The 68,790-nt window shown below is 53.7% G+C and overlaps 3 protein-coding genes across 3 annotated transcripts; all 3 read right to left on the reverse strand.

The window, feature by feature from the left end:
- Positions 1-870: 870 nt before the first annotated feature.
- Positions 871-28,165, reverse strand: ZNF185 (zinc finger protein 185 with LIM domain; the record flags this gene model as incomplete). Its single annotated transcript, XM_084213083.1, has 30 exons — positions 28,119-28,165; positions 21,275-21,348; positions 20,836-20,971; positions 20,182-20,241; positions 19,257-19,295; positions 18,997-19,071; positions 18,750-18,818; positions 18,176-18,256; positions 16,749-16,832; positions 15,889-15,927; positions 14,711-14,794; positions 14,258-14,332; positions 13,482-13,562; positions 12,183-12,251; positions 11,605-11,688; positions 11,360-11,404; positions 10,933-11,016; positions 9,765-9,848; positions 9,261-9,344; positions 8,972-9,079; positions 8,120-8,221; positions 7,652-7,726; positions 6,682-6,831; positions 6,063-6,173; positions 5,734-5,829; positions 4,648-4,725; positions 3,539-3,607; positions 2,397-2,477; positions 1,503-1,605; positions 871-969 (listed from the first exon to the last, which is right to left on the reverse strand). Exons 2-30 carry the CDS (start codon positions 21,297-21,299, stop codon positions 871-873), a joined length of 2,370 nt encoding a protein of 789 aa, XP_084069209.1. The 5' UTR covers positions 21,300-21,348; positions 28,119-28,165.
- Positions 28,166-35,730: 7,565 nt separating this feature from the next.
- Positions 35,731-44,521, reverse strand: NSDHL (NAD(P) dependent 3-beta-hydroxysteroid dehydrogenase NSDHL). The gene is made up of 8 exons (XM_084212853.1): positions 44,496-44,521; positions 43,867-43,917; positions 41,429-41,590; positions 40,600-40,746; positions 39,478-39,606; positions 37,378-37,520; positions 36,791-36,893; positions 35,731-36,173 (listed from the first exon to the last, which is right to left on the reverse strand). The coding sequence occupies exons 2-8, from the start codon at positions 43,885-43,887 to the stop codon at positions 35,838-35,840; spliced, it is 1,041 nt and encodes a 346-aa protein (XP_084068979.1). The 5' UTR covers positions 43,888-43,917; positions 44,496-44,521; the 3' UTR covers positions 35,731-35,837.
- A 5,231-nt stretch (positions 44,522-49,752) lies between these two features.
- LOC311157891 (glutamine amidotransferase-like class 1 domain-containing protein 3, mitochondrial) lies at positions 49,753-53,647 on the reverse strand. Its single transcript, XM_084212929.1, has 4 exons — positions 53,518-53,647; positions 51,856-52,027; positions 51,423-51,624; positions 49,753-50,370 (listed from the first exon to the last, which is right to left on the reverse strand). Exons 1-4 carry the CDS (start codon positions 53,623-53,625, stop codon positions 50,178-50,180), a joined length of 675 nt encoding a protein of 224 aa, XP_084069055.1. The 5' UTR covers positions 53,626-53,647; the 3' UTR covers positions 49,753-50,177.
- Positions 53,648-68,790: the final 15,143 nt, after the last annotated feature.

The raw sequence follows: 68,790 nt of genomic DNA on the forward strand, positions 1-68,790 counted from the left end.
CCAGGCAGGAGCTGCGGTGTTCCCAGGCGTGCCGCCGGGCACGGGCTGCATTCCCAGCTCCGCAGGGCCCTGCAAGCACACAAAGAGCGCCTGAGCACGGGCTGATCCCGCCGGGAATGCGGCCTTGGAGCTCGCTGGAGCCGGGAGCGTGAGGGGGTGGGCACCTCCCCAGTCACATCCCATTACCAGGTACCGGGAGCAGCGAGGCAGGAGCCCCGTTCCCCGCCCCTCCTCCTCCTTTTCCTGCTCTGTGCCGGGAGGCATCGGGAGCACACGAGGTCTCCCAGCCCCAGCACAGCAGCTCTGGTCGCTGCCATGGCACCTCCTGCTCCTTCCAGTTAATCAACAAAATCATACCGTGTCCAACCCGCTCCTGTCGATCTGTTGGAATGTACAACTCTACCCGAAGGTCTTCACCTCAAAGGATCTTTACTAAAGGAGTAGCTGCACCTGCCGCCGAGGAGCTGTGTCCCTGTCAGGGGAGTGTCACGGCTCCGAGCCGCCCGCAGCCCCTGTGCTGGGTCAGCCCAGGACACAGCGAGGAACCTTTAACTGCCTTCCGTGGGGACTCTCCACCTCTGAGGGGCATTTCTGTCACCACTCGAGCCAGCCTCTGCCTGTCACCCCCGGGAAGCCACCGCAGCCTGTTTGTCACCGAGATTCTGGCTCCAACCAACACCCCCGGGACAGCGCGAGTGAGTTCCCAGCTAATGGTGCAGCAAGGTCACTGCTTCCCGTTGAACAGCCCAGGAAGGTCCCTGCCTGGCCACCCTGGAAACGTGAGGGTAAATGCCCTTCAGCAGTGAACCCTGAGCTCTCACCCAGCCATCCCCCCGGGAATGGTTTCAGAAAGGGGCCCTGGAAACGCACCTAGAAGAGCTTCTCATAGCACTTGTCACAGTGGACAATGTCCCGGTGGATGAATATTTTATCCAGGAGATCTCCCATTGCTTTGTGGCAAATTCCACACTGCCAAAGGGAAAAAAAAGACGTTGGACAATGAGCAAAACCCCACACAGGAACAGCAGAAGGGAGGGGGCAGAGGTCTCTGCATCATTTTATTAAAAGGTGAAGATGCAACCTTTGAGGCTGCACTTTCCTACAACGGCCAAATGTCCCTGCAGGCCTCTTCCTCCCACACTCCCCATCCCTCCCACCCTCCCCACATCCCCACACACTTTCCTTGGAAACCCTGCAGGGTTTGAGGATTCAGCCACCTCCACCAGAGCACAAAGAGCACAAAGCAGCAAGTCTGCCCCAAGGACAGTGGGGCAAGAACATGAGGGTGTCCTGAGGATGCTGCCAATAATAAAGAATTCTCCTTGTTCTAACATTTATTCAAGGACCTGAAAACCTTCCAGGAACACCTCTGTGCCCTGACTGTTTTTGTCCCACTGTGAGGTAAGGATTTGGCACACCCTCTAAAAGCCTGGGGATGGAATTTGCAGGAAGATCCCTGCTCCCAGCCCTGCCATTCCCAGCAGACAGGCACTGGGGCTTACCCTGAAGCAGTACTCGTGGCAGTGGATGTTCAGGTGCTCTATGATGATCTTGGGGCAGTCTCGGATCTCCCGGCTGCAGTAGCTGCACAGGGGCTCGCTGGACCTGGGAAGAACAGGACAGTGGATGCCTCTGTGATGCTCTGCTTCCAGTCCCAGCCCTGGTGCCAGGGTTTATCCCAGCCATCAGCACTGCTGTCCATGAGCAGCCTGCTCCTGCAGGTGTGACTGTGTGACTGACAGAACAGGGGACTGTGCTGTCCCAGGGTGCCCCACAGCAGTGGGGCAGGACAGATCTCAGAATCCTACAGCTGTGGAATCATGGAATGGTTTGGGTTGGAAGGGCCCTTAAAGCTCATCCAGTTCCACCCCCTGCCATGGGCAGGGACACCTTCCACTATCCCAGGCTGCTCCAAGCCCTGTCCAGCCTGGCCTTGGACACTTCCAGGGATCCAGGGGCAGCCACAGCTCCTCTGGACACCCTGTGCCGGGGCCTCCCCACGTTCCCAAAGGAGAATTTCTTCCCAATATCCCATCTAACCCTTCCTCAGTCAGTCAGAAGGCATTCCCTTTTGTCCTGTCGCTCCAGACCCTTGGAAATATTCCCTCTCTATTTTTCTTGCAGGCTCCCTTCAGGCACTGGAAGGCCACAATTAGGTTACCACAAAGCCTCCCAGCTCCAGGCTGCACAACCCCAGTTCTCTCAGCCTTTCCTCACAGGAGAGGTGCTCCATCCCTCTGGTCACCTTGGTGGCCTTGGAGTCCATGTCACTGTATTTCCACTTACTGTGCTGCTGTTCCACAAGCACACCCCAGTGTCCTCAAAAAGCAAACCTTACAATCATTTCTGATTGAGAATTTGATGAACCTGCCCAAGGCAGCCCCACCCTGTCCTACCTGTGCAGGGGAGCACTGGACAGGTAACTGTGGTGGCTGTAGCTGCTTCTCTCCAGGTCACTCAAATCCACAAAGCTGCCACTGTGGAAGGAAGGAGACAAATATCAGCACTTGGCAGTGATATGTGGGAAGAGATTTTTGGATGGAATCATAATCCAATGATTTGGAATATCCTGGCTACCTGTTTCTTGGGGAGAAGGTCCTCCAAGTGCCTTCCCAGGACGCAAAGAGGAACCTTTAAGTACCCAAGAGAGGAGTCTCCAGGCAAAACTCCCCTGGCCTCACAAGGGCCCTCATGTTTGTACCTGGCCCCTACAAATAGCAGCTTTTCCTTGCTAAAACTCCAAATCCTGCACTACAAGGCAGGAAAAGGCATGGAGCACATCCCTGGTTTCACCCCTCATCCAGCTGAGTGTTCCCTCTCTGCCTGAGTTTCTTGGATCTTTGGCTTATCTGTGGCTGCTGCCAGCAGCTTTGCTGAGCTCTGGGACAGGCTGCAGGTGTGGGGAGTGTAGTCAGCTCCCCCAGGGAAGCCAGCAGAGCGCTGAGGGAGGATAATGCCTGCAGGGAGCCTCAAACTGGTGTGAACTGGTGCCACATGACTCTGAGGTGATGTGCATGGGGCCAAATCCTGCTCTTGTCATGCTGGGACCAATGTGGAGCAGCTTCACTTGAGCAGAACTCAAAGAACTGAAGACTGAACCTTGAAAATGGTACAATTTAACTTTTTAAACTCATATAATGGAAGTTTTACCCGTGAGAGCCCTCACCCTCCACATTCTCCTCACGCATTCCAGTCATTGTTTACAGGTGCATGGTGAAGTGCCAAGCCTGCAGTGTGGTGTTTTCACCCACCTCAGAGACCACTCCAGGAGGAGCTGGCCTGTCCCCTGGGAGTAGTGGGACATGCTGCTGTCACCAGCACAGTGGGAGGAGAGGGCAGGACCCCACAGAGCAGAACCTCCCCTCCCAGTAACCCCCCCGGGCTGATCAGCTCCAGCTGCTCCCTCCTGATGGGATGTGTGAGGCGGCAAAGCTCTGCACGCCGCTGTGACACGGGTGTGACACACGGGTGTGACACCTGGCAATGACACCGGGTGTGACACCTGGCAGTGACACCGGGTGTCCCCAGCGCTCCCTACCTGCCGTGGCGCGGCGAGGCTGCAAAGCCGCCGGTGTTCACGTACTCCTTGACAAAGAGGATCCCTCTCCTGGGAAAACGGGAAGCATTTGCATGAGAAAAGAGCGGCTGGGGCTCGGGCAGGGACCGCGTGTGCCCCGGACACGGAACGCGTGCGGGAGGGGCTCAGAGCAAGCGGATGCTGTTGTTCTGGGATAAATCCTGCACATCGAGCATTGTTGCTAAACACCAACTCCTCTAATTACCCCACCAAAACAAATCGAGTTAATTGGAAAGAATGGGACGGATAATGTCGCCCTTTCATCCAGTTATGGGTTTGAGGGATAAGTCTTTCGCAGCTCCCGTCAGGATTAGGCACACAATGGGCACGGGGAGAGCTCCCAGCCCATTACCACCGAGCCCTGTGGCACAGCGGCGCTTCCAGGGGCTGCTCTGCCGCTGGAATATCTCCAGTGTTTTCAGCCAGTGTGTAAACTGCTGCTGCTTGGTTGGGGATATTTTTACCTCCCTTGCATATTCCTGCCTTTTTCCAATCCCAGCTCCAGAATTCCATGCTCCCCCCTGGTGCAGCTCTGTGCAGGTCGAGGGGAGCCCTGTGCCCCCCCACTCTCAGCCTGCAGCCCTGACAGGAATTAATAAGCCTTTCTCCATGGTGCATTTCTACTGCTGCCTAAAAGCTGGGATTAATCCTCCCTTCTTACACTAAGACCTGTCATGGCTAAGGAAAGAAATCTCTTTTTTTCCCTTAAACTGAGCATAGGCTCTTTCTACATCATGGAATCATTAATGTAGAAAAAGACCTTCAAGATCATCAAATCCAATCATCAATTATTGCCACCACTTTGGTCACCACCCAACCCTGGGGCTCCAATCCCCTTCCCCAGCTCCTGGATATGCTCCAGCCCTCCGGGTCTGCCTTTTGCTGAGGAGCTCAGAACTGACCCCTGGATTCCATGTGGGACCTCAGCAGTGCCCAGCAGGGGGACAGTCACTGCCCTGACCCTGCTGGCCGCAGTGGGTGACACCAGCCAGGTGCCAAAGCTGGAAGTCCTCACAAGCAGGACGGGCCCACCCTGCAGCAAGGGCATTGTGCTCCCCTCGGTTGTTTACCCGGCAGTGCTGGAGTCAGGCTGGTACCCAGAGCCGTGGTGGGAGCTGCAGAGCCTCTCACTGGAACTGGAGAGGAGCCTGTGGAGAGAGGGAAAAGTCTGTGAGCCATGGCAGGATCCAAACTGGCAGCCAGGAGAGCGGCTGCCGCTGCTGGGAGGGCAGATGGACAGCACAGCCCTTTGCCAGGCCCTGCCATGGACCAAACCAATCCCTTTCTCCTTCTACATCTGCCACGGGACAGAGATCCTGTCCTGGAGAAGGGATTTGGGGGTGTCTCACTTGTAGGGCCATGAGCCAGGAGATCCAATGAGATCTTCCAATGAGGATGGGCTGAGTGAGTGGGAGCCTGACTGGGAGCAGCCAGGGGGAGAAAGGGCACAGGAGGAATTGCAGGAGATGGGAACATTCCCAAGGCCAATGGAACTGTCCCCAGCTCAGTAAGCTGAAGGATGAATGCAACAAAACTATGGAAAACAGCTCTGTCCATCTGCTCAGCAATGAGACCTGGAATGAGGCTGACCTTTCCTGGAGCCAGTCCAAGGATCTTGCGCCTCCCTTTCACCCCCAAAATGACTCCTTGTTACAGACCCCTCAGCCTTGCACTGGTGGCTGCAAAGAGCACCTGACAGCACATGGGTGGGCTGCACTGCCAGGAGGGACTGCAGGGGCCCAGGACAATGGTATTCCATACTGGATGCCTCCTGCCCCTTCCAACAGCCTTGTTTGGGAGCAGTTCTGTCACTTAACCATTGACATTCTGGGGACAGTGGCCCTCTCTCTTTGCTGTGATCCCTGTTTTCCTGTAGCAAAGTGCAGTTCCTGGCCAGGAACCAGCTCCCCATTCTGCTGTCCCTCTCTTCTGGCCTCCCACACAGTGAAAAATCTCCAAGGATTTTTCTGGATGCATCCCAGACACTCTGCTAGGCAGCTTTAGCTAGGAATGGCTTAAGAGCTGGTCTGTGCCTCTGGATCATACATCCACTCCCTGGAAACCAATCCTCCCTCTCAGCTCTTGGCTTTGCCTGCTGGCTCCTGTCATAAATTTCTGGGGAATTTCCCTCGGAGCCCTCGTGACTCCCCGTTTACCTGGAGCTGTTAGAGTTTAAGCTGTCCATGTAGAACGGCACCCTGTGGCTTCTCTGGGACATGGACATGGTGGGATCTCTGGGAAGGGAGTCGTGGCTGGGGAGAGGAAGTGGAACAGTCTCAAGCTCTGAGTTTGGGCACCTGGGGGATCCTTACACAGAGTGGGAATCTGGGCTGGAATCTCCCTGCTGGGCACTGACCCCTCCCATGGCACACCCCACCTTGCTGACAGCCAGGGAATCAGCAAATGGATCAGGACACAGGGCCACTGAGCGAGTGTGGCAGTGGGGAGTTCCCTGGTTGGGAAGGGATCCCAGCCCTGGACTCACCGTCCTGCAGGGGGGCTGAAGTCCCCGTGCCCCCTGGCACTGTCATACCAGCTGCTCCTGGGGCTGCTGCTCCCAGAATAAATGCTCCCTTTGGGATCTGGGCTGGGCCTGCTGGAGACACAAAGCCCTGAGCACACGGCACTGGGAATCCCTGGAGTCCCCACACTGGGCTCACAGTCACTGCCAGGTTCTGGCACTGCCAAGCCCTGGCACGGCGTGCAATCCCCGTCCCTGAAAGCATCCAGAAATGGTGTGGATGTGGCACTTGAGGCTGTGGCTTGTTGGTGACCATGTGACACAACTGATGGTCACAGAGGCCTTTCCCAGCCATGAGAACTACACGGTTCCATGATGCACTCCCCCATGCTCTGCCCCTGTGCTCCACAGGGACAGCAGGCTCCAAACCCAACACCTGAGCAAAGCCAAAGCATTCCCAAATGGATTGCCTGGAGAAACTGTGGCTGCCTCATCCCTGGAAGTGTCCAAGGCCAGGCTGGATAGGGCTTGGAGCAGCCTGGGACAGTGGAAAGTGTCCCATGCCAGCAGCTTTCCCTGTCTCTGCATCCTAAACCCTTCACCTCCAAACCCTGATGCCCAAACCCCCTCCCCAAATCCTCACCTCCTGGTGCTGAACACCTGGCTGTCCACGTAGCCTGGAATCCTGTGGCTGGGCACGGAGCCCCCGAAGGATTGGCGTTCCTGGAACAGTGGCACGGGGGGCTGGGGCTCGTGGGCACTGCCAACACTCTCCTGGGAGATGAAGTCTGACCTGCTGAAGAATTAAAGCCAGTTTGACCATAAAGCCAAGGGGTGTCTTTGCCCTGAGCAGCTCCCACGAGTGTTGAGGGTCTGCTGAGGGTGGATCCTGCCACTTCCTACAGGGAACAGGGAGAAATGGGGCAACATGGTGTCAGTAGAATCACAGGATCAGGGAATTCCAGAATCCCAGAATGATTTGGCTCAAAATCCCACCCAGTGCCACCCCTGCCATGGCAGGGACACCTCCCACTGCCCCAGGCTGCTCCAGCCCCAGTGTCCAGCCTGGCCTTAGGCACTGCCAGGGATCCAGGGGCAGCCCCAGCTGCTCTGGGCACCCTGTGCCAGGGCCTGCCCACCCTCACAGGGAACAATTCCTCATTCCCAATCTCCCATCCAGCCCTGCCCTCTGGCAGTGGGAGCCATTCCCTGTGTCCTGTCCCTCCATCCTTGTCCCCAGTCCCTCTGCAGCTCTCCTGGAGCCCCTTCAGGCCCTGGCAGGGCTCTGAGCTCTCCCTGGAGCTTCTCCTCTCCAGGTGAGCACCCCCAGCTCTCCCAGCCTGGCTCCAGAGGGGCTCCAGCCCTGGAGCAGCTCCGTGGCCTCCTCTGGACTCTCTCCAGCAGCTCCAGGTCCTTCTGATGCTGAACTGCAATAATTCCTGTGGGAGGGCACTGCAGGGCTGTGCTCCTCCCAGAGGGAAAGGTGGCACTGGCAGAGCCTGCATTGCTTCCTGAATTCCCTAGGCCAGGAAATGAGCATTTGGATGCCTTGGGCAGGGCAGGAAGGAGAGCTGGAGGTGTGTGAGGGATGTGCTGGTGCCCCAGCTCCGTACCTGTCCCGGCAGGGCTCAGACTCATTTTCATGTGGAATCTCTGGAGCTGGGATGCTGCTTCCTCCAGGAACAGAGCTGGACCTGCCAAGACATGAGACCTTTATGGTCTGTGGAAGCACCCCGAGCACAGAATTCCTGTGGGATGGAGATGCAGCCTCTGGAGAATCTCCTGCCTCAAGGAAAAAAATAAACCTGCAATATCCCTGCATGGAAATGTGCCAGATAGAATCAGGAATCACAGAATTGTTTAGGTTGGAAAAGCCCTCTGAGATCATCAACCACCCAGCACTAACTCAAGTCCTCAAATAACCCAAAGTGATGTGAAAAAAAACCCAGATGGAAAATCCAGACCTCTTAAGAAGCAGGGCTGAAAGGAAGGACCCCAACCACAGCACCTTTAGTGCCTCCTCCAGAGCCCCCTGCAGCAAATTCCCCACATCCTCCCACCAGGAAAAGCAGTCCCATTACCATTCTTGCCTTCTTGCAGTGCTTTCCTCACTCTGCACACAGGATGACATTCCCATGTCCCTGTCCCTGCTCCCAGCAGTGTCCTGGAAGTGCAGCTCAGACCTGGGGAAAAGAACACTCTGCTCACCCTCTGACTCCAAGGTGTTCTCACTGACACACCTGGGAGGGAGCCCAGTTTAACCAAGAGCCTCAATTCTTTCAGTTTAGGTGGAAAATATGGACAAAAGAAAGGAAATCAGTCCATAAAGCCCTCCCATGTGGACATCCAGCCCTGACTGGGGAAGTTCAAAACCAGACCCAGAATTAGTATGGAGCCCAATGCCAAATTTTATTGCTTATTGTCTCTCCCTAGACACCCTCTGCTCCCAAATTTAAAGTCTAGGAAGCAACTCCTGGCAGTCCAGCTGGACAGGGTTAGATGGCTCCAGCTAAGGAGGATCTTTTCTCCCAAGTTTTGCTATAAAACCATGGTAAAAGGTTCATCCAGTAGAAGCAGCACTAGAATCAGGTACCAGAAGGCCCCAAGTTGCACTAGAGGAGGTTTAGGTTGGATATTGGGAAAAATTTCTTTATGGAAAGTGTTGTCCTTTCCATTTCTTCATGGAAAGTGTTGTCAGTTCCTGGAAATGTTCAGGAAATGTATGGGTGGGGCATTTGAGGCTGTGGGTCAGTGCTGAACGTGGTGATGGTGCTGGCTGATGCTTGGATGTGATCTGAGAGGTCTTTTTCAAGCTTAACAATTCCATGACTCTCTGAAAAGGAGAACCTGGGAGGAAATTTATCAGCAGGGGGGAAGATGCCCAAGGAATCCCCTCATCCCACAGAAGGCAGGGGGAATATCCCATTCCTTACCCAGCCCTGCTGGGCTCAGTGGGATCCTTCAGCCTGGGGGGCTCTGGGGGGCTGTCACGGCCAGGAGCTCCTTGTCCCCTCTCAGTGAGGCTGACTGAGTCCAGAAACCTAAACCAGAGGTCCAGGATTGGGAAAACCCATGCTGGGATGGGCAGAAACCCATTCCCTGGAGAGGAGCAGGCCAGGAGTAGGAGCCAGTTTGGCCAGAGCCATTCCAAACATCCCAAATCACCAATCCCAGACATCCCAAATCACCAGCCCCAGACACCCCAGTCCCCCCAGTCCTCACCTTGTCTCATCCCAGTAGGGCTGGTGGTGGGATGGGCCCTCAGGATTCGTGGAGCTGCTCCTCTCCTCATAGCCCAGGACAGAGCTGGAAACCAGAGGAACACCCATCACATCCCTAAAAACTGGCACCTGGATCCTGGCACTGCTCTGCTCACCAGGCCAGCCTTGTGCCAGCCCTGGGGTTTCTCTGGGACAGCCCAAATCCCTGTGTTCCAGCTGCTCCCAGCTCCCTGCTGCTGCTGCAGCATCCCTGGATTATCAGGGAATTGAAAGGGAGTGACTGACCCCACTGAGAGCACAGGAGGAGGAAAAATCTGGAGTGCTTGGCTGCTCTCAAAGGAGATGGAGGGGGATACAACACAAAGCTCTTGGTTTATTTAAATCTCAGTTGTTTCCATCCTTGGGAAAAAAGCAGGAGAAGGAGCCTCTTTCTGTGCCTGCCCATTCAGGGTTCCCTTTATGCTCAGGATTGTTCCCACACCCACTAAACTCACCCTGCTCTTACCTTTTAAAGGAATATTCTGTGTCCTCAATGTGCACAGGGGTTCTCTCAGTGGAATGAAAAGGGACATCAGACTGCAAGTGTGACCTGGCAAAAAAACAGGGAATTTAGAGCTTCCAAAATTTCCATGGGATTTGTATGGAACAGAAACACTGCACTTTGTATCAGCCCAGGAAAGAGGAAAGAACTGTCTCAGAGAACTGATTTTCCCTCAGAAAAACCCATTTTCAATCCTACCCAAGAGGAGGAGAGGCTGGTGGTGGAACTGAGGTGGTTACTGGGATTAAATTCCCACACATCTCTGTACAGGAATTTCCTGTCCTGTCCCAGGATGGAGCAGAGCACAATAGGAGTAACTTTGGGGAACACATTCCTACATCACCAGCAGCAGCTCCAGGCCGTGGGATCCTCCTCTCCTCAGCTCAGGGGCATGAATTCATTTCACAGAATCCAGGAATCATGGAAAAGTTTGGGTTGGAAGGACCTTAAAGCTCATCCAGCCCCACCCCCTGCCATGGGCAGGGACACCTTCCACTATCCCAGGGTGCTCCAAGCCCCATCCAACCTGGCACTGAAACCTGCTCAGCTCAATGCTCTTGTTGGGCCAGTACAGGGAAATGAACCCCAAAATAATGGACAAGGGAGGGAAGGAGCTCCCACAGCAGCAACTCCTCCCTGACCATGCACCCCTGGCAATGTCAGGGTAGCAAAGGCTCAAAAATCCTGGGGGATGGAGGCACTAAAGGCAGTGCTAAGGCTGCTGGATCTGCTCCCAGAATCCCAGGGGCTGAAAAACCCCTCTGGGTTCAAACTGTGCCAAATTGTCACCTTGTCCCCAGCCCAGAGCACTGAGTGACACCTCCAGTCCTTCCTTGGACACCTCCAAGGATGGGGATCCCAGATCTCCCTGGGCAGCCCCTGCCAATGCCTGACCACCCTTTCCATGCAGAAATTTCCCCCTGAATTCCCAGGCTGCTTCCTTGGGAAGAAGTTGTGTAACAGTGAACAGGAAGATGCTGCTCCCACTGTTTACCCACACAGGATTTTCCTTTTCCAGTTGCTTTGTTGCCCAGTTTGGATTCTAATCCCAGCTCTACTCATGACAAGTTGCTCATTCCCAGCCCAGCTCCCTCTGGAAGCAGAGGGTGCCAGCCCCAGCCCTGTGTCACACCTGGTGTCCCCCTGGGAGGACTCGGAGGGACGGAGCAGCTTCTCCGGAGCATCCCCAGGAGTGTGCCAGGAACCAGAGCTGGACCTGAGAGAGAAGGGGGTTGGTTGGTCCCAGCAGGAAGCTCAGCAAGAGGAGAACACCAAGAAGTAAGAACATCCACCACCAGGTTTTCCTGGCTCCAGTGGAACATCTTTTCCTCCCTCCTGCTTAGCCCTGGGAATTTCCTGAAGGGCTGAGCCCCAGATCCAATGCACTCATTCTCGTGTGAGGAAAGCAGCTGGAAGAGCCCAGGCCTTTTGAGCTGCTGGGTCAGGCCCACCCTCCTCTGCAAGGGCTGCTCCCAGAGCTCATCCAAAGGCAGTCCCAGGTCAGGAGAACCCCCCCTCCACCTCTAAAACAAAGGAGAAAAACAGAATTTTCCACTTACTCAGGTGGGTAAAACCCATTCTTGGCTTCTGTGTGCTCAGCAAAACTGGAAAAGAGAGACACAGCCTGAGGAATGTTCTACAGTGGCTTTCCCCTGCATTTCCTAGAGGAGAGAGCAGTTCTACAAAGCCCATATGGAATCTGTTTTTCCACCAGTAAATATCCATTCCAAGATTCCAGCCAGCTCCAGAAAAACACCTTATGGATTGTGCAGTGCCCAGGTCAGGGATCCCACAGTGACTCTACCTTCCATTTGTGGAAGCCCTGCTGGCTCTGGGGGCCCCTTCATCCCATGAGAACCTCTCAGGCTTTTCCTTCAGAGTTTTGTCACTAGAAAAAAAGGAAAATCCCAGTGAAAATGGGACTTGTCAGCATTTGTGATGTATCATCTAGAGAAATCTGCTGATATTTGGTTGGGGAACAAAATGGGGTTAAATCTCTCCATCAGGATGGGCAGGGCTGCATTCCTAAGCCCAAAGGGTCTGACTGCAGATCACAGATCATGGAACCATGGCCCAAGACCAGCAGGAGCCACCAGGCAGCAAGGACCAGCACAGCCCTTGAGGAGGGACAGCTCCAGGGAATGGCAGCGGGAGGCAAAGGAAGCAGCAAAATAAAGGGAAATGCAGGGAGTGGAGTGCTCAGGGGGGAGAATCCCAGAGCAGTGAGGGGAGGGAGGAGATCTCTGCCAGGCTGCAGCTTTGCCAGCAGATGCTGCTCTTGGAGTGCAGCCCAGCCTCCAAGGGCTGGGGGACACCAGGAGCAGGGAGCTGCTGCTCCCCAGCAAATCCAGGGTCAGCAGCACAGAGCAGCCCATTCCTTACCCATCTCCACCCTGGGAAACTGTTTCCAAGGAGAATTTCCCACTCAAATCCTGTCTGTCCTCACCATTCCTGCAAGGAAAAGAGCAGGAGTGTGAGGGAGGGGAAGGAGGAGCCACAGGAGCTGCACAGAAAGGGCTGCAGGTCTGGATTCCAGTTCCCAGCATTCAAACTGTGGCAGGCCCTGGCTTCCATCTGGGATTGTTTCCTCCCAGATGTTTCTGCCCCTTCCCTGGAATTCCCTGTGTGGTGTTTGCTGTTCTGTGCTGCTCCATGAACATATGGACACGGATGGATGGACAGCTGGACAGGTGGGATGGGCACATGGACATGGATGGATGGATGGACAGGTGGGACGGAGATGGATGGACATGGAGGATGGACAGGTGGACATGGTGGACATGGATGGATGGACAGGTGGACATGGAGGATGGACAAGTGGACATGGATGGATGGACAGGTGGTACAGAGATGGATGGATATGGATGGATGGACAGGTGGACATGGTGGACATGGATGGATGGACAGGTGTGTTAGATATGGATGGACATGGATGGATATGGATGGACATGGATGGATGGACAGGTGGACAAGGATGGATGGACATGGATGGATGGACATGGATGGATGGATTGGCATGGATGGATGGACAGGCGTGTTGGATATGGATGGACATGGATGGACATGGATGGACATGGATGGATGGACAGGTGGACAGGGATGGATAGACATGGATGGATGGACAGGTGGACAAGGATGGATGGACATGGATGGATGGACAGGTGGACATGGATGGGCATGGATGGATGGACATGGATGGATGGATGGACAGGCGTGTTGGATATGGATGGACATGGATGGACATGAATGGATGGACAGGTGGACAGGGATGGATGGACATGGAGGATGGACGGGTGGGCATGATGGACATGGATGGATGGACATGTGGACAGGTGGGGTGGATGCACAGGTGGAACTCATGGTAACGGGGCTGGAGGTGATCACCTGCAGCTCCACCTGTACCTTGCAGCTCTGGAACGCGCTGCCCACCTGGACAGGGGAGGTGGAGATGGACAGGTGGACATGGATGGAAGGACAGATGGACACATGGGATAGATGAACAGGTAGACATGGTGGACATGGATGAATGGACAGGTGGACATGGATGAATGGACATGTGGGATGGATGGACAGGTGGACATGTCCTGGAGGATTTTGTGTCTCCAGGGAACCCCCAGGCAGAGCCGAATTCCCCATCCTGCCCTCGGGATCCTGAGGCTGCTGCAGGCCCTCCAGACCCACCTGATTTCAGCAGAAGTGGAGATTGTTCCCAAAGTGTCACTCAGGGATGAGGATGTTTGGCTCCTGCTGCCTGGTTTGGGGCTGCAGGAGAGGACAAAGGACAAAATTGTCATTCCTGATCAAACCAGCTCCAGCTGCAGCAAATCCACCCTGCACTGGAGTGTTCCTTATGGGAATGAAGAAAATGGGAATGAATCACGACTCTTCTCAATCCATTCACTGGCAAAGTCATCTTCTCAGAGCAATTTTAAATTAAAAGCACAGATTTTGCCAGGAATTTCCACTTTCTACCAGTAAAAGCACCAGGACAAGGGCAGCAGCCAAAGTGCTGTTTGCAGTGAGAACTATTCCACCTTTTTTATACACCAGGCATGGATTCAGTCAAAAACCTTGGAAAACAACTAAAAATTATTCCCTTACACCTGTTTGGTAAGAAAGAGTTCAGCTGGATGGGGCTTGGAGCAACCTGGCACAGGGGAAGGTGTCCCTGCCCACAGGGGTGGGACTGAATGGGCTTTAAAGTCCTTCCAACCCAAACCAGCCCAGGATTCTACATTTGGGTTTTTTCCTTTTGTGTTTTGAGCCCTTCTATCAGGATATTGTCACATCCTGCCATGGGTTTCAGCCATAAAACCTTTATTAAGGGCTGTCTGCATCCAGGAAAGGATTCCCATGGAAAGATGGATTTGGTTCCTCCCCTTTCCCAGAGTGGTGCCCACAGAGGTCTCTGACCTTCAGCCCAAACTGTCCCAGCCTGGCTGTGCTGGAGCTCCTACCTGGAGGGAGAGGCTGCTGCTGCCTTTGGCTCATCCCAGGAAGACCCAGGGCTGGTTTTTCTTAGCCCATTAGCACTGGCAAAAAAAAAAAAAAAAAAGAGAGAACAAAATAACAAATCAGCAAAACATTAACCCAGGTGATTTTTAGGAGCTTCTCCCATGGGAGCACAAATGCTGCTTTGTGCCCACAGCTCCTGTGCTGCTTCCTGAGCAGTGTCCCTGTGCTCTGTGGCACTGCTGTCACTCACATCTGCCTCTCTGCTGCAATACCTGGGTTTAGAAACTGATTTTCCCCATTTATCCCAGCTGGAGCTGCTTCTTTCCCCACTGTTTCCTGGGAGGTCTCCTTTGCAAACCCTCCCTGTCTGGTTGTGTTTGGACAGCTGATAAAAGCAGTTACTCCCAGAGCTGGCAAAGCCTGGAATCAGACATGCCACCCTGAGGAATGAGTACCTGCTGCTCTCCGGAGCAACCCTGGATGAACCCGGCACAGCTGGACTCCTCCTCTGCTGTCCTTCCTCCTCTTCTATCTCAATTCTTTCCACAGGGAGAAAGAGACAAATGGCACATCATTTCATCTTTTCTGTAGCTTTCCAGGCAGTTTATCCCTGTTTTTCCCCAGCCAGGATTTCCCTGGTTCCTGAGCAGGTTATTGCTGCTGCTCCTGCTCCCTGTGCTCCTGCTGAGCATCCCAAGGGGCAGAATGCAGCCAGGTCAGGGGGGTTTTCCACACAGCATCAGCTGAGTTCTTGGATTCCAGAGTGTGGGAATTGGAAAAACAGAAACTTCCAGAGACACTGAAGGGTTTGATCTGCAGCCTTGGGAGAAGCTTGGATTGATGTAAAAATACAACACACAGACATTAAACAGAAAAACCATAAACTTATGCTTCTATAGTTGTAAATAAGAATATGCCCTAAGTAAGAAACTGTATTGGGTAAGATGGTGAAGGGTTTATAGTGTAGGGGTGTAATTGTGTAGAGTAAACCAAGAGTTTAGATGTTATAATAGAAGCATATGTGGGCATGTGAGACAGAAGCCCATTAGGCAAAACTATCTGCAGTGCAGCAAGATTAAATAAAAATGACAAGTTAGAAAAGCAAACTAACCCTTGTAACATCTGTTCATTAGATTAGGAAGTTCTATATTGTCTTGTAGCAAAGAACTTGTGACTACTCTTGAGCCATGACTGACTACTTACTCTTTTAAGATCTCACAGCCTCTGAGACTGTGTTTAAGTTGTTCTTAGCTCAACAATAGTCCCATCCCTTCATTACTAACAGTGACAGTGATACCAGAGGGAGCCCTGGGCACGTTTCCCTGTCCCACAGACAGCTCTAGGAGGGAGATGCCTGAGGAGCATTCTCCTGGCTGCCTGGAGCAGCTTCCCAGGAAGCAGGGAGGCTGTGGCTGAGTCTCTTCAGTTTCAGGCTGTCCATCACCCAAAGCACCATCAGGATTGCATTCCCAGTTTTTCCAACACTGTTTCTCCCAAAAAATCAGTGAGATCCAACCCCCAGGATCCTTTTTCAAGGAATTGTTCTTCCTCTGCTGTGAAACTCCCAGGATCTGCTATCCCAGCCTGGTACATGCACCCAGCCCCAGCAGTGCCCCCTGAGTCCAGCACCTACCTCTTGGCAAACAGGGGTGGGAATTCCTGTGTTGGGCTGCTGTGGAGGAAGGGTTACGGAGCAGTTAAAGGATTGGAGGGAAAGACACTCCCTGGGGAGGGGTAGAGCCCACCCCAGACTCTGCCCCAGGAGTGCAAGGTCCTGTCACCCCTCTGGGCAGAGCTGGCCCCAGCCAGGGGTGTCACACCAATGAAATAAAGCAACAAAACTGCAGAGAGCAGCTGAAGGACTGAGGCTGAAAATGGGACTCTTGATTGCCTCAGGGAATTCGGGACCCCCATAGATTTTCTTTTCTGGAAGTTTCATCCCTCTCAATAAGGAATAATTGGAGGATTTCCCAGTTCTGCAGAAACCTGCAGATACCATGGAATCATGGAAAGGTTTGGGTTGGATGGACCTTCAAGATTTTCCAGCCCCACCCCTTCCCACTGTCCCAGGCTGCTCCCAGCCCCAGTGTCCAGCCTGGCCTGGGGCACTACCAGGGATCCAGGGGCAGCCCCAGCTGCTCTGGGAATTCCATCCCAGCCTCTCCCCACCCTGCCAGGAACAATTCCCAATTCCCAATCTCCCATCCATCCCTGCCCTCTGGCAGAGGGAGCCATTCCCTGTGTCCTGTCCCTCCATCCTTGTCCCCAGTCCTTCTCCAGCTCTCCTGGAGCCCCTTCAGGCCCTGGCAGGGCTCTGAGCTCTCCCTGGAGCTTCTCCTCTCCAGGTGAGCACCCCCAGCTCTTCCCTTGTAGGGAAGGAGCTCCAGCCCTTGGAGCCCTTGTGCCCTGTCCATGGCTGCTGTGTTGGAAGGCTCCCTTCAGCTGCAGCTCTCCTCCCCTGGCTCCTGTCCCTGCCAGCCCCTGGACACTCACCCGTTGCTCTTCTTGGCGGCGGACAGCACGTAGGCGCGCTCGCGGCCGGCCGAGCGCCGCAGCACGCTGTTGGCAGCCTCGGTCCTGGAGGGGAGGACAGAGCAGGGAGGGGCTCACAGCCTGCTCACCCCGCTGCTCCCGGCTGCCTGGAGCCTTGGATGGGCAGGGAGCAACCACTGCAGGCTGGGCTAACCCTGAACGAGCTGCTGCGCTCTGGGGAGCGGATTTCATGGAATGGTGGAAGGGTTAAGGTTGGGAAAGGCCTTTCAAATCACCCAGTCCAACCGTCAGCCAGCACCACCACCATGGTCACCATGGCCACGTCCTCAAGTGCCACAGCCGCAGGCTTTTTGAACACTTCCAGGGATGGGGACTCCACCACTGCCCTGGGCAGCTGTGCCAGGGCTGGACCATCCATTGCAGACCTGGACTGTTGCAGTATTGGATTCCATGGACAGAAAAATGGGACATGGGTTCTGTGGCTGACACTGCATGGAGTCTCTGCACTGACCTGGGTACTACCACGTGTCCCAAGTGAGAAAGGATCACTGCCAGGGATCCAGGGGCAGCCCCAGCTGCTCTGGGCACCCTGTGCCAGGGCCTGCCCACCCTGCAGGGAACAATTCCTGCCCAATATCCCATCTATCCCTGCCCCTTGGCAGTGGGAAATCAGAAATTCCCTCCGTCCTGTCCTGTCATCCCTTATCCAAAGTTCCTCTCCAGCTCTTTAGTGTTTGGACCCCAGGGGACAATGACAAATTTTCCTTTGTACAAGTCTTGTGGCTGAGGAAAAGGGACCTCAGAAACTCCATCAAAAGCAACGACGCTGAAGCCAGAGAGACCAGACCTGTTCCTGTTCCTGTCCTGTGCCCCATCCCTGGCAGTGCCCAAGGCCAGGTTGGGCACTGGGGCTTGGAACAGCCTGGGATAGTGGAAGGTGTCTCTGCCCATGGCAGGGGTGGCACTGGATGGGGTTTGAGGTCTCTTCCACCCAAACCATGCTGGGATGATTCTCTGATTCTATTCCTGGTGGAAGGACAGCCCAGCCCGGAGCTGCCCTCGGGTGCCAGTCCTGGAGTGATCCTGGCTCCGGCGCACCGCAGTGGGGGGAGCTGGGCTCCTCCCTCCCGCCTGTTTGTGCATCTCCATCTTCCCCACGGACACCAGGCAGCCCAGGGATCCCACAGCCCTTCCCAGCTGCCTGGGTAACTGGGCCGTGCTGTCAGGCTGCATCACGTCAGCATTTTAATTGCATTTTGTTGGGAGCGCGGTGGCCCGTGGGCAGAGCGGGGCTCGGAGCAGGGAGAGCTGGGATTATCCTTGGATTGCACCCAGCCCTGAGCCCTGCCTGGGTCCACCAACCCTCCAGCATGCTACAGAACTTGTCACTGTCCCTGCAGGAACATGGGGGCACCTCCAGGTCTCACCTCTTCTTATGCTCATCCGGAGAAAAAGGCACATCCTCCTCCTCCCCATCCACGGACTTCTGCCGGACGTTGTACGGAGCTCTGGGGAGGGAGGGAAGGGAGAGCCAGGGTCAGGGAATTGCTGCTGTGCCTGGGGCAGAGGCAGCAAGAGCCAAACAGAAGTGAATCCAAGGAATTGGGTCAGACCCTGGAAGACACCTGTATTTTCCATAGGGGTGCACAGGTCCCTGAAGGACTTTTGTCCTTAGTCCAGAGGTCCCAAGCCCATTTTGGATCAGAGCCACGCTCTGGGACACAAAAAGCTGGGCAGGAAATGCCCACAGTGCTGCCCTGCCTTTCTCCAGGCTTCAGGAAAGCTCCAAACACCATTCCCAGGCTGCACCCTCCATTCCTGCCTGGGGATGAAATCCCCCCCATACAAAGGCTGGTGTCAGTTCAAGGAGCACCTCCTGGCCCACAAAGAGGCGGCTCTGGAACCACTGGAGTTTCCAGTGGAAGCTCTGGAAGCTCCAGGGGCGTTCCCAGCGCTCACACTGAGCAGGGACAGGAGGAGGTGCTCCCTTTGCCCACTCACAGTTTCTTGTAGTCCTCTGTGGTCATCCTGTATCCGGAGGGGGAGCGGCTCTGTCCCTTCAGGGCAGTGCTGGGGGGACACAAACCACGCCTGGGAATGTGACCTTCCCATCCCTCCCCACCTCCATCCCCAGGGAGTGGGACCACAGTGTAGCCCCAAATTTCCCCACTCTGGCTGCAGGGAATGCTGCTCAGTTGGAGAGCAGCATTTGCTCCTTCTCAGGAGGGCACAGGGGACACCCTCGTACTTTTTCTGTGCTGGGCTGGAAGGTGAAGGATCCGGCGTGGACGAGCTCTTATCGATGGTCCTGGTGAACACCCCCCTGGGGAGGGAAGGGACATCTTACATAAAATGGAAAATGTTGGAGCCAAGTTCAAACAACAGGGCTGGCTCTTGACCCTGAGCACTGGGATGTTCCCAGCTGATGGAACCCAGGAGGGAACATTTTCTGCTCCTGGTCCAGTTCTCCTCCCCCTGGAGCCCAGATCTCTCCCATTCCATACCCACCTGATGAGATATCCAGACTGGGGCTTGGGGGCAGAGGACCTGTGCAGAGAACAGACATCAGGGAGTAAAAACCATGGGGAAAAAACCAGCAGCAGCACCAGGATTGAAGGGGAAAGTTCCATGTGGATGTCAAACCAAAAACCCAGCTAAGCAGGCCTGGAGGCATCCCACAGCTGGATTGACTCTGGAGGGATGTTTTCAAATGAATAATCATCAGAACAAGCTCTATAGAAGATTTTTAACAGGGAAAGTGAATTTTAGAGTGAGCCAATTAATATTAGCCATGCTGGCAGTGTTCTCTGGCCCAGGTTGGTGGCACAGGAGGGGGAAATCAGCTGTGATGGAGATCTTGATTATTTTATCGCTGGAGAGCAACACCTGCACTCCCCAACTCCTCTGAGGTGCATTCCCAGGAGGCAGCACAGCATGGCTCCTCTGGAGAGCACCAGGAGTGGGGGGAGCAGCCCCAGGGAAAGGGAAGCAGGGAAGTGCTCAGGGGAGAGGGCAGAGTCTCACACAGGGCCAGGCCCTTCCCGTGAGTTTCAGGATATTCCTCCAAGCTCCTGGAGACCCCTCATGCTCTGAACCAAACTCAGCCCCACCCAGGACCCCCCCTGCCCTGAGGAGCCCCTGCTTGGAGCACTGAGGGGCTGCACCAGCAGAGCAGCTGATGTCCCAGCCCAGCCTTGTGCCATCAGCGGCTCAAAGGCTCCATTCCTCTGAATGAAAGTCATCCCTGCACCCTGCTGCACCTCTCAGGAGCCAGTCCCTGCTCTCTCCGAGGTGAGACAGCCCTGGGAGCAGGGCTGTGCCCAGAGCTGTGCTGGCAGCAGGAGCTGAGGGGGGCACACAGCGAGGTGAGGGCTTGCACCGAGCCCAGCAGACAGGAGAGCAGGGAAGGGGTGGGAAGGGCCCCTGGAATTACCTGTCCTGCTGGGGAGCAGCGGGTTTGGGGGCTGTGGGTGCCCCACGAGCCTGGCCAGACCTGAGGGAGCAGCAAACACAAGGATGTGGTTAACTGATTGCTGAGCATGGGTTTGGAGAGAGGGGAAGAGAAGAGGGATTTGGAACTGGGTCTGTTCCCAAGTAAAGAGGAGCTGGAGGAGACTGGTGTGACATCCTGGCACAGGGCATGGTGTGACATCCAGGGAACTGCTTGATCTCTGCCTCTCCCATCCTAAACTCCCTCCAGGCCTCCCCTAAGCTTGTCACTCCAAAGCACAATCTGGCTTCACAAAACTTTGGAGCTCTCCTGAGCCTCCCAGTCTGTCTGTGCTGCTGAATTCCAGCTCCAGCAGAAGACACTTGTCCGAGCTTCTGCCCACCTTGCATTTATCAGAAATAAACAGGAGCAGCACCTCCTTTGGCAGTGCCAGTGCCTGGCACCGGGGGCACCCCAAAACCTGTCCCAGCACATCTTATGCAGCTGCAGACGGCGGTGCCTGGAGAGCCCAGAGCCCCGTGAGCGTTTGGACAATGCCCCCGGGCACAGGGCGGGATCTCAGGGCAGGGGGTTGGATCAGTGATCCAGCTCGGGGAATTCTGATGGGGAAAGGGAGGGAGAAGGAAATGCTCTTACGAGGGACTGCTCTTCTCCTCGTCCGAGTCGGAGTTGTGGTGCTGGATCCAGCTCTTGTCCCCCCGCAGGGTGGTGCGGACCTTCATCTGCCGGATGATCCTGCGGCGATCCTCGTCCGTGGGCGGGATCAGCCCTCCTGGGGAACAGCGAGACAGGGAAGCACTCACAGGACCCCGGGCCAGGTGGGATCCAGCCCAGCACGGAGCCCTCTCCTCTCTGCCAGAGCTTCCAGCGCTGGGTCAGACTGTCCCAGCTCTGGTGGAAGATGGAGACGTGTCCATCCAGACCTGGGGATCAGCATCCCGCCGGATCACGGAGGTTCACTCAGAGTTTCACACCTCACTGCAACACCTCCCTGGTGGCCTGTCCCAGCAGGGACATTCCAGCAGCTCCAGCTGGGCAGGGGAAACAGAGGAGAACCAGGAGAGGAAGGAATTACCTTTAGTGACGCCCAGGGACATCATGGTCTCAGCAGCACCTTCCCTTCTGCCACTGCTCACAGCCAACAAGGCCCTGGAAGAAATGGAAAAGGGGATAAGCAAAATATCAGCTGTGGTATAAAAACCTGGCAGGCAAGGGAGAGGAGAGCCCAGCAGTGGCACAGCAGTGGTGACACAGCAGTGGTGGCACAGCCAGAGGATGGGGAGGCTCTGGCCTTGCACCAGAGCTGGGATTCCTCCCCATCCATGTACCTGCTGCATGAAAAAAAATCAAATCCAGCCATGCCAGAGGTGTTTTTCCAGATCTGGGAGGAAAGTGGTGGATGAGACCTTGCAAAAGTGCCCAGAGGCACTCAGATGGGCCAGACCTTCTGGAGCCCACAGAACTCCAAGGATCCTGGAGTACCCTTGGGATTTGTGTCAGGTGGGATGAGAAGCACCCAGATTAATTCAGCACCTGCCTGGGTTTGTCAGACATGGTTCTGTTCTGTTTGCACTCCATGGAAGATTTTCCATAGAAGCTACAGGACTAGCTTTGGTTTTTGGAGGAGAAAATCCCACATTGAATCCCAGAATGGTTTGGGTTGGATGGGACCTTAAATCTCCTCCAGTTCCAAACTGGCAGGGACACCTTCCAGCTTTTACCACCCCCAGTCTTCCCTTGCCAAAACTCTCTCCTGGATTCTGGAATGACTCTGCCAGTCAGAAATAAGAAGGCCCAACCCTCTTTGGGAGAATCTGAAAGGAGGTTGTTGTTCCCTGCTGGTGGGCCTGTCCCTGCAGTATTCCTGGGAAGCCACATGCCCAGAAGGAATGCTGGGTGCTGATCTCATGGCACTGGGCTTGGCAAAGCCTCCTCCCCTGGCTTGTCTCAGCCAGGGATCTGCTCACTGCTCATCCCCTGCTCTTCCCATCGGGACCATGAACAATTCCCCAAGGCTCCTCTCCCTCTGCAAACACTCCCAAGCATTACATCCGCCCCTGTGCCATCCAAATATGCCACAGGCAGCTGATATCCCAGTGTTCCTTCTGGTATTTGGAAGAACCTGTGATTTATGGTCTAGCTCATGGCCCTGGTACATTACATCCCTTATCTTTATCCGTGCTGGATAAATGCAACTGGTGGTCAGCTTTAGATACCAGCCTCTGGGATGGGGCACTGGGATGTCCCAGGCAGCAGGAGATCCATAAAAATGGTTCATTTCCACTGGCAAAGCATCCAACATGAGCCACCCAGCACAAGAGATAAATGTCCTCTCTGCAGAGGAGCAAAATCCCAGCAAACTGTGTCCTCAGACTGCACACTGCAAAGGGAGCTGCTGCTTAAACCCGTGCTAAGTAACCCAGAATCCCATTTCCAAAGGCATGGAACACCACCAAGACAACACTAACAGGTCCTTCCCACCTCTGGGAAGCCCTGGGGCTCATGGGCAGCTTTGTTGAGAGCCAGGTTTGAGATCATCTCGATCCCCTGGTTTGGGATCAAGCCTGGCTGCAGTGTCCCACTGAGGACATTCTGCAGTGCCTCACCCTGTGAGGAAAGCCATTCCAAGCTATTTAATGAGGAAAGCAACTCCAGGCTACTTAATAAGGAAAAGGGAGCTGGAACCTTGTTTGGATGTCAATGTTCAGGGGCTCAGGGGCAGAACCCAGCCCAGCCCAGCTCTGGGGCACCGTCCAGCCCAGCTCACGGACAGAGCCCAGCCCAGCTCAGGGGCAGAGCCCAGCCCAGCCCAGCTCAGGGCAGAGCCCAGCCCAGCCCAGCTGTAGGGCACAGCCCAGCCCAGCTCTCCCCTCTGCACACTCCCTGGGGTCCCTGCTCTGCCTCAGCTCTTTCAGTGCCCTGGAGTTTTGGAGCAGCTCCAGCACCCCAAACTGCTCTCTCATCCCCGGCAGGGAGTGTTCCCTATGGATCACAGCCCGTGGATGAACCAGGGAGCACCTCCAGGCCCTGGTGGGGGGTGACCTGTCCCTGCCCAGCCATCCTGTCCCATCCTGTCCCTCTCGAGTGCAGGGACAGCCACACCAACTCTTCCCTAATAAATTCTACAAGTGCCTGAAATCAGCAGGGCAGTCCTTAATTGGAAAGGATCTGCTTTCCACGGAAAGCGCTTGAACAGCTCTAATTACCCTGCAGGAGATGAAACACTTGCTGTTCTTTCAAAGCTGATGGCAGCTCCTCTCCCCTGCTAGCCACCCTCCTTTGGGATGGCTCAGCTGGGACTTTGAAATGTTGAAAACAAAGTTCAGCCTGCAGTTTGTAGGGCACCTGGGGTAATGGCCCCTTTGTGCCTGACAGCACCCTGTGTGCTTTGGGGTTGAGCTGGATCTCAGCTGGACCCAGCTCTGAGGACTGAAGGAATGCCCTGGGAAGAGTGAATGGAGCTGCTTAGATCCCAGAAATCCAGCTCTCCTGGAGCCCCTGGGTGCCCTGAGACCCCTGAAGCATCCCTGCAGGCAGGGCAGCCCCAGGCCCAGCTTCCAGCACTCCTGCTCCCCGTGTTTCACTCCTGGCCCTGGGTTAGGATGCCCCAAGCCCCACACTCACCTTCCCATGCTGATCCCTGTCTCAGCTCCCTTGGGGACAGGAGCTCCAGGTCCCTCTGCTGCCCTCCCTGTCCCTGCAAGGCCTCGGTGGCACTGGAGGACCTGGAAGGGCCCTTCCAGCCTCGGTGGCTCTGGGACTCCTGGACAAGGAGTGAAACTCTGGGTTCCTCACACAAAGGGCATCCCCAGATGCCAACCTGTGCCCTCACCAGGCTTATTTCCCTCAGCCCAAACCACGGGGCATCACTGATGGTCCCAGCTCTGACGTGATCCCGTCCTGCCCGCGGGGATCCGGGCTCCGTGGTGACCCAGGGGCCACCCAGGGTGACCCAGCAGCAGCTCCAGGCTCTGCTCCCACCAGCTGAGCCAGTGCTGGAGCGCTCCAGGAATCTGTCCCCTGCCCCTGGCTGCCAGCACAGCCTCGTTTCCCCAGGCCTGGGCACTGATGGAGGCTGCAAACAGCACCCAGGGCAGTCACGCGGAAAAACCTCCTGCTCCGAGGATAATTGATGCCTGTTCTGACCTTCACAAGCCTCAAATTAAAATGTATTGAAAGCCTGCAAGAGGTTTGAACCTCCTTCCTTTGAGCCTCCTCAAGCCTGCTGAGGGTTTTGGCCTCCAGGACTATCTCCAGGCCAGGTCCCCACCTCCATGTGCTGCTTCTTTTTTTTTTTTTTTTCTTCTAAGGTTGGGATTAAATGTGTGAGATGGTATTTTTTGTTTGGACTTAGATGTTTATTACCTTTTATTTATATTACTTTATGATATTTATGATTTATTATTATATTCATTATTATATTACATTATTACTTATTTATATTACTTTATTTTATATTACTTTTATATATACTATTTATATATATACACTATTTATATAGTATATTATTTATATAGTATATATACATCCTATTTATTATCTATATAAAAGTATATATATACTTTTATATATATACTACATTTATACACATGTATATTATATTTATAAGTTGTGAGTTTTATAGTACTTTACTAACAAACTAAAAAATGGAGTTGTATTTTTCTTTTTATAAGGCTTTTTAAGGAAAAACTGTCTAATTAAGAAATGACACAAATTATTTTTATTTTTAACTTAGCAGCTAACTACTTGTGGTTTGTAATGTGGACTTTTTATCTAATTACACAATACTACTTAAACTCAAGAAGAAGAAGGTGAAGAAGAAGGACTAGCTACTGCTTTAAATCTTCTATTTTGTTATATATATTATTATATTCTAAAGTATTAAGTTTTCTGCTATGTGATACAACACACTTTTATTCAAATTTATAATCTCAATTTTATCATTCCATTTTGGAAGCCTTCTCCATGGCCTCAGGTCAATGCAGTGCTCTCTTGAGGGTCAGTGCCTGGCAGCACAGAAAGTCTGAAGCTCTCAGCACCCAGGCTTCCAGCACCGATCTGGTGTGGCCCTCAGCAGCTGGAGCCCAGCCTTTGCACACCCACGGGAAGGAGGCTTTTCCTTTCCCTTTGGCACAGGTCACCTGGCCCGGCAGGCAGCTCCAGCCCCCAGCACTGCCTCCCGAGAGGACACAGACTCGAATTTCTGTGCACCAGCCGAGCCCACAATGCAAACCCTGTCCCTGCTCTGCCCTGATGTCACCCGACACCTGATCTGCTGAGAAGGGACAGCAGGAGCTGGAAGGAGCCCTGCCCACCTTCACCCCGGCCAGGTCCACTTTAACCCCTGCCAGACCCACCCCAGCCCCTGCCAGACCCACCCCAGCCCCTGCTGGAGCAGCACCTGGGCCAGTGGCTGTGCCATTTTTAAGCCAGTCATCTTAAAACTGGATTTAGTTCCCCTCTGAGCTCTGCCTTGAAGCACTCCTGTTCCTGGGAGGGATGGACATTCCTGTCCTGCTGTCTGCTCCTGGGGGCACGAGGGGCAGTGGGAACTCACACCTGAGGATCCCAGAGCACCTCCTGCACACGGGGGCTCTGTCTGGAGGGAGAGGTTCTCAGGGAGCCTCTGAAGGTCCAGACCCAGCCTGAGGCCCTGGCACAGGGTGCCCAGAGCACCTGGGGCTGCCCCTGGATCCCTGGCAGTGTCCCAGGCCAGGCTGGGGCTTGGAGCAGCCTGGGACAGTGGGAGGTGTCCCTGGCATGGCAGGGGTGGCACTAGATGGGTTCTAAGGTCCCCTCCCAACCCAGACCAGTCTGGGATTCCAGGTTTTAGACAATGCTCAGCTGCTCTGAAGGACGAGATTTTTATTCCTGCCTTTCCCTTTTTCCAGGCAGTGACTCTTTAACACTGATGCTGTTCCATAAACATTGGGAATATTTAAGAAGCACCAGGAGATTTCTAAAGTCAAGCTATAAACAATCAGGAATTCAATAATTGAAACAGTCCAGGCAACCTTCAATCAAACATTAAATCCACCCTTCTGGGATTGTGCAACACAACAGCTCATGCCTGCCTGGTCCATGAGCCAGAAGCACTCCCAACCCCAGAGTCCCTGAGGCTGGAGAAGAGCTCTGGGATCAACAAATCCAACCTGTGTCTGATCCCCAGCTTGTCCCCAGCCCAGAGCTCTGAGTGCCACCTCCAGGGATGCCTCCCTGGGCAGCCCCTGCCAAGCCCTGAGCACCCTTTCCATGGGGAAATTCCTGTGGTGTCCATCCTGAAGCTCTGTCCTCACCCCCCTTGTGGCTGCAGCAGAGCCTGGGGGCTGTGTGGGAGCTCTGAGGAGCCTCATCCCAGCACCACATTCCCTTGGGATCTTCCCTCCATCACCTGAGGACAGTGAAGGTCTCTCGTCCCCTGAACTTGGGAAAAAGGGATTGAAGCCTTCAGCTGGAGAGGGGAATCCTGCCCAGACCTCACAAACAGGAGCAACACAGACCCGTTCCAGACAATGTGTGAAAAGCTGCAAATGCCCACTTGGAACTTCCTTTCATTCACTCACAGCCACACATCCCACAAAAACATCAGATCCTGTTGAAGCTGGAGCTGCTGAAGTCAGGGAAGTGTGGCACGAAATTCCTGAGCCCTGCGGATGCTCCCGGGGCTCCCGGCAGGACCACCCCCAGCACGACTCCCCCCTGCTACTGCCAGAAATTCTCGGGTCGTTTTCACCATCCTGGCTGCGCAGTTTCATTGCTCTAATTACATGGAATTAATTCCTAATTGCTCAGCTAATTTCTGGGTTTAAAAGGAAGGATGTGCAGGACGTTCACCACACCCACACATTGCTGACCTTGAGCCTTGATGTCCAAAGATGAAAGGGAAAAGGAAGGAAAAATGGGTTTTGTGTCAAAGGTGGAGCTTTGTGTTTGTGTCACTGACCCAGAGACAGAGCAGGACAAAAGCTCCTTGAAGCCACATGACGTCACAGAGACACCACAAAGTTTTGCCAAGAAAACAAAACTTTTTTTTTGTAAAAGAAAGCTGAAATCTGCCACTTGTGGAAATTGGGACTTCCACTTAAGTCCTGGTAAATATTTTTGGGAATAAATGTACTGAGTCATTGGCTGGATGAATAAAATAAACTGAGTTTATAATAAAAGAAATGAAATATCCTAAACAAAACCTCCTGGTCCAGCTGAGGAGGAAGCACATCCCTGCCCAGGTGAGCGCAGCTCATCCTCCTGTGTGGGGTCTGTCCTGAGCAGGGCTGGGACAGGGAAATGGGGATGACATTCCCTGGATGAAGCAAGGACAGAGGGAGGTGCTCTCTCCTCTGTGCCAGCTCTGCCACTCCTTCCCAGGGTGCTGATTTCACACTGATTCGGGCAGAAACAAAACAAGGCAGAGCAGCAGAGAGGGAGAAATCTCTGCCTGCAGCCCCTGTGTCCCACGGGAGCCCTGGCAGGGAGGGGCTGGGGAGGCAGGAAGAGCTGGAGCTCCCCCAAAGCTCTGCAGAGGCTGTCGGGGTGACAGGATTGAATTTCCCCGGAGTTTTCCGGACCCTGCCCACAACCACACCTGTCCCAGGGAGGGCACTGCTGTGCCCCACGCAAATCCAAAGGGGAAAAGGGCTTTAGGAGGATGTGGAGCCGTGGGCAGGGAGGGTATTTGAGATCAGACAGGTGCAACAAAGCCCCAGAGCCAAAGCTCAGCCCCACCTCGTTCCTGCAGGAGCCCCATCCATCCCTGCAGAACCACGCTTTGATCCGAGACACCCCTGAACAGCCGCAGTTCCACGGGGCAGGAGGGTTTGGGTGTCCCGGGGTGTTCCTGGCAGGCCAGGGCAGCCCAGCCCTCTGTTCTCCCCCGGCTGAAGCAGCCCCGCTCCCGGTCCCGCTCCCGGTCCCGCTCGTACCTGCGGTTCCCGGCGCGGAGCTCTCCCGGCAGCGGCGGCTCCGAGCGGGCCTGGCGCGGCTGTGGCACACCTGACCCCCACCTGCCGAGAGGGCCGGCCTCGGGAAGCCAAGCCTTGTTTTGAGGAGGAGACTTGGGTGTGTTTCGCCCTGCAGGGGAATCAAACAGGTTTCTCCGTTCGGCGGCACGGGCTCCCCTCCCTGTAGGCTCTGCTCTGCATTCCTGGCATTCCCCAGCGGATGCCACGGTCCCCAGCCCTGTGGGCCCTGGCACAGCCCCGAGCACCCCCCGGCTCTCACCCCACGGAATTTGTGCCCGGAGCGAGCACTGCCGGGGCTCGGCCCCCAGGCAGGGGGAGCGGGACCCCCGATGCTGCTCGGGTAGCGAGGGCTCGGAGCCTTTGGAGCAGTGGTACCCGGGGAGCATCAGGGAGCGGGGCTGTAATTAGCCCTCGACACTGATTGTCTACTTAGAACTCATTAGCGAGGCCCACAGGTGTGATAATCCCACAGGAAATGGCCGGGCATTCCGCTCTTCCTCATTTGATTTCCCTTTCTAATTGCTCCGGTCACCGCACGGTCCCCGAGGGCCGGCTGTGGGGACAGCCTGGCACGGCCAGACCCTGGGACTCACCCTCTGCCCATCCCTAGAGCCTGGCAGCTGGGGCTGGGTGTTTGTAGCTGTCCTGAGGACTCAGAGCTTCAGCCTGGCACTGCCACAGTGCGGCAAGAGCCAGAGAATCCCACAATGGTTTGGGTTGGAAGGGACCTTAGAGCCCACCCAGTGCCACCCCTGCCATGGCAGGGACACCTCCCACTGTCCCAGGCTGCTCCAGCCCCAGTGTCCAGCCTGGCCTTGGGCACTGCCAGGGATCCAGGGGCAGCCCCAGCTGCTCTGGGCACCCTGTGCCAGGGCCTGCCCACCCTGCCATTGAACAATTCCCAATTCCCAATCTCCCATCCATCCCTGCCCTCTGGCAGTGGGAGCCATTCCCTGTGTCCTGTCCCTCCATCCTTGTCCCCAGTCCCTCTCCAGCTCTCCTGGAGCTCCTTCAGGCCCTGGCAGGGCTCTGAGCTCTCCCTGGAGCTTCTCCTCTCCAGGTGAGCACCCCCAGCTCTCCCAGCCTGGCTCCAGAGGGGCTCCAGCCCTGGAAGTGATGAAGCCCCAACCAAGCTCCCACCAGGATCCACTGTCCCCAGTTCAAGCACAGGTAATGCTGAGCCTGTAGCAGCTGGAAAGGAAAGCTCCTGCTGTGGGATGATGGGCAAACACCCCATCCCATCTCCATCCCATCCCATGGATCCCATCCCATCCCATCCCATCCCCATCCCATCCCATCGGGATGTGCTGGAACAGGGCCGATGACCCAGCCCTGGCTCCCAGCAGCACAGCGAGGATGACATCAGGGATTTTCAGGCATTAAGGCGTTACTGCAGTCCCAGATCTTCCCCTCCGATCTGCTCGGGCTCAGCAGCAGCCGGGCTCAGCTGAGCCGGGCTCGGTGGCTGCGCTGATCCCGGCTGAGATAAGCCGGGCTGTTCCCAGGGCCGCGCCCTGAGCTGCCGGCGGGGCGGGCTCGGGGTCCGGCTCAGGGAAACCGGAGTGGTTCGGTGCTGGAAAACGCAGCCCGGACCCTTCCTGGTCCAGCATCCTCTGCTCCAGGGCTCCAGCTGACAGAGCAGCTTTATTTTCGGTAAGCCCTGAGTCATGCCAGCGTTTGCTGAAGGTTTGTCCCGGCTCTCCCCTGAAAGAGCAGTGAGTAACAGCCCAGCCCGGCCAGCCCTGCAGGTACACCAGCTCCCCAGGCACAACAGGGACACCCAGGCACTCAGCCTCGGGTTTTTCCCGGTGGGAACACACTGTTCCATGCTGAATGTTCAAAAACCGGGCAAAAATAAAAGGTATTTGTTATGAGCACCTCAACATCGAGCAATGAGAGGATGAGGATGATGAGCTCCCAAAGCAGCACCCCAGGAGTCACTGCTGGCTCCATGCATCCCCACAGTGTGGGAAGCAGGAAGGGGATTGAGGTTCTGCCCCTCAGGTGAGAGCCCACCTGCAGAGCTGCCCCAGCCCTGGGACCAGCACAGGAGGGACCTGGAGCTGCTCAGAGAGCCCAGAGGAGGCTCCACGATGGGCAGAGATGGAGCAGCTCTGCTGGGAGGAAAGGCTGGGAGAGCTGGGATTGTTCACCTGGAGAGGGGAAGCTTGGGGTGAGCTCAGTGTGGCCTTTCAGGGCCTGAAGGATCTGACAGCTTCTGCCAGAGGCTCAGGGATAGACTCCAGATTTCTGCTAGGGAGCTGCTCACAGTGGGACTTCAACACTGCCAAATTCAGGATGCTCCAGGAAAACACACCAGTCTTGGTCTCCCTGGCAGGAGCAGCCCCACCTGGAGCAGCACAGGTGCCCTGCACACCTCTGGAGGAAACTCGAGTGTGCTGAAGTCAACAACACAAAAAGTCCTTTATACTCACCCGACCTGAGTGGAATCCAAGAGGGAAATTTTTCCATTTTCCCGCTGAATGTGGTTAAACCAAGAGGATCTGGCTTGAACCCCCACCCTGCAGGCCTGGCCCCCTCCTCAGCCACGAGCCAAGGCTCAGGTAAAGCTGTGCCTGAGCCCAGCCCAGAGCAGGAGCAAGGTCCTGAATCCCATCCCAACCCCCCAACTTCTCCAGGGGCACACACACACTCCTGCAGCATAGGAGAGCAAGAAAACAGAGTCTTTTCCCCGGCTCCAGTTAAAAACATTATTGTTACCAAGTAAATTTCAGCCTGGAGTATCTGACTCCACCAGGAAATGGATTTTCACAGGATCTGCTCTCCGAGGAAAGCACAGAGACCCTTTCTCATGAAGATGCCCCACAGCTGGCACTGACTGATCCTTGTTCTGCCACTACCAGAGCAGCTGGGTGCCAACAGCTGTAACCCCACAGCTCATTCCTGCAGGAACAGGGATGTGCACAGGGAACCTGCTCCACCCTGGAAATCCAGACAGCCAATTCCATGGCAAGGGGGTTTCACCAAATCATTCCTACGGCAAAGGTGATTCCTGCCCAGAGACAGCCTCACAGCCCAGCCTGTATTTGAACAGCCACTGTAACATCCTGTAACATTTCCCAGTATTTTCTGGTGGTGAGGAGTCCCACTCCAGAGCCGGGAGCTGCTCTGGAACATTTCCTGCTCTGCCGATGCCACTTTGTGCAGCCCCTCCCTGGTGCTGCGGGGGGAGGGCAGGGCAGGAACCCAGCAGTGCTGAGGGCTTTGCAGAGGTGCCACCAGCCCCAAGCCCAGCCGGGATGAGTCGCAGGGTGTAAAACCACTACACCCATTTGTTACAAGGGAATCAAACTGGTTTTTCATGAGGTGTCACTGCAGAGCTCTGCCAGAACGCCAGGCCTCACCTTCCTAATAGCAGGTGGCAGCAGGGCATTGTCAATCCCAAGGATTCCCTGCAGGAATACAGCAACCTGCCCGTGGTCAGGGACACACCTGCACGCTGCTGGAGCTCAGGAGTGCCAGCACAACACAAAGTGGTGCTGTCAGCAGAGTCAGGGCACGGCAGAGGCAGAGCTGTGGCGGGGACACCGTGGTGCCACCACAACACCCCAAAGCTGCTCTGGCGCAAGCAGGGAGATGCTGATTTATCCTCAGCGGCTCAGCGAGGTCCCTGCAGGCTCTGAGGCAAACAAGCTGCTCTTCCCCCTGCCCTGACAGGGCCTGGGTTGCACCACTCTCCCCCCGTGGGCCTGGCACCGGCCCGGGGCTTGCACAAGCAGCAGCGAAACTTGGAGAGAATTCTCCCGGGAAGCAGAGCCAGCCCAGCCTGCCTCGGCTGGAGCTGTGGGAATGTCCCGGTGCTCCCTGCCATCAGCACGTTGGGGTAACTGGATGTACTGGGATGGAAAACACCCCTTCCACAGCTTCCCAAAATGCTGAGCTGGAGCCCTGCAGCGTGGCCTGGATCCCTGTGTCTGGAAATCCCCCAGTGCTTGCAGGATGCACACTGCTCCCAAACCTCCCTGAATCACGGAATGGTTTGGCTTGGAAGGGACCTCAAAGCCCCTCTTGTTCCACCACATGGGCAGGGACACCTTCCACTGTCCCAGCTTGCTCCCAGCCTGACCTTGGACACCCCTTGCACACCCCTGGAGTGCCCCCTGAGCCTTTTTGCTCCCTGAACATGCAGGGTCATTTCTAACCTGCTTTCATCCATTTTTCTCTTACCTACTTCTGGTAATTACACCCAAGCCACCCTTTCTCCTCTCTGGAGGTGTGTCTGGACCAGGTCTTCCCCCACGTTCCAAGGGCAGCACTGAAAGGAATTCCTTGATCAATCCTCCCGAGCAAGTTCCCTTTGCAATCCCTGTAAGTAAGAGGGGAATGGAGGTTTTGGTTACCTTAACTCCACCTAGAAAAGCACTTGTAATCTCCTCTCCCTTCCCTCCCTCTCCCTTCTCCAGGATAAGCAACAGAAGATCTCTCCTTATCTCTCCCACTGCCAAAACCAATCTCAGGTCAGCAAAATGAGGAGCTGCAGCAAGGAAAAGCCAGGAAAGCAGAGAGAGGGAGATGAGGAGTTTGATGAGAGTGCTCCAGGGAACTCTTTGAAGTCGTGGGGAGCTCCTGTTGAGTGTTCCTGACAGGGACAGACTGCACCTGCATTTGATCCTGGATGTTTGGAAGGAAAGTTTGATAATGGCAATTCTGCTTCACAGCCTCTGCTTGCTGACACACACAGAATACAGACTGGAAGCCATAAAAATCCCTGATGGTTTGGGTGGGAAGGGACCTCAAAACCCATCCAGTGCCACCCCTGCCATGGCAGGGACACCTCCCACTGTCCCAGGTTGCTCCCAGCCCCAGTGTCCAGCCTGGCCTTGGGCACTGCCAGGGATCCAGGGGAAGCCCCAGCTGCTCTGGGCACCCTGTGCCAGGGCCTGCCCACCCTGCCAGGAACAATTCCTGCCCAATATCCTACCTAATCCTTCCCTGTGTCCTGTCCCTCCCTCCCTCCCTTGTCAATTGTCTCTCCCCATGTTTCCAGTTGGCTCCTTCAGGCACTGCAAGGCCACACTGAGGTCACCCCAAAGCTTCTCCTCTCCAGGCAGCACCATCCCAATTCCCTCAGCCTTTCCTCCCAGCAGAGCTGCTCCATCCCCCTGAGCATCCTGGTGCCTCCTCTGGACTTGCTCCAGCAGCTCCACACCCTCCCAGTGATGAAGAGGTGGCACAAAAACATATCCAGGCAGGGCACAATAGAAGGATCTCATCACTTCCCCAAAAAACCCAGGACAGGATTTATGCCTGTTAGAGCTGGAAAATGAGAGGAGGCTGGAGCAGGGCTGGAAAAGGCTGTGGATGGAGCAAGGCTCTGCTGTGTTGTGGCCAGGGATGGAGGGACAGCCAGGCTCCAGCACTCCCTGTTTACCTGGGCTTGGGAAACAGCAGCGCTCAGAGCCAGAGGAACCTGGCAGCTCCCTGACTGCACCGGGAGAGCTGCCAGCCCAGGTGTGCAGAGCCCAGCCCTGGGTGCCCCCTGAGCCCTGCTCCCAGCCCAGGTGTGCAGAGCCCAGCCCTGGGTGCCCCCTGAGCCCTGCTCCCAGCCCAGGTATGCACAGCCCTGGGTATCCCCTGAGCCCTGCTCCCCAGCCCAGGTGTGCACAGCCCTGGGTATCCCCTGAGCCCTGCTCCCCAGCCCAGGTGTGCACAGCCCTGGGTATCCCCTGAGCCCTGCTCCCCAGCCCAGGTGTGCACAGCCCTGCTCCCTAGCCCAGGTATGCACAGCCCTGCCCTTGAGCCCAGCTCCCCAGCCCAGCAAAGCTCTGGGTCCCTTCCCGGGAGAGGGAACCCCCCTGCCCTGCTCTGCTCCAGCCGAGCTCAGCTTCCAGGGCCTTCAGCTCTGGAGCCCCTTCAGCTCCCCCTGCCAGGACAGGGAGAGGAGTGACCCCGCCCTGACCTGTGTCCAAGCGCAGCCACGGCATTTTTGGGCTGGACTGGAGCTGCCGGGCTGGGAAATGCCACCTAGAGGCCGAAGGTGATGTGTGGACAATGAATTTGTAGAGAATTTTAAAAGTTTGATAGAAAGCTTCTGATTGTAATAGCGTGAATTTTAACATCTGTATTGTCTCACCCTTCACATGAGACTGAAAATGGAATGAAAGTTTTTAAACCTCCTCTCAGCTGCCCCATCTCTAAGTCAGAAAAGGGCATAATCTGACAGGGATGTAGTGATTTACCTCTGATTTGGCTTTGGGGAATCCTGGATCTTTCCCCTTCCACCTGACCCTGCTCTCAGGGGCTGAGCAGCGCCCAGCAGGGTGGTGGCAGCTTGCCCAAGCACCTGGCCAGTGTTTGCTGCAAGACCAAGGTTAGTAAAACCAGCTGTTAACTAGCAAATCAAAATTCCTAAGAAAAAAAAAGCCCAATGTGGGGTTTTTTGCCCCAGAAAACAGCCAAAGGTCCAAATAAAACCCATTTAATCAGACTATAGCAGCACATTGAGGTTAAGGAGGTTGTGGCTGCCCCTGGATCCCTGGAAGTGTCCAGGCCAGGCTGGATGGGGCTTGGAGCAGCCCAGGACAGTGGAAGATGTCCCTGGGGGTGGAATGGGATGAGCTTTAAGGTCCCTCCCAACCCAGACCATCCTGGAATTCCACAATTCTGTGACTGAGGCACTTCCCAGCCTTCTGAAATTTGAAACACCAGAACTCCCAGGGATCCAGGAATTCGCACAGGGCAAAACTCCAGCTCGAACCTAAACCCCTCATTTAAAACCAAACCAGAACTGAAGTGCTTAGAAAGATTAGAGGGCAAAGAACATTTAACATACAAGTCAGAGGAAATAGCTTGGGGACTGTTGCTTTGTATCCATTTCCTTGTGGAAAAGAGGTTTTTCCATGGACTAAGTGGTCAGAGCACCAAAAATCCCCGTGAGCAGCACTGACAGGGCAGGGAGGAGCAGCTTGGTGCTGCAGGATCTTCCCAGCACTGCAGGTCTGCAGAATAGCGCTGGGGCAGCTGCCAGGCAGCTCCCAAAGATCTCTGCCCCAAAAGGGAATCATTAACATCCTGGTTGTGCTGAGAGGGGGATCTGCCCTCTCAGAGATGGGACACAAAGCTGCAAAGTCAGCTCTCTGTGATTTACTTGGGTTCTTTTGGAACAGAAATAAATCCTGCATGGACAAAGGAACACACTTCTTGTGGGTTCCTTCTTCTGCCTCAGGGAGAAGCCAAACCCCCCCCGATCATGGAGGGAAAACCAGAAGAGCTGTAATGATTTCAGAGATGGTGACAGAAGTCCTTTCTGGCACAGGGCTCTCTTGTGGAGAGCAAAGCCAAAGTGCAGAGGGGAGCCAGCCCCAGGAAGTGTTTGTGACCCAGCCTGCAGCTCTGGGAAGGGGTGGCTGCTGTCACCAGAGCAACAAAACACAGGACAAGGGTGGAGGGAGAGGAGTAGGAATGCTGGTGCGCCTGCTCTGGATTGAAGAGGGCACAGCAGGGTGTTTATTCACAGCCCAGAGAGTTCAGCAGCTGTTTCCAAACAAGAAGTCCCATCCAAGAAACAAACTGTCAGCACAGGTCCCACATGGAATGGCGAGGAGGAGGAGGAGCAGAGACTTCAGGAGAACTCCTCTTTGCTGGGAACTGGTGCCCTGTGCTGCATGTTGAGCTGTCAGAAATGATGGCACTCGGGCAGCAGGGGCCCCAGGCAGGGTGTCAGGCCCTGGCCCGGCGCAGGCTGGGGTAGCTCTGCACAGTCCTGGCAATGGCCTCGTCCAGGCTGACCACGGGGCTGTAGCCCATGGCCCTCTTGGCCCTCTCACAGCTGTAGTAGTGGAAGGTGCCAGCCAGGGCCACCCTCATGGGGGTGAAGGTGGCCTTGATAGTCACCAGGGGCCTAAGCAGGGTCAGCAGCAGGGCCAGCAGCAGGGCCAGGTAATAGGCCAGCCAGTAGGGAATGTGGTACTTGGGAGGGTCGTAGTCCAGGCCCGTCAGGATGCGGGACATGAACGTCCAGAAGGGAATTGGTTCGTCGTTGGTGATGTGAAAGGCCTGGAAGACAGGGAGAGGAGAAGCCAGGGGTTAAAATCATGGTGGATTTCCCAGATTTGGCTCTGTGCTGGCCCCTCTCCTGCTTATGTGAGCACGTGACACCCCTGACCTGGGCCAGAGCACACACCATCCTGACAAACTGCTTTGCACTGCCCACCTCTGTGTGAAGAGGGGGGAATCCCTGCTTTTCCAAGGAAACCAGCTACTGCCAGCACCCCAGAGGCCAGGATTCCTCATAAATGTCAACCAAACTGGCTGCCACAGCACAGACCAGATGGGTTAAAACACCCCAGTGTGCCCAGAGCACAGCAGGACCAGGAAAAGTTGGAAAAGCTCCTCCTGTTCTGAACTGTGTCCCAAAAGCTGCTGTGTTTCCATGTGTGCCTCCTGGCTGCCCCAGTTCTGCCTGGATTGCCCTTCCCAAGGAGTTTTAGACCAGGAAATTCCAGGATATCCATCCAGCTCAGCCCAGGTGAGCATCCTCAATGCTCACCACAGATGGAAAACCCGGAGCAGCTGGCCTGCAGGATGATGTCCAGGGCCCTCAGGAATCAGCATGGATCCCACAGTAGAGGCTGGGGATCCCTTCCCTTCCCTCTCCTCCCCTCCCCTCTCACCTTCCCACACAGGGGAGAGCCTTTGTGCAGCTTTTCTGCAGCCAGGATGTGCCCATGCACCACGTTCTCCACGTAGGTGAAATCCACCAAGTTCTTTCCATCCCTGCACACAGAAAAGGAATTTAGCCCCAAGGCAAGCTGGGCCAAGAATCTGCTTGAGGCAAAAGGAAGGACTTCCCCCAGGATAAATTCATCCCAAGTTTCCCCTTCTCCCACTCTCTGGTGCTGCAGTTTCAGGTCATATTTTTCGTGTTTCATATTTAATAGGGATTTTAATTGCCAGAACCTCAAACACCACAAGTGGTATAAATGAACAGCAAGTAATCTGAGCTGTCTCATATTAATGGCACAGCTCTCCAACAGCTCAAGGCATGCCAGCTTTCCTCATGGATATTCCTTTGGCATTATGGACACTCACCACGGCAGGGAGTGAGCCCCTGATATAGGATTTTTTAAGGAAGAAAAACCCTGGAAAGTGAAAAATAAAAGAAACAACACAACTGATTTCCTTTTGTTCCCTTCCAAAAGGGCTTTGTAGATCCAGCATTGATTTTGCCCCAGCTCTGAAATGCCTGGACCTTGCTCACCCAATAATGAACTTCATTTTGCCACTCCGAGCTGCCTGGATGAGGATGGGAACCAGCTGAGGGTCTCTGGGACCAAATATTCCATGGGGACGGATTGCAGTGGTGAGGAAATTGTTGTCTGGGTCATTTGCACTGAGCACCTCCTGTAGAGAAAGAGGAGAAGAAAATAAAGAAGGAAAACAGAGCTCAGCAATGCATCCCACAGTGGAGTCTTAACTTCTTTTCTGCCAGGGATTAAATGTGGGAGAGAGTATTTCTTGTTGAGACTCAGATGTTTATTAGTTCTTATCTCTGTCACAGTCTCACAAACCCTGAGTTCTACAGCACTTCTCTCTAACAAACTAAAAATGGAGCCCCATCTCTCTCACTCCAAGGCCTTTTAAGGCTAAACTGTCCAATTAAGAAATGACACCTAAATTATTTTTACTTTTAACCCAATAACCAACCACCCAATGGCAATGGGGACTTTTTTATCCAATTACATAAAACCACCCAAACCCACGGAGAAGAAGGGGGAGAAGGGGGAGAAGAAGGGGGGGAGAAGGGGGGGGGGCAAGGTGGGGGACAAGGTGGGGGACAAGGTGGGGAAGAAGGAGCAGCCTCCACCCTAAAACCTCCATCTTGTTTTATATATATTGCTATATTCTAAACCCTTAAACCCTAAGTTTTCCACCCTGTGACATCACACACTTCTACTCAAACTCCACACCCATAATCTCAGTGCTATCATTCCATTCTGGAAGCTTCTCCACAGCCTCAGGTCAATGCAGTGTTCTCCTGGGGGTCAGTGCCTGGCAGCACAGAAAGTCTGAAATTCTCAGCAGCCAGGGTCCCAACGTCCCACAGTCATCACTGAAGCAGCTGGGGGCTCCCCATCTCCTTGGGAAGAAGCACTGGAAGAATTATTATCCCCTCTTGTCTTTCCAAGTGATCCTTCCTTTGTTCCTATCTCTTTTCCCAATTCTCCTTGATAAGAAAAACAGACACAAACCAGTTTTTATGGTTGAGCACTTAATAAACTGACAAAGGAAGGGAAGGCTTTGCTTTTCTCTTTGAACACCCCAGAAGCCAGAGGAGCTTTCCAAGCTCCTCCTCTCCATGAACCCTGTGCAAGACCTGGAGCAGAGGACATTCAGGAATTCCATTTTTGTCCTTCCCAGCAGTGTACCCACCCCAGCCCTCCTGGATCTCTCTCAGGAGGGGTTGATCCCACCTCCCTGGAGCTCCAGCAGCACATTCAGCAATTCTGGAGCAGATTTCATTCTCCTGGGAGTTCCTAAACAACGTGTTTTCATTTCCAGCAGCTGCTGGGACTTCTATGGAGGAGGCACAAACAAAATCCTTTGAGTTTCCCCCAAAACAAAGCCATAATCAGCAGCACTGGGGCTACCCCTGATTGCTGCTCCTCAGCTCCCCCTTTATCAGTTACTGCAAAGTGCTGGGGAAGGAACAGATGTTTGCACAATTAAAATTAATGAAGCTCTTGTGGAGGAAATTCCTTCCAGCCTCTCACACTGTCAGCATCAGCATGGAATTCTCTCAATTCTTCTGGCACAAAAAAGCACAGATTCTTCCCACAGCTGAATGCAAGCCATGGAAAAAGGATCCAGAAAAGGTCTGCTGCCTTGGATTGAAAACATTGTTATCCCATATTTAAACCACAGATGCTGCAGCAGTAAGAACATGACAAGAGCAGACATTGGTGCTGTGCAAGTGTCCAAAGCAGTGAACTCTCAGATGTTTGGAGATCTTTCTTTAACATGAATATTTTCAGTAATGGCCTGTGCCCCTTAGTTCAGGCCTCCTCTCCTCCTTACTCAGTGCCTTTTTCACATTCCCAACTCCAAATTCAGGCTGCAAATCAGGAAAAGCAGCAGAGAGGACAAATCCTCCCCTGACTGCTGTTAAACCAAAGCTTGGCAGGTGAGAACTGGGATTATCCTGTGGCTCTTCCATGGCAGTGACACCTCTGGAACCACCTCTGCAGTGTCACACAGCATTTCATTCAACCTCTGTGGCAATTCATGCCACAGCTTGATTTTATTCTCTTTTTATTAAGTGAATACATCCCAAAGTAACAATTTAACCATTGGCAAATACCTTCTCCTGCAGGATCTTGGTCTCTGTGTAGTAATCAATAGGTTTTTGTGCATAGGGGAGATCTTCTGAGCCATTTTTTATGTCTGTGCCCTCAAAAACTACACTGGCACTGCTGGTTAACACCAATTTCTGTAAGAGATAGGGGAGAAAAGAGTTGTTTAAAGCCTAAAGTAAAAAGGTCATTATTTACAAAGGCTGAGTAAAGATAATAATGATAATATTTAACCAACTGATCCTACAGAAAATAACTTGTCTAACAGAAGATTAATAGAAACTGCAGGTAAGAGAACTCCCCCTTTTTAATTCATTCTGTGCCTACCTAAAGGAGATTAAAACATTCCAACAATGCCCAAGGCAGTCAGTACAGGGGAAACATCTCCAGGAAAATCAGAGACTTGGAACACTTAACACACCCCCAGTGTTTTAAAGAAAGATTTGCTCATCTTGGCAATAACAGATCACAGTGGATTAAACAAAAAAAGAAACCTTGGATGTTTTTGTTTGGTGACTTAAATGAAATAAATGAAATGAAAATAAAAGAAATGAATATAATAAATAAATTTTAAATAAATTCAATAAATTAATTTAAATGAAAACTTATGGGATCTCAAAGTAGTTTGAGGAGAAAATTCAGTCTCCAATTCCAGGCTGGCTTCCTCAGGCTCTTCCTTTTGTGGGTAGTTGACTTTCTAAACCAAATGGCACTGAGATTACGGCACAAGTGTGTTCCTCCTCATTCCATGGTGAGGAATTCAGGGAGGGAATTGATGCCATGAATATTCCCACTGCTGGAAAAGCCATCTCTGGGCTGTTCCCTTATGAGAGCAGGAAAGAAGCCACTTGGGAGGTGTTGTTCTCCCAGGGTGACTCCCAGGCAGGACAGATTTTAATGGAAGCTTTTCCATTCCAATCAGAATGTGGTTTTCTGTGGCAAACAGGGATTGAGTTTACACTAAGCAGGAGACCCAGAGTCTCTCTTCCACTGGTTTTCTTGGGCCAAGTGGGAATTCAGTATCACAGAGCCCTTTGTCCCCCTCTCAGCCAAGGCTGACCCTAGCCTGTGCTGCCAATGTCACAAAGTCCATTAGCCCCTCCTGGTCTCCAGGGCTTTCCCAGCTTTACCTGCACTCCAGCTTCTTTGCAGGCTTCAATGACTGCCTTGGTTCCCATAAAATTCACCTTGTAGAACAGCTCCCTGTTGTCACTGGAAGGGGCTGGTGAGGCACAGTGGAACACCACGGACACTCCTTGCAGGGCTGGCAGCAGAGCCTGCAGGAAACACAGGGGAGAAGGGAATGGAGCAGCAGCCATGGTGGATATCAGGAAAAAATAACAGCAGGGAAATAAACCAGCTCTTTTTTCATGGAAACAGCTGCATTTCAAGTCATGTTCCTCCATAAAGGTGCAGCTGGAATGGGATTAGCATCCAGGATCTCCACAATGTCCTGCCCTCAGCACACACCACATCCTCTCTTCTTCTCAGAGAAATCCTGGGAGCTTTCCCAGAGCTGGAGGCTGGCCAGGCTGCATTCCCTGCAATCCCCAGGTGCAGGTACAAGGCTCAGGACTCCCTGGAGCTGGGTCCCTGAGGAAGCAGCAAGTTTAAAGCTCCCCATGGCACTGGCTGAGTGCAGGTGACTGTCTCAGAGTCACCTCCCACACAGCTCACACAGGCCTTGGCCAAGGCTCCAACTCATCCTGCCCTGACTGTTGGGAATATGAGTTGTGCCACTCTCATGGAGCTGAGAAGAGCTGGGAGAGCCCCCTGCAATTAGCCCAGGGGCTGTAATTACCCTGTAAATCTCAGCTAACAGTAATGCAAGGCACCAGGCACAAAGCAGTCCTGCTCTTTCCAGCTCACAGCAGAATCCAGACATCAGACATCAGATCTGTTTCCTTCAGAGAAAGGAAAGTGCAAGGCCTGCATTTCTTGCAGGCAGCCCTTCCTCACCTCCTTGTCACACAGGTCTCCCAGGAAGAAGGTCACCTGCTCACTCTCAAAGCTCTGCCGGATGTCGAAGACGTTGACGCTGTAGCCCTTGGCCAGCAGCTGCTCCACCATGTGCTGCCCCAGGAACCCTGAGCCCCCGATCACAGTGCAGCTCCTGCCAGCCTGCAGGGACAGGGACAGGGACAGGGACAGGTCAGGAAGGGACAACCTCCCTGACACACAGGCACACACAGCACACTGGCCTGAGCTTCTCTGGGGCTCAGGGAGCTGCAATTCTGCTCAACAGCTCCACCAGAGGAGACTCAGACATCAAAGCTGTGTGCTGTCCCAGGGAGTTACATTTACAGACACTCTGATTTTGGGATTTTGGAAGGACTCTGCCTCATGCCCACAACCAAGAGGCTCAAGGAGGAGAGAAGGAAAAGAAGATTGGCCCCCATGAACTCTGCTTGGATAGCAAAGCAAACAAAATTTGAAGGGAGCCTGCAAGATGGAGAGATGATTTACAAGAGCACGGAGAGGCAGGACACAGAGAACGGCTTCCCACTGCCAGGGGGTAGGGATGGATGGGATATTGGGAGGGAATTGTTCCCTGGGAGCGTGAGGAGCCCTGGCACAGGGTGCCCAGAGCAGATGTGGCTGCCCCTGGATCCCTGGCAGTGCCCAAGGCCAGGCTGGAGCAGCCTGGGACAGTAGGAGGTGTCCCTGCCACAGCAGGGGTGGAACTGGAGGAGGTTTAAGGTCCCTCCCAACCCAGACCAGTCCAGGATGATTATGTGATTTGCTTCAGCCTCCTGCCACAGCTATCTCAGAACATTAAAACCATCACCATGATCAGAACCTGCGACACTCAGAGCCAAGAAAGCAGCCAGGTAAAGGCAGGGGCAGTCCTTTTGGGCCATTAGTTCTTCCTTTCTTTTTCTTTAAGCTTTGTAAATCAGTGATTGGAGTCACTAATTAACAGAGTTCAGTCTGGCCACTTGTCTGACTGGACTGAGACCAAGGACCTCACTGCCAGCACAGAAGATCCAGGGCCTGAGTCCAAGGGAGCTGTTACACAAAGAATGCTCTGTGCTGGCTGGAGAGAGTTTTACTCCTACTTGTAACACAACCCCCACCTCTGCAGAGAGCTCGGAGGGAGCCACACAAAGACAGCGATTGTTCACAACTCTTTAAAGGCCACATCCTCAAACAAAGGTTCTGCTGCCAAGAGTTGGGCCATCCACGAGAGAAATGTGAGGAGCTCCCGGAGTTACATCAAAGCTGCAGCAGTTATTTGGGATGGGCCATGCAAAGGAGAGTCAGATCAGGGTCTGGAGCTCCTGTGAGGAGCAGCTGGGAAGGGGCTGAGCTGGGAGAGGGAGCTGGGCAGGGGCTGAGCCTGGAGAAGGAGCTGGGCAGGGGCTCAGCCTGGAGAGGGAGCTGGGCAGGGGCTGAGCCTGGAGAAGGAGCTGGGAAGGGGCTCAGCCTGGAGAGGGAGCTGGGAAGGGGCTGAGCCTGGAGCAAAGGAGGCTCAGGGAGCCCTTGTGGCTCTGCACAGCTCCTGCCAGGAGGGGACAGCCGGGGGGTCAGGCTGTGCTCCAGGGAGCAGGGACAGGAGCAGAGGGAACGGCCCCAGGCTGGGCCAGGGGAGGTCAGGGGACATTCCTTCATTGAAAGAGGGGCCAAGCCCTGGCACAGCTGCCCAGGGAGGTTTGGAGTCCCCAGCCCTGGAAGTGTTCAGCCAAGTGTTCCCCAAGATGAGGGGATTCAGTCAGAGGAGGGATGGCTGCTGAGGGGACAGAAACTGTTTCAGCCTCTCCTCAAAGGCAGCTGCTCCCTTCTACTGACATTTCCCTTCTCCCTGCACCCTTTCCCATTAGGTCCCTTCCACCCCACACTGTTTTGGCATTCCCTGATGGCCGTGCACTCTCCAGGAGCCAAGAGCTACCGAACTGCTCTGAGATGTGCTTGAAGTGAAGTTTTACTGCAGCAGAATACTGCCCTCTGCCTCTGAGCCCCAGGGCACTGCAGAGGCTGCAAAGGAATCCCAGAATCCCAGACTGGTTTGGGTCAGGAGGGATTTTAAAGCTCATTTTATTCCACCTTCCACAGGGACACTTCCACTACCCCAGGGTGCTCCAAGCCCCATTCAACCTGGCCTTGGACACTTCCAGGGATCCAGGGCAGCCACAATTATATAGAATTTTATTATAAACTCTCTATAATTTGATATTGCATAGCATAATATTTATGGCAAGCCAAGCTACATGTTTATACTGATTTTAAGGGATGAATTCAACCTACCCAAATTATACCTTGGAAAATCATGTTTTTCCCCCCAGAATTATCATTAATGCAGGATCAGCCTCATGTCTTCCTAGTGATGTGCAGAATATTTATGAATTTGTTTCTGCAAGACAAAGCTTCCCCAAGCACCATCTGAAGCCCCAACTCACCGATCTAAGGCGTGTGGCCATGACTTGGGTGAGGCACTGTCCACCAGAATCCTTGAAAAAAGGGAGAATAGTTTTTATTCCCAATAGAAGAACACATTTCTAGTTACAGAAATGAAGCTTTGAAGCCATTATGCTGGAGAAGGATGAAGAGAGGGAGTTAATGCTCCCTGCTCCTCCAAACTAAATCAGCAACTACAGGTGCTAGCCTGGCTCTTTGGTACTGATTTTTCGGAAACCCCTTTGAAATTCCAAGGGAAAAGCCGAGAAGAGGCGGGATGGGTGCCTGTCCACCTGGAGCACCAAGCTGGTTTAAAGCAGGGGCACAGGGTGATCCCCCTCTTCCACCCCCTGCCCCTCAGCACCTCATCCCTCTCCAGAATGCACTTTACGAACTGCTGCATCTCCAGTTCTCCCTCAGCTCTTTCAGCCCCACCCCAGAGCCCTCCATCCTCCTCCCCTCGGCCTTTAGGGCCCTCCCCACAGCCCCCAGGACGGGCTCCCTTGCTCCCAGCACGCTTCCACAGCTCCCAGCTCCTTCCCCACAGCCCCCAGGACCCTTCTCACGGACCCCGGGCTCTGTCCCGCAGCCCCAGCCCGTTCCCCGCCGTTCCCAGCGCCGTTCCCAGCACCTTTCCCGGCTGCCGGACCCTCCCGGACCCCTCTCGCCGCCGCCGCCCTCAGACAGCCCCCGCCACACCTTGACCACGCCCCCTGCCTGCGCTCTACCAATCAGCGCCGCGCTTCCGCCAAGGCCACGCCCCACTCACCCTGGTCCCGCCTCTTTCCCTAGGGCGAGTATCGCGCCAGCCCGCTCCTGCTCGCTGATTGGTCTAACCCATCTTTACTCCGACCAATCGCAACGAAGGAAGGAGGAGATTCTCTCACGCGCTCATTCACCTTTGGCTCTGCCACCACACCAGCCAATAGGAGCGCGCGTTGCCATAGCTGCGGCGTGGGGACGGCAGCCAATGGGAGGGAGTGATATTGAGGCTGCGAGCCGAGACGCCGGCGGGATGGTGAGGGCGGGGAGCGGCCGTGAGGGCGTCAGGAGCGGTCAGGGGCGGTCAAGGGACGATGAAGGCGCTGTGAGGGCACTGAGGGGGGCTGAGGAGACTCACAGGCTGGGAGGGAGCTCCAGAACTGTGAGGGGGCTCATGGGCAGGGAGGGGGGCTCAGGGGCCGTGAGGGGGGGCTCAGGGGCCGTGAGGGGGCTCAGGGTTTTGCTGGGGGCTCAGGGGCCATGACGGGGCTCAGAGGCCGTGATGGGGCTCCGGGGCTATGAGGGGGGGCTCAGGGGCCGTGGTGGGGCTCAGGATTTTGCCGGGGGCTCAGGATTTTGCCGGGGGCTCAGGGTTTTGCTGGGGGCTCAGGGTTTTGCTGGGGGCTCAGGGGCAGTGATGGGGCTCAGGGGCAGTGATGGGGCTCAGGGTTTTGCTGGGGGCTCAGGGTTTTGCCGGGGGCTCAGGGGCAGTGATGGGGCTCAGGGTTTTGCCAGGGGCTCAGAGGCAGTGAGGGGGCTCAGGGACAGTGATGGGGCTCAGGGGCAGTGAGGGGTCTCAGGGGCAGTGAGGGGTCTCAGGGGCAGTGAGGGGGCTCAGGGGCAGTGAGGGGGCTCAGGAGCAGTGAGGGAGCTCAGGGGCAGTGAGGGGGCTCAGGGGCAGTGATGGGGCTCAGGGTTTTGCCGGGGGCTCAGGGGCAGTGATGGGGCTCAGGGGCAGTGAGGGGGCTCAGGGGCAGTGAGGGGGCTCAGGGGCAGTGATGGGGCTCAGGGGCAGTGAGGGGGCTCAGGGTTTTGCCAGGGGCTCAGGGGCAGTGATGGGGCTCAGGGGCAGTGATGGGGCTCAGGGTTTTGCCGGGGGCTCAGGGGCAGTGAGGGGGCTCAGGGGCCGTGATGGGGGGCTCAGGGGCCGTGATGGGGGGCTCAGGGGCCGTGAGGGGGGGCTCAGGGGCCGTGAGGGGGGGCTCAGGGGCCGTGAGGGGGCTCAGGGTTTTGCCAGGGGCTCAGGGGCAGTGATGGGGCTCAGGGGCAGTGAGGGGGCTCAGGGGCAGTGAGGGGGCTCAGGGGCAGTGAGGGAGCTCAGGGGCAGTGATGGGGCACAGAGTTTTGCCGGGGGCTCAGGGGGAGCGCCAGGGCTGAGTCCCCCGTTCCCCCCCGACCCCGCTGTACCGTGCCGAGGCCTGCGGCTTTAAGAAGCCGTCGCTGGGAGCCGCTGCGCAAAGGAAGAAGGCGAATCCCAAGCTGGAGCTGCCGGAGGAGCAGCAGCGGGAGATCCACGACGCTTTCGAGCTCTTCGACACCGACGGCAGCGGCAGCATCGATGTCAGGGAGCTGAAGGTCGAGGTTTCCCTAGGGCTGGAAGTCACTGAGGTTATAAGGGAACAGGGCCATAAATGCTCATATAACCTCAAAAAGCATAGGAATTTCCTGGGTTTCCCCCTCCTCCCTCCAGTAGAATACCTGGTGTGCAAAAGGCACGGTTTTCTCTTTAACTGCAGCTCTTTACTGCTCTTATGCAGTGTGTTTAGGGCCAGGCTGCTCATAATTCATGTATAATTCTGTGCTTTGTTTCCCAACTCCTTCTCTGTGCATAAAACATCAAAAAAAAGGGGTTGTGCCCATTAAAAAGGTGGTGGTGGGGGCTCCCCCCTTGTTGAGGATTTTATGCTTTGTTATTATTGCTATTGTTGCTATTATATGGCCCTATATCAAAGGAGGAAAATGGTTTCCCAACAAGATTTTTATCACTAGAATGAAAAAGAAACTTATTTAAATTCCCTGTGGTTGACCAGTTAAAGATGGTGAGAGTGTGTGTAGGAAACTCCTGGATTAGCTGAGGGACAATTCCAAAAGACGAATGTTTCTATCCCTCTTTTCTGCATCCCAATGTGAGTGCAGAGCAGCCTCACTCTCAGCCTGCCCCTGTTTTGTGGGAGACATAGAATTTTGGACACTTTTTCTCCCTCTCCTGTGCTTTTGGTGACAATTTTGTAGGATTTATAACTTGTTTTGTCCTTCCAGGTGGCCATGAGGGCGCTGGGGTTTGAACCTAAGAAAGAAGAGATCAAGAAAATGATCTCAGACATCGATAAGGAAGGAACAGGAAAAATCAGCTTCAGTGACTTCCTGGCAGTGATGTCACAGAGAATGGTATGGATGTTTCACAGCTCCAGACAAAGGGAATTTTGAAGGTGGATCAGGATCCTTTATCTCCTTTTGGGTTTACAGGGAGATTAAAGCACTATATATTTTAATCCTAACAATTAAATATATAAAAGTTGGGGTAATCCCTATCCTGGATTCTCTCCTTTTTCAGGGAAAAATTAAAATCGTTATATCATTAACAGGTTTCTTTAACAAGCAGAGGTGAATTTTGTGTTTGAAAAAAGGGAAAAAAGTTTTTCTCACAGATGGAAACCAGCTCAGGCCTGCAGGAAGCTTTTGGAGGGTTGATGTCTGGCATGGGCGTATTCTTTTCCCTTGAATTCTAATTTACATTAGATTAAATCTGGTTTGGAAAATCTTTTCAAAATCCAGGTATTTAATAGCAGAAGACCCTGATAGTGAAATCCCAAAGATATCTGGCTGGCAAGGACAGAAAAAAAACCCTGAAATTCTGGAATTCTGGTTGTGTCTCTGTCTGAATTTTTAATGTGCAATTCCTGCTAGCTGGGCTCCTTTATTTGTCCCCAAGGGTTTCTCAGTCTATCAGATCTTTTATAACTTTATTTTGAGTGTCACCTACAACACAAACACTCCTGTTTTACCTTAAACTTTTTCTTTCTTTCTTAAGGCTGAAAAAGATTCCAAAGAGGAGATTCTCAAAGCTTTCAAACTCTTTGATGATGATGAGACTGGAAAAATCTCTTTCCAGAACCTCAAACGTGTGGCCAAAGTGCTGGGGGAGAACCTCACTGATGAAGAGCTGCAGGTTTGGATCTGGTGCTTTTGGGTCTTTGTGCTGGGGCTGGGAGGAAAATCCTGTGCTGGTAGGAAGGGAGGAATTCCTGGAATCTGTGGATTTTGAAGTCGAGGGTGGTTGAGCCCACATGGATGTAGGAGTGGGATCATCCAGTTGCAGCTCTGTGCAGTAGCAGTGCTGTGAAAGGAAGGACTCTGCTCCAAGCACTTGGTTTCCCTCGGGACTTTTCCTATAATATTTCCTGGTCAGATTTCTCTATAAATACACCCAGCAAAACAGATTTCAGGAAATAATTTGTCTGAGCTTGAGCCAACATTGTCCCCTCCAGCACAGCTGAAGAGTGGCTGGAATTCGGAATGAATCCAGTGATTCCCAAGAAACCCCAGGCCTGAATGCTGACCCCAAATCTCTTGCAGGAGATGATTGATGAGGCAGATCGGGATGGGGATGGGCAAGTGAGCGAGCAGGAATTCCTGAGGATCATGAAGAAGACTGGCCTGTACTGAAGCCCAGTGGGATTTATTCCTTGGCACTTGTGTACACTCCTTAGGGAATGGGAGCTTCGCTTTTGTGGTGTCTTGATTTCTTTGGAAGCAGCAGAAAATACAGGTCAGTTCTGTTAGAAGTTTTTTGTGTAGAATATTTTTAAGTTTTAAAGGTGTTTGGGAGCAGGTTGCACCAATCTGTTTACAGGCAACAATGTGGTTGCTGGTTATGATGTTTACACTGCTTTAAATACACAAATCACATTTTTGGGACCAAATTTAGATCCTTTTCTGACTAAAAAAATGGGTCTGAACGATTCAGTTTGGTAAAGAGACGACTTGAAACCAGACAGTGTCAATCTATTGCTCAGTGTAAATCTGTTTCGGGTTTATGTCTTGGTTTGGGCCCTAGAGTGAACTCTTTTTATGGCATATTTGCAGGAACCACCTTTTTAGAACCTGTTTTATGGGATTATCCCTTCCCCCCTTTTCTAGGGCATTCTTTAAACTCAAAATAAAAATAAACTGCTGCAATTTACCTTGTGTTCAGTTCACATGGCTAAGGAAATCTTTGCAGAAGGAAATTCCCAGTACTGCTGCTGAGGGCTCTGTGCTTGCAGGAATGCTCAGAGGCTGCAGATGGGATTGGATTTCAAATACAATCTTATTTTTAAGTCATCAGAGTTGTGGAAAGAGTTTTGATCCCCACTTTGCCAAAAAAAGATGTGGCCAGGCTGGAGAGGATCCAGAGGCCACAAAGATCATCCAAAGCCTGGGAGGTTCCCATGTGAGGAAAAGCTGAGAGACTTGAGCTTGTTCAGCCTTGGGAAACTGAGATTTAGGGGAGATCTTGTCACCACGTCTGGTATTTGAAGGGTGGCTACAAAGGAGAAGGAAACTCCCTTTTTATGAGGAACCATGGAAAGGACAAGGGATAATCTGTACAGGACACTCCTGGGGAGATTCTGAATGAGCACCATAGGACAATTTTTCACCATGAAACAACCAGCTGTTGGAAGTGGTGGATTCCCAGAGTTTGGGCACTTTGGGATCCATCAGGACAGGCTGCTGGGACATCTTCTCTAGACAGCATTTTTATCAAGGTTGGACCAGCTGAGCCTTGAGATCCTTCCAACCTGGAATTCTCTGGTCCTGTTAATGCAAGAGAAGAATTTCACCTCTTTCCACCAGAGCTGGCCGGTGACACGGGGCTGATCCTGCTCTCAGCAGTGTCACATTCCTGCTCCAGTCTGGGTTTTGACAAATCCCAGCAGAACAAGGTGGGGCTGGTGCTGGGGATTTCTTCCTGTATCATTTTCCCAACTGCCCCAGAGCTTGTCCTGATCCAGAGGGAAAGGCAGAGTCAGAAGCAGAGTTCAGAATTCAGTAGAAGCATCAGGTTTTATTTGGTAGCAGAGCTGGGTTCCTTCCTTTGGCCACAATTCACTGCTCTGAGGGAGGGGTTGGGGAGCAGCTGACCCTGGGCCCCGTGGGAGCCTGTGGCAGGGATAGGTGGGATTTTGGGATGGAATTCCTCCCTGGGAGGGTGGGGAGGCTCTGGTACAGGGTGCACAGAGAAGCTGTGGCTGCACCTGGATCCCTGGAAGTGTCCGAGGCCAGCTTGGAGCAGCCTGGGATACTGGAAGGGGTCATTGCCCATGGGAGGAGACTGGCACAAGATGAGCTTTAAGGTCCCTCCCAAGCCACCCCATCCCACGATCCCAGGGCAGCTCCCAGCCGAGCTCCTGCCAGGGAGCGACATGTCCTTGGCAGAGCACACCTCCAGGATTGTCCCTCCTCAGCTGCCACCAGAGCTCTGGGGCAGAGCCACTGAGTGTCACTTTTGCTGTTGCTGTGTGAGGGGAAGGACAGGATCCACGGAGAGGAGCTGGATGCCTGTGGGAGCTCAGGCCAGCCGGAGCACTTCCCTGACCATGCTCCCGATGCCGTCGTGCACGTGGTGGATGGGCGCGTTGCACATGAAGGCGCTGGTGCTCACCAGCCGGTTCCTGGCGTCCACGTGGGCCTCGGTGACCTGGCTGTTCACGTGCCTGCAGCCCAGCTCCTTCATGGCCTCAGCAGTCTTGGCATAAGGCCACCTGCAAGGGAACAGGGAAGGAAAACATGGAGTGGGGAATCTCCTACACACCGTGCTTGGGGAAGGGCCCAAGGGAAGGTTCTGTGGTCACGGCACAAAACCTGCTCAGTAGGATCCAAATCTGCTGCTCAAGGAGTTTCTCCAGGACTATGTGACAGGAAAACTTCCTGTTCAAATGAGTTGAACATCTGAAGTAAAGCCAAAATGAGACCTGTGTCCCAGCGCAGGTCCACTACCTACTACTAGTGAATGTTCCACTACCTAATTCTGCCCACTCCAGTGCTCATGTTAATAGGGGACTGGGAAGATTTGGGTGAAAAGGGACCTCAAAGCCCACCCAGTGCCACCCCTGCCATGGGCAGGGACACCTTCCACTATCCCGGGCTGCTCCATGCTCCGTCCAGCCTGGCCTTGGACACTGCTAGGGATGGAGCAGCCACAGCTTCCCTGGGCAACAATTAGATTTAGGTTTAGGGTGGGCTTTTTCCACCAACTTCCTCCAAATTAGCAAAAAAACTCCTTCCTAGCAAAAGCCATCAACATTCCTGGGAGAATCCAGTCACAGCTTCCCTGTAGGACTGAAGATAGTTTCACTCCCTCCCTCCCTTCCCACTCCAAGCCTTGGGTAACCATCCTGTTCCTGCCTTGGATCTGCTTGGCTTAGAGTCAGCAAAGGCTTTTCCTACCCTGGGTCTGTGAGACATCAGGGAATTTAAAATAATAAATTACATTTAAATTAATGTAAAATAAAAAGTGTCTTATTCAAAGGCATCAGAGTTGTGGAAACAAGTCACAAAAATGCAAACACATCAGGTGTTTCATCATTCCTTCGCCTGTGCTGAGAAATGATAAAATCAGTCTTCCAGAATTTCTGCTTTTCCCTGTTCTGTCCCCAAAAGGGCTGGAGGTGCTGAAGGCCTCACTGGAGGCAGCAGAGTTGAGTTCTCAGCAATAGCATTCAGCTCCTTGTGAGCTTTCACCACCTGGCCAGGATCCCTGAGGACTTTGGGGGGACCCTGGGATGACTGTCACCGACCCCCCCGGGTCACTCACTGCTCACACTCCGTGTCGTGTCCCACAGTCACCTCACAGCCCGGGAAGATTTTGGCTGCCAGCACTGGGGAGATGCAGCACAGCCCGATGGGTTTGTGGGCAGCGTGGAATGCCCTCAGGACACCCTCCACCTCTTTGGAGATGCTGCAGTTCTTGCCCTGCGTGGCCCAAGTGCTCAGGTTTTTTGCCACCCCGAAGCCACCTGAGGAAAGAGAAACAGTTTAGCCAGAGATTATATCCAGGGCAGGATTTTTGCCAGGTGCGGTGGAATACTCAGGTGGATTGGATGGTTGGCAGCATTTGTCCAGAATCAAGAAAAGAACTAAAATTAGCTCTCCTTCCAAGCCCTGCTCCAGCCTGTCCCTCTCCATCCCACGACTCCCACAGCCTTCCAGACCTATGGAGTATCTAAGCTGACCCCAGACAGTCCTACCTGGGATGATGAGGGCATCCAGCCCCTTGACGTCCAGCGTGGCCAGGTCCTTGATGTTGCCTCTGGCTATCCTGGCACTTTCCACCAGGACATTGCGCTGCTCCGGCGTTGGCTGCCCCTTCACGTGATCCACCACGTGCATCTGGGGGATGTTGGGAGCATAAACCTCAGCCTGGAGTGAGGGGAGAGGGCTGTTATCCTTCAGGAACGATGGAGAAACGTGGGAAAGGCACAGGCCTTTGTGAGTGGGAATGCTGAGGGGCTTCCTTGGGAAACAGCTGGCTTGGAGGAAGGAGGGAAGGGAGGAAGGAAGCTTTCAGTAGTTTAAGAACTGCTTGTCTGGGGGGCTGAAGAGTCCATCCATATCTCATTAAATCCCTCTTACTGGGTGACCACCCAGAGAGCTGCTGTCCCACCCCATTTCCCACAGGACTTGGAGTTTCCTCTCCCTACCGTTTTCCCAAAGCCAGAGTGTTTTTCTGGAAAATGTTTTCCCTTCCTTTAGCATTTTCAAGCTCATATGCAGAAATTAAGAGTGGAGGGTGGTGAACAGATTTTGGGACTGTCCCACCTGTGCAGTTCTGGGCCCCAAAATTTAAGCAGGATTTAAGGAACACCTGGAAGGAAGGAATGTCCTGTGAGGAGCAGCCGAGGACTTTGGAATTATCCAGGTGGGAGACAAAGAAGCTGAGAGGCAACCTGATGGCAGCTTCCCGTGGAGAGGGAGGTACTGAGCTCTGCTCCCTTGCAGCTGAAATATTCCATTCTACGCTGCTCTGCTTCCTTAGAAAAGGAGGGATTGAAATGACGCCCGAGTTTCCTCCACTAGAGGCCCCTGCCGATCCAGGGATGAGGGAGGGACGGGCTCCGAGCCTGCTGGGCTGGGATATGGCGGGAGGGAAGGACTGCAGCAGCTCCAGGAGAAGGAAAGGTAAAATTACACACAGTGGAGAAAACCTCTGGCCAAGTCTCATCCTGGAGCCAACAGCGACGGCAGGGTTGGAATGGTTTGGAACTTGGGGGCTGGCACAGGTAGGTCACCCCTGTGTTCCACACAGCAATTCCCATTCCCAGGGGAAGGGCTCCGACCCAGACCCGTGGGTGATTCACAGCTGAGTGAGATCTTCCAGAGGCTTTCCCTCCCTCCTTCCCCAGTCTCACGGAGCGGCTCTCCCGACTTTTAGAGCAGCTGCACCTTTTTTACCACTCAAGTTTCACGAACCCCTGTCCCTGGAAGTGTCCCAGGCCAGGCTGGACAGGCTTTGGAGCAGCCTGGGATAGTGGGAGGTGTCCCTGCCCACGGCAGGGGATGGGAATGGATGAGCTTAGTTCTTCCCAACCCAACCCATTCTGGGATTCTCTGATTCTATTTTTCACTTCTACTCTTTGAAGGTTTTAAAAAAATGAATTTCAAACAGCCCAAACTGTCTTTTAAACAGAAATAGCAGGAGAAAAGAGGATGTGAAGCGAGAAGCAAAGAGAGAAGGCATTCAGGAAAGTCTCTTGGGGAGTTTGGATGCAGAGCCCCTCCACACCGCTCCCAGTGACTCCAGGCACCGCTGCTTGCCTTTTGGGGAGTTTGTCTCGGAGACAAAGAGAGAAGAGGATGAGGAGCAGAGCCGGGAAGAGGAGCCCGAGCAGGACCCTGCCGGTGCCTCTTACCTGAGCCCCCTCCCGGCTGAGATGCACCAGCACCGCCGACGCCTCGTGGATCTCGCTGCCATCGAACACCCCGCAGCCAGCCAGCACCACGGCCACCCGCTTCGCCATGGTCCCCCGGGAAGCAGAGGATTCCCCGGAGAGCCCCGCACCGCTGTGAGCTCTGCTCGCTGCCCGCAGCCCTTTATAGAGCCAGCCCTCCCCAGGAGCAGGTGGGGCCTCGAGGGCTGGGCTGAGTTTCTTACTGGCAAGGAGGTTTTATTTCCAGTTCCACAGGCAGGGCATATAAATATTGTTTGTTTCTTCAACTAGCTGCTCCCTTACAGATCTTCCTCCCAGCACGTTGTCTGCAGAGCAGCCCCAGCTGACATGCCCTGCTCAACAGAGCAGCTGTGTTTTTCCTCCTCGGCTGTTGATTTTCCATTCTAGTTCAGACTGAAGCACCAAAACCTTTGCACAGGAGATGGTATCAAAGGGAGCCTGCCCAGAGCCAGGATTTCAGCCAGTGCATTCCCCTCTCTGACCCGTTCTTTGAACCCTGCACTGCATGGGCTGCTTCAGACTTTTAACACCAACATTTCCTTTTTGGATCCTGAATGTTCCTTCCCTCAGATCCCATCTCTCAAAAGTGGATATTTCACACTTTGCTGCAGTTGTTTGCTGGCTTTTGCACTCTGAGTTTAGAAATTAATGAAGCCGTAGAGTTGGAAGGGACCTCACAATGTCCAACTCCTGGCCCTGCATAGGCACCCCAACAATCCCACCCTGTGTGTGAGAGTGTTGTCCAAGCACTTCTTCATCTCTGGAATAATGGGATTCTTCATCAACAGCACCATCTCTCCATTTATTTAATTCTAGGGAGGTGGCACTGGGAATTGTTGGAGCCCTGAGCTCTGGAGGGGCCCCTGGAGCTGAATTCAGTGTCTGGAGCTCGTTTCTCCCACCCTGGCTCTGCTTTCATGGAGATGATCCTGTAGCTGTCTATTTCAGCCCGGCCCTGGTGAAATAACTGTGCCCTGTGGAGGCTGAGAGAACAAAAAACTCCCACAGCATGGCTGCAGAGTGTTTTTCAGGGGCTATTTATAAGACATGTTCTTTGGGGCTCTGTCATTTCTGGGAGAGACATGAAGCACATCCTGTGGGTAATGAACTCGTGGCTTGGCAAGGTGTTCAGTCAGGGCAGGCCTGCGGAGGAGGCTCATTGCTGCTGCTTGGGACTTCATTTATGGCATTTTTCTCCCAAAATGAGGCATTTCAGGCACCCAGTTGCTACCTGCACAAGCAGGAACAAGAAATGTGTGACAGAGGCCTTACAGTCCCACTAACCCAACCCAGACCATGCCTCTCAGTTACTTTTATTGCCCAGAGCAGGAGTTAAATTGAGATATGCATAAAAAACACCCAAAGCCTTTCCCCTGTTTTTGTTTTGCTATCTAAGGAATCCTAACTATGGTTTAGGAGTTTATTATTTCCTCTTGCATGGAAAAACAGCCAAGTGATGTTGCAACCTGAATAGGTATTTTCTCTTTCCTGCAGCTGCTTCAGGAGCAGTCCCGCTAGCCATGGAACAAAGATAGCCAGAGGCTGAGCATTCCCACAGCCTGCCTGCTGCAAACCACATCAGTCACCCCTGCCTGGTGTAAACTGGCTGGGCTGGTTCCCCTCATCGGGGGAATTGGTGCAACTGGACCAGCCAGGCTTGTTTCCCTTGTTGGGAAAACATCTCTCACAACAGACATGTCAGCCCTAAGTTGTTGGGAAAACATCTCTCACAACAGACATGTCAGCCCTAAGGTCTCTCTGCAATGAAGAGATGAATGATAAATGACATTTCTCAGCTGGGTTATTCCAGCCTAGGTGGCCTTGGCTGTACACATTCGTTGTGGGCTTTGGTATTAACAAGTGCCTTTAATCTGCGTTAAGGTTCTAGTGAGGAGGGGTGGGAAGGGATCCTCTTCCTGCAGGGTGAGCACAGTTAGAGATACCAGGAAAGTTTGGGGGCAGTGAAGGGGATCCAGCTGGATCCAGCTGCCATCATGCTGCAGCTGGCTCGGGGCAGGAGAAGCAGCATCCTGATGAGCACAGGGCCTGAAGCTCTGGGGTTCTTCTGGATGCTGTCCCAGCTCCAACACCCCTTGGATGATCCCACAGGCCTGACTGTGAGCTCAGTCAGCGCAGCTCCCAGTCCCATTCCCAGCAGCTTTCCTGTCCTCCTGTCCTGGCTGTGGAACAGGATTTATGGGGGATCATAGAGCAGGATCTGCTGAGGGGAACATCAGAGCTGGCTGCTGGAGGAACTCTGCAGAGCCATCCCTGGGCAGCCCAAGAGTATCAGTGCAAATCTCTGCATGCTGTTCTGCACCTTTTACCTCGTCAGGAGAGTGGGATTTGCTTTAACTGGAGCTGAGTTCCCAAAGGGAACAGTCCCTACACTGGTCCATCCCACAAACAACACAACAGAGGAACCAAGCTCTGTCAGCTCTCACAGAATAGTTCTCTGACAATTCCCACCCAAGCCATGACTCAACACGATCCCCAGGCCAGTGCTTTCTGCAGCCTCCCCTCCATCCATAAACACCTTTGTGCCCTGACCATGCATTCCCCATGAGGAGCAGCAGGAAGCTGCCCACAGGTCCTTCATGTCCCCTTTGGGACACAATCCTGGCAGCGTTGGACACTCACTCCTGACCTGGAAAGCCAGCGAGGCTCTCCATGGCTGGAGGAGCTGGATGTGGAGTGGCAGATGGACAGAAGTCACCTTTAAGGGAATGGCACTGAGTCTGCCCTGGGTTTGCCCAGCTCAAGGGGCTGGTGCCAGGCATTCAGAGCTGAGACAGGGACAAACAGCAGGCCCGTGGCCAGTGTGAGGAGAAACAAGTGGTCCCCAAGGAGCTGCTGGGCTTGCAGAGGGCTTGTTTGCTCCATCAAGGTGGATGCTTGCAAAAACCTTCATTTTAACCAGTGTAATTTCCTCACTGGCAGGAGCAAAAAAAGGCAGCAACAGCAATAAACTCTCAGCCTTATTTTTCAAGTGTCTTTTTGAACAAGGGTTAATCAACAGTAAAATTAAGAGGCCCCTGGAGGGAGCTACCAGCAGCCCACGCTGACTCACAGCCCCAAATTTACTGCAGCCAGAACTTCATTTGCATTTCCTCCCGCATGCAGAGAGGAGCAGGAACAGAAGAGGTTTGTAGGGAAAAGGGGTGGAGAGCAGGGAGGACCGGCGGCAGCGGCGATGGTTTGGTTATAAAGAGCATGGGAGGAAAGAGAGGCAGCAGTGCAGCCCTCGGCCGGGGCTGCGGCGCGCAGGGATGGGCGACAGCGGGGCTGAGTCACTGCATTCCTGCATCGGGCTCCTGGGCATTTCCGCAGGTAGGGACCGCTCCTGGCATCCTGGCACGGCACACGGGCTTGGGACGAGCTTTCCGGGACACCCTCCTTTTCCGAGGGGGCTAAAGAGGCTGTTTATCCGCAGGCTTCTCTGCCTGGGGTGAGCTTTTCTATCCAGAGATCCCTGCGCCTGCTTTGGCAGCCAAGAAAATATTTGTGTTGGCTTCCAAGGGCTGGCCTGAAGTTTTGTACTCGTTCCACGCTGGGTGGGAAGCAAATCCAAACTTTTTCATAGTCACTGTAGTAATTCATCTCGGTTTGGATGCAGTTTCCTCCCCTTTCCTTTTCCAGCCCTTCTCCCCGCAGCTCTGTTTTCTGTGTCCACTCCCTTTCACTTGCTCCTCCTTTGTGTTCCATCTTCCTGGATTTTTTCAGCCGGTTTTCCATCAGTACAAAGCTGGAGGGGTCAGCTGCAGGGTGTATGTGTCTGTCTGCCTTTTGTATAACTAGAATTGTGGAATTTTACCTTTATCTGGCAACAGGGCAGCACTTTCAGACTCTTTCATACATTCCCAGGATGGTTTCAGTTGGAAGGGACCTTAAAGACAATCTAGTTCCATCCTCTGCCATGGGCAGGGACACCTTCCCCTGCACCCAGCTGCTCCTAGCCCCAATATCCAACCCGACCTTGATGGGATGGGGCATCCACAACCTCTCTGGACAACCTCTAGTGACTAATTCTAAACTTTTCCAAACCAGGCACGCAGAAAGAGGTGAGACCTTGGGCACAAACCAAGCCACACTCCATCAGTTCCTTAGGCTTTCCTATTTGCAGATCTTGCACTGTTATTTTCCCTCTATTCCCTGCTCTGTCCACCCTGATTCTCCCCTGGTTTTTGGGGCAGGTTTACAGGCTCTGTGTGCTTTTCCCCTCTGTGTCCCACAGGCTCTCTCCTGCTGGCCGTGCGTTTCTACAGCCCCCCGCAAGCGGCCCCACTGATCCCCAGCACGGCTCTCGGGGCCCTGCTGCTGCTCGTGTCGGCTCTCCTGGCCTATGCAGGTAAGATCTGGGGCTGGCCAGCCCCCAAGCTCCCTGCCACAGCTGTGCACATCCAGCTCTGCTCTGCCAACAAGATACAAACCACAGCAGCCTCACTGGGCCACTCATCCCTTCTCCCAGAGGAGTGTGTTGTCCAGAGCAGCTGTGGCTGCTCCTGGATCCCTGGAAGTGCCCAAGGCCAGGCTGGATGAGGCTTGGAGGACCCTGGGACAGTGGAAGTTGTCCCTGCCCGTGGCAGGGGTGGAATGGGATGACCTTTGAGGTCTCTCTCAACCCAAACTATTCCAGGGCTCTGTGCCAGCACAGCAAATTTTCCCTCTGTAGGAAAGAGAAGAAATAAATGATTGTTTTAAACAAATGCTCTACCAAGATCTTGGAGTTTTAACACATTGAATACACATTTATCTCCCAGGCTTTCTGAGAGTGCTTTCAGCAGGCATGGATTGAAATGTCCATGGGTAAGTCCCAAGAGACAGTGCCTCTACTTATCTGAGAGAAAAAAATCACTGCCTAGGACAAAACCCACACTTTCTAGAATGAATGTTGAATTATTTATTCTTTATAACTCATAGCAACATGAAATCACAGAATCATCAAATCACTGAATTGTTCAGGTTGGAAAAGACCTTGAAGATTGTGAAATCCAACCATCAACCAGCACCACCACCATGGTCACTACTTAGCCATGTCCTCAGGTGCTACATCCATGTGTCTTTAAACACTTCCAGGGCTGGACTCCACCACTGCCCTGGGCAGCTGTACCAGGGCTGGACAACTTTTTCCATAAGAAATTTTCACTGATGCTCAATCTAAACCTCCCCCAGCACAACTTGAGGCCATTTCCTGTTGTCCTAACTCTTATTCCCTGGGAGAAGAGCCTGACCCCTCACTACAAACTCCTTTCAGGTAGTTGAAGAGTGGGATAAGGTCCCCCTGAGCCTCCTTTTTTCCAGGACAAATCCATCATCAGGCAGGACCTGTGCTGATCCTTGCCCCGTAGAGATCCTGCTTCCCGCCTTTCCTACCCCCTGCTTCCCACACCCCGTCCAACACCACAGCCCAGTCTCTGTTTGTTCTGCAGGGATCCGGAGGAGCCTCAGGAACGCCTCGCTGCTGGTGGCCCTGTGCCTGACCCTGTCAGCCCTCTGGAGCAGCTATGGCGTGATCCTCATCCTGGCAGGGCAGGGAGCGCTGCCCGGCCCGGGGGATGCCCGCGATGCCCTGGTGCCAGGCCTGGCCGCCTTCACCCTGGCCCTGCTCCTGCTGGCCATGGTGGGCTTCCTCTGCGGAGAGCCCCTGCTGGGGCTGGTGGCCGCCGCCGTGTCCCTGGCCAGCGCCCATGAGGTGGCCCTGCACTGCAGCTCCTCGCTCGGGCCCTCGGCCGTGGCCTGCGGCCACCTCAGCGTCTGCTTGGTCGGGGGCTACTTTGCGCTGGGGAGGATCCTCCGCCTCCTGACCAGAGGGAGCCTTGCCCTCCCCGGCACGGATCTGGCCGAGAAGAAGGCCCAGGAGCAGGGCCGGGGCAGCGCTGGCAGCACCAACCCCTTTGCAGCCGCCGGGCTGCTCCTGAACATGGTGTCCGCCGCTGTCTTCTGCTGCAGGCTCCTGGGGGTCACCCACAGACTCTTCCTGGGCCACGTGCCCTGGCTGTGGGCAGCTGGCACCTACCAGATTGGCATCTGCGTGTTGTCCTACCGTGCCATGGACGTTCTCATGGCCACGGCCTTTGGCTTCACTTCCATCCTCAAGTTCGCCGCAGGTTACTGCCTCCTGTACCCCGCCTGGCAGCCGGAGGAGCCGTCTCTCCCAGCCCCATTCCTGGTGGTTTTCTCCATTCTTTTTGCTGTCTTGGCTCTTTTTCTCTCCCTTCAGAGCCCTGTGGATGGCCTGTACCTGCTGGTTTTTGTCCCCTACTGCATTGCCTTGGCTTGCAGCCCCAGGGGATTTTTTGCAGGTGGCCCCCAAGGCGTGGCCGTGGCCATTTTTGTGTCCTCAGCCTTGGTGGCTCTGATTCATCTGTACAACGTGAGGGCCAGGGCCAAGATCCCAACAGGGAAGGGGGCTGTGAAGGCCCTCCTTGCTCGCAGCAGCCTCCTGAAGCTCCGGGAGGGGCCAGACCTTCACGCTCCCTTCCTGGGCTATTCCAAGTATGCCGATGCGGAAGTCCTTGCCTATGCCTGCAGTGTCCTGGCTTCTTTTGCTCTAACAGCCTCAGGAGATCCCCAGGCTCCTCTTGCCACTGTGGTCATTCCATGGGTGGTGGTAGCTGGTGGGATCCTGAAGCTCCTTGGTGGCTCAGTGGCCTTTGCCCGGGGTAAAACCCTGGAGAGCAGTGCCTTCATCCTCTACTCTGTCATGTGGATCATCTGGGGCCTGACAAGGTACAGTGGCCTCTGTGGCACTGCCAGAAGCTTCCACGCAGCCGTGGGCATAATTTCCTTCATGCTCTTCAACAGCTTCATTGTCTTCTGCTCACTCTTCCTAAACATGGCCTGGTTCTTCTACTCTCTCACGTTCATGCTCATCGCTGTCAGCTTCCTGCTGGATGCCATCCATGCTCTTCCCACTGGATATGACATCGCTGCCACCCTCGTCTTTGGGCTGGTCAGCTTTTACTGCTTCCTGGCTGCCCTGGCCAGCAGCACCTTTGAGGGTTGCTGCTTGCCCATGGGGAGGCCCATGGTGCAGCTCAGTGGTGTCGGCGCTGGAACGACCAAGTGCCTTCACCTGCCTGCCAGGAAAGCTTCCTCAGTCAAGAGAATTGCAGGTAAGGGGAAAACAGAGGGCAGGATGTTGGGATGGAGGGGAAATTCTGGGAGGTTTTGTAGCAGAACACTCTTAAAAGGACATTATCCCAATCAGGGAATCACAGAATGGTTTGAGAGGGAAAGGACCTTAAATCCCATCTTGTTCCATGGGCAGGGACACCTTCCACTAGACCAGATTGCTCCAAGCCACATCCAACCTGGCCTTGATGTGGAAATCTGGATGGTGTACTGATGTTTTGGTAAAGTGGGCCAAGTTACAGGAGTCACGAGCTGAGTAGAGCAGCATGTCTCCTGCATCATTTCCCTGTGTCCTCATCTGCTCTGAGACCCAGGAATCCTCCAGGCTGGGGCTACCACCCAAAGCTTTGCACAGAGAGAGCAGACCCAACGCTTGCTCCTTGCTCTCTCCACTCTGGCCCAGAACTCCCCTAAATGCCAAATATTCCTTTGGGAAAATGCACTGCCAGAGCTGAGACAAGGAGAGGAGAGGAGAGGAGAGGAGAGGAGAGGAGAGGAGAGGAGAGGAGAGGAGAGGAGAGGAGAGGAGAGGAGAGGAGAGGAGAGGAGAGGAGAGGAGAGGAGAGGAGAGGAGAGGAGAGGAGAGGAGAGGAGAGGAGAGGAGAGGAGAGGAGAGGAGAGGAGAGGAGAGGAGAGGAGAGGAGAGGAGAGGAGAGGAGAGGAGAGGAGAGGAGAGGAGAGGAGAGGAGAGGAGAGGAGAGGAGAGGAGAGGAGAGGAGAGGAGAGGAGAGGAGAGGAGAGGAGAGGAGAGGAGAGGAGAGGAGAGGAGAGGAGAGGAGAGGAGAGGAGAGGAGAGGAGAGGAGAGGAGAGGAGAGGAGAGGAGAGGAGAGGAGAGCCCCACATTGTGTGACAACCCTGCCACAGGAATTACATGCCTCCCCTGTCACTCCAGGGTTGTGTCCTGTTCTGTGCCCACAGATATCCTGAGGAATGGTGGCACCTGTGGCATCCCCACGGACACCGTGTACGTGCTGGTCGCCGCCTGCAGCCGGCCCGACGCCGTGGAGAAAGCTCACCGGTGAGTCCTGGCACCTGGGCTGGCCTCAGGAACCTTCCAGAACTCAGAGTTGCTACTGAGTGCTAGCTAGAGCACCCACTGAGAGCAAGGCAGCTCAGCCTCAGTGGGAGCAGCAAAGGAGGGAGAAGATCCGGGTGAGGAAAGGAGGGAACTGGGCTGTGGTTGTGTTCTGGGTCACTCAAGGCTGATGGAGTTGAGTAACTTGGATGCTATAAGAAACCCAAACCACTTTTGGCAGATGGGGCAGGGGGTCATTGTTCTTACTTAGAGGTATGTGTTGCCACAACAAAACCTCTCTGGTGACAACAGACTCTTGCTCTATGCTGAAGCCCCTCATATTGGGTGGGTTTCCTCAGAGCTTGGGCTGTTGGGACATTTACCCATCATTACACAAGAAGTTAAAGCCTTGATTTGAAAGTAGACATTCCTGATTGGGAGTAGCCATTAAAACTCCTTCCCATACAGTCAGTGGTTGAAATCCTACTTCTACTCCAGACTGGTGACCTGGGGCAGAGCCTGCACACCTTCTCTTAGCTCTAGACCTCTCCAGCAGTTTTCTTTCCTTGAATTTAAATCCACATCTTGCTTCCAGCCTCACCTTTTCTTCCCTCGTTCCAGGTCCAAGCGCCAGGCTCAGGATCGCCCCATGTCCCTCTGGATTTCCAGCCTAAAACAGCTGGAACCTGCCAAGCACTTGTTCACTCCCCTCCTCTGGGACTTCATGGAGGCTGTCTGGCCATCTCCCATTAGCTTGGTCATTCCCAGAGGTGAGGAAATGCTGTTAATTCCAATCTCTCTGGAGAGCTTTGGGTTTGAAATTCCCAAAACTGTGAACCCCTGCAACACCACATGTTCCATAGGGATATTCCTGTTACAATCATTGTGTTGGGGCTGATGTAAACCTCCAAGTGCTGAGTGACTCTGCTTGGTGCAGGTGAATGGGTGGACTTCCTGGGAATGAAGGACTCTGCTAAGTATGTTGGGACCCCTCAGAGTGTGGCCATCCGCATTCCCGACTGCTCTGTCACCACACACCTCATCGACCTGGTGAGTCACAGCACCTCAGCCCTGGTGACCTGACCCCTTCTCTGAGGAGGACTGGGGCCTGCAGGCAGCTGGGAGGGATCTTATGGCAGCAAAGAGGGGAAAAGGAGCAACCACCAGGTCAGGAAATCAGGAGAATGCCCTTAACAGACGCATAGAACACTGTTGGAAGCAGGGACTTCTCTGAGGCTGGGATAACTTCAGAAGGTGCAGAAAGTGGCCATGGGAGCTGTGATACCCTGAGTGTTCTCGGTCTAGGCAAGTGCTATTGCTGGAAAGCAAGATGTCATTTCATGGCCATCATCACTAAACCCAAATTTGTCAGTGCTGGTCACTCAAACACAGTTCGCTGAGACTGTGGTTGTAAGCAAAAAAGGTGCCTCACCTGGGTGAGCCACACTGAGCTATCTTCAGAGTCACAGATGAAGTTCAGAGCTCAAGTCACCTGTTTTATCCCCAAAGTCCTGCTCAGAGCTTTGACTCCTGTTTTTCTGTCACCAGGTTGGCCCCATTGTGGTCACCTCAGCCAACCCAACAGGAGAGGCTGACACGACCCACCACAACCAAGTGTATGCCAAGCTGGGAGATAAGGTAACCAAGAGACATGGGGATGGAAAAGTGCAACCCCTTTGTTTCCAGAAGGCAAATCAATAGATGGTATCAGGAATCTGGGAAAGCCTCTAATTTAAAAAAATCTCAGGGATGCTCCTCATGCCGGTGTCAAAGAGAAATAAGATTTTAAAGCACAGGTCTTGGTGTGAAACCAAAACTTTTCTGCTTTACACAGTGTAGTTATGGCTTGGCAACATGAGTGGGTTCATATTCCAACACAGGATGATGGGAGCAATAAAAAATTCATTCTGGCTTACAAGCAAGCAAATCCTGGTGCCTGGATGTGCCAGGGCTCCAGCTGGCACTGGGCTGTGGGAACTCAGAGATTACCATCTAAGGCTGGGGCTGGTCTAAAACTGCTGCCAAGCTCCAAAATATTCCTGGCTGTTAGAGCTTTCATGGAAGTGCCATGGTCATGGCCTTTCATTGGCTTAGCTGGGAGATCAGGAAAGGTTCTTCCCCCAGAGGGTGGTGGCACCCTCACCAGAGAATGGGCATGGCCCTGAGGCTGCCAGAGGTCCAGGAGCCTTTGGAAGGGTGGAAATGTTGGGGGGTCCTGTGCAGGGCCAGGGGTTGGATTGGTGGTGCCTCTGGATCCTTCCAACTCTGGATGATTCCATGATTCTAAGATTCTACTGTTGAATTCTGGGGGTTTTATATTTTGTGTCATCATGGCAGCTTTAAACAAGAGGTGACACAAATCTACCACTTCTAACTCCTCAAAAATCAAAACTTCATACACATTTTCTTTGTGGGTGGGACTTCTCCCGAGCTCCTCAGCTGCTGTAAACCTGCCTGTGCTGTGCTGCTGACCTGCACCCCACAGAGCCCTCTCTGTCCTTGCTTTGAGGTTCATTCTCTCCAAATCTAGCACTGGTGTCACTGCAGCGGGGCAGGAAGGAGCAGCATTGCCTTTGATGAGAACGATTTGCTGTTGGGAGGGGAAACTCTCCCTTTCCAAGGGGAATTTGGTGAGGAAATCTGCTGGTTTTAGGTGGATGCAGTTCTTTGTGGTGGGCCTTCTCCAGAGAACATTGCCTCCACCGTGGTGGACTGCACCAAGATCGACAGTGGGAACATTGGATTCTTCCGAGTCGGCATCATCCCCAAGTCTCAGGTGAAATTCAGCTGGATTTAATTTCCATTCCCTTTCTCCATTGAATGAGTTTCAGCTTGGGGCTTCCTAATTCAGTAAGGAGACCAAGAAATCTGTGATAGCACCATCCCAGGCTGGTGTGAGGGACAAGAGCAGAGCTCCATGTTTCTGTCCTGATCCTGCTCTGGAGCACTGGACCACCTCTGTGGAGCTGGGGAATGGGCAAGGTGGGGCTGATTCATCCATGGAAAGGGCTCTGAGATCCAAGGTTATGGACCTCTGTGGGGCAGGCTCTCCATGTTCACCCATCCCAGAGACTTCTGAGCACAGAAATTATTTGTGTCATCCCAAAATCGAGCCAGACACTTGAAAGAGAGGATCTTGTGGAAGGTGTCCCTGCCCAGGGGGAACTTTAAGGGTCACTTTCAACCCATTATTTTGTGATTGTTTGATTATTTCAACAGCTGGAGAAGAAATCAGTGCTCTCCCCTAATTCCTAACCTACTCCCGGCTGTGTCTACTCCTTCCAGGTGCTGCAGGTCCTGGAGCAGGTGCAGAAGAAACACCTGGTGGTCCCTAGCAGTGGCCTTTGCCCCACAAAAGGCTGGGAAGAGCTCCGGAGTCGTGGCCATGCTGTGCCCAACGGGGTGGGCAGAGCTGCCTCGGTGGAGCCAGGCCTGGATCCCGATCTCGAGCATCACACCCGCTTCTGACTGCCACAGCTCCGTGCTCAGCTGCTGGAAAGTGCCAAATTGGCCAAACTGGGCAATGGGAGAGGCTTCCCAGCTGCAGGGGTGCCTCGTTCATCTTCCTATGGACGCTGCTCAAATATCCCAGTGCGGCGCTGCCTGGCAGACCACAGGCACCCAGCAGGAACATCTTCCCCTGGGGACACTGCCAGCTTTCCCTGGAGACCAGTCACAGCCAAAGCAAGCTTTCCTTTGGTGACAGCTGGCCCAGAGTGACAGAGCTTTATCCCTGACACTGGGAGGGAATTCCATGGATTTGGGGCGTGGAGTGAGGCCAAGCTGTGCAGAATTACCTGGCAGGGGAAAAACACTGCGTGAAACTTGAATCACACAGAGTCCTTTAAGTGGGAAAAGAGCTCTCCAATCCTTGAGTCCAGCTGTCCCCCCAGCACTGCCAGTGTCCCCAGGTGCCACTCCACGTGGGGAAGGAGGAGGGGAGATGTGTCCAGGTGCTTTGCTGGTGGATCCAGTGGACTTGGCAAAGTCTGGGCTGGGAGCTGGGGGTGTTTCCTGCTGTGTTCTCTCCAGAAGGGAGGTCACCCGTGTTTGACCCCGCTCGGGACTCTTTCCTCTGTTGGCAGAACCCAACACTCCAAAGAAATGCCATGACCTGAGGTGCCGTTTCTGTATTTCACACTCAGTGTCAGGGTGGAATTCCCATCAGCATGACTTCAATATTATATCCTTAAAGGTGCTGGAGCTTTAGGGAAGACCCTCCCTTCCCATGTTAGAAATTTCAGGAGGGCAATCTCCATGTGTTTGAGGATGCCAGGAGCTGGTCTCTTGCCTTTCAGCCCAACTCTTCCCATCTCATGGCACGTTTCATCCAGAGTGCAAATTCCGTAGGATCAGAGGAAGGAATTCCAGCCACTCCAGGCAGTCACTTGTCTTCTCCATCTTCTCTGCAAGTTCCTGAAATACAGAGGAGTTGGAGATGTGCTCACCCATGACCTTACTGGCATCACTGGGACATGGTGGGATGGCTCCTGGAGTGCAGCAATGGGAGGATGTGGACTTTTTAGGAAGGACAGGCAGTGTGGAGTGGTGGCTGCTGAGCAGGAGGAGTTGGGAAGGAGTCTCAAACCTTTGTGAGGAGTTTCCTTGGCAAACACTGCAGTTATGGCTTGTTTCATCTCCAAAAACTGCTGGTCTTATTCTTACCTGACTCAGGTGCAAGGTGCTGATCAAACTCCAGCTGAAACCAATTCATTGATCATTGATTTCACCTGAAGCTGTGCTGGAATTTCAGGATTAAAGTGGTGCAGTCGGAGGAGATTAACCTCGCCGAACTCTGGCAAAATGGGGTCTCCTCAATTGTTCTCACAGAGCTGGCTCTCTTCCTGCAGAGTAAATTCCAGAGAATTGTGTTCAATAATTTTGCTAATCTACTTCCTGTATCTCCTTGGAGTTTATTGAAACTGATTTTTAGAAAGCAATAAAGTATTTTCAATAAACAGATCTCAGGGCTGTGCAATTGTGACAAAACCTTGTGGGGCAATGGGTTCTGGATGTTGGTGTTCCTGGACATGCAGAATCCAAGCAGGATGTCAGGAGGAAATCAAATTGTGACACTTCCAGGGTCAGGAAGAGGTGGGAGGGAGAAGATAACTCCTCACAGCCGCTCCTGGTACCAGCTCAAAAATGCCAAGGTTGAATTTCACCCCTTAATCACCTAAAAAAACCCCATAAACACCAAAATCTGAGGGAATGTGATAAGAAGTGGAAATTTGGAGAGGTGCTGAGACATCACAAAGCCTTTTGGTGAGGGAAAAATTGCCCTGGCTTAAATACACATGGGGTGCTGCTGCCCTGTGCTGCAAATAATGATTTTTTTAGTGTGGTATAAATTAAAAGTGGCTTAAGAAACTGTGTTCTACACTTGACACTTCATCTGGATCCATTTTTCCTCCTTGTCTCCATATTTTTTTTTTTGTTTTTATTCACAGAAAACATTGGTTTCAGTCTCAAGACATTGGGGAAGCATTTCTCACTTTGCTAGAGTGAGACAAGGAGAGGTTTCATTTCAGGCATGATTTTACCCCACCCACAGCTCCTGTGTACCAGCAAACCAGAAAGGAACAGCTTGGGGAAAAGGGGATTTAAATGGGATCTTTCACTTAAATCAAGGCAAAAAAATATTTCTATTTCCACAATTTCCCAGCATTTAAGGGGAAGCAAAACATTTTTGAAGAGAAGGGGAGAGATGAAAAAGCTGCTGTTTTAAGTGGCAAATCCAGTCAGAAAGGGCTGAGATAAACATTTGAATATTGGGGTACATGTGCTGAAAAATCACAGATCAGGTGTGTTTTGGGCTATCAACGAGAGTATTTTCATCAGTAAAACCGGAGGTTATGGTCAAAGAAGGTTGTCCAGGCTCTTCAAGGGAGAGCCTCACTGAGCCCTTCTGTCCTGCTCAAGGGGAAGGAACTGCTCCCGTGTTCGGGATAAGAGGGACAGAAGAGGATGTGAGGTCCTCAACATCTACCACAGGAGGAGGGAAACCAGAAGAGACTCCTCTGAAACCAATTTTGGTTGCATTGTCAATGTCTCGGAGATCTTTAGGCCTGAAAGGTCACCCTGGGAGACAAAACAACCTCATGAATGGGGCTCTTTGTGAAGCAGCCAACTCTGCAGTCCCACTGGGGTTGGAAACAGCCTGGGAAGAAGGGCTGTCCCACCTTCCTTCTGCCCTTTGTGGAGTCTAGACATCCGTGTCAATGGAAAAAAGCTTAAATAAGGATGTAAAAGAAGTGTATTTTCCAGTGGCAGGAAAAAGCCAGCTCACCCTTTGAGAATAGAGCAGTGCCATGGGGACAGGAACTGACTCAGTGCCATGGCCCAGGACGTGCCGTGGGGTGGGTGCGCCTGGCTCGGGGTGGGCAGAGCGCTTCCGAGGGGAAGGGCGGCTTCCAACCACGGCTGGGGCCACACCAGCCCGGCAGAAGCACTGGGACACGGGCAGGAATGTCCCTTGGCCACTTCTAACCTGCAGGAACTGGGAGCTCGGGGGGATGGGAACATCAGGTCATGGTGGAGATGATCTTGGAGAGCCTCTCCAACCTTATCAGTTCTATGGTTTTATGACTCTTCTCTTGGGTTCTTTCTCCTGAAGAGTCAAAGTCTGCCTGTGGCTTGGGATGGGGTGTGGGATGGAGGAAAAGCTTGGTTGGGTCATCCTCAGTCAAAGCCAAGCCCAGTGATCTTGGCAGGGTTGAGGGCACAGCTTCTGCAAACATGGCCTGCAGTGGGTTCTTGTCACACTCACCTCGTTGCGTTCTTCCTGCTGCTCCTCCCTTTCCCAGCAGCAGCCCGGGGTTATTCCTGCAAAATCACCAGATAATCAGCTCTGTCAACAACAGAGAAACACCATTGTTAAAAATCCCGGGGCAGGTTTTCATCTGCTCCACAGAACAGCTGGGATTTAACACCTGAGAGGGGCTGAGCTGTGGTGCCCAGCTAAGCACCCTGGTCTGGGGCCATCCTGGGATCCCCACATTCCTGCCAGAAGGAACGCTGGATTAAGAGATGGCTGGGTGGCAGCAACAGAGCCCTGAACCAAAGCAAAAATTAACTGTTAAAT

Source organism: Fringilla coelebs, assembly GCF_963513975.1.
Source record: "Fringilla coelebs genome assembly, chromosome: 11".
Taxonomy (NCBI): Eukaryota; Metazoa; Chordata; class Aves; order Passeriformes; family Fringillidae; genus Fringilla; species Fringilla coelebs.

What these genes read in the sequence shown, in the direction of transcription:
- NSDHL (XM_084212853.1), bottom strand. Translation starts at nt 43,887, where the DNA reads ATGGCCACACGCCTTAGATCG. An exon ending in TGGCCACACGCCTTAGATCG is followed by an intron (nt 41,591 to 43,866) that starts GTGAGTTGGGGC and finishes CTGTCCCTGCAG; the next exon opens with GCTGGCAGGAGCTGCACTGT. An exon ending in GAGACCTGTGTGACAAGGAG is followed by an intron (nt 40,747 to 41,428) that starts GTGAGGAAGGGC and finishes TGTTTCCTGCAG; the next exon opens with GCTCTGCTGCCAGCCCTGCA.
- LOC311157891 (XM_084212929.1), bottom strand. Translation starts at nt 53,625, where the DNA reads ATGGCGAAGCGGGTGGCCGTGGTGCTGGCTGGCTGCGGGGTGTTCGAT. An exon ending in TCAGCCGGGAGGGGGCTCAG is followed by an intron (nt 52,028 to 53,517) that starts GTAAGAGGCACC and finishes CCCTCACTCCAG; the next exon opens with GCTGAGGTTTATGCTCCCAA. An exon ending in CACGACACGGAGTGTGAGCA is followed by an intron (nt 50,371 to 51,422) that starts GTGAGTGACCCG and finishes GTTCCCTTGCAG; the next exon opens with GTGGCCTTATGCCAAGACTG.